At 42.7% G+C, this 60948-nt stretch overlaps 1 protein-coding gene across 1 annotated transcript; it reads right to left on the reverse strand.

Moving 5' to 3' along the window:
• Window positions 1-5627: 5627 nt before the first annotated feature.
• On the reverse strand, window positions 5628-48713 carry LOC115105640 (connector enhancer of kinase suppressor of ras 2-like). The gene is made up of 22 exons (XM_029627883.2): window positions 48219-48713; window positions 40633-40796; window positions 36454-36656; window positions 31771-31876; window positions 30583-30624; window positions 30313-30432; window positions 27935-27994; window positions 27682-27750; window positions 27355-27501; window positions 25302-25435; window positions 24833-25038; window positions 24204-24293; window positions 20447-20628; window positions 20248-20296; window positions 19917-20095; window positions 19671-19744; window positions 19331-19402; window positions 19011-19078; window positions 18755-18858; window positions 18080-18569; window positions 6938-7137; window positions 5628-6835 (listed from the first exon to the last, which is right to left on the reverse strand). The coding sequence occupies exons 1-22, from the start codon at window positions 48280-48282 to the stop codon at window positions 6788-6790; spliced, it is 2871 nt and encodes a 956-aa protein (XP_029483743.1). The 5' UTR covers window positions 48283-48713; the 3' UTR covers window positions 5628-6787.
• Window positions 48714-60948: the final 12235 nt, after the last annotated feature.

A 60948-nucleotide genomic window follows, 5' to 3' on the forward strand; every position in this document is an offset into this window, starting at 1 on the left:
GCTATGTAGCTAGCTATGTAGCTAGCTACGATCAAACAAATCAAGCCGTTGTACTGTAATGAAATGAAATGAAAAATGTGATACTACCTGTGGAGCGAAGCGAAATGCGACCGGGTTGTTGAGTGCGGAAGTTCTGTTCGGTGGACGTTGGCTAGCTGTTGGCTAGCTAGCAGTGTCTCCTACGTTAAGGACGACAAATAGCTGGCTAGCTAACCTCGGTAAATTAAGATAATCACTCTAAAACTACACACTCTAAACTACACAATTATCTTGGATACGAAGACAGCAAAGACAACTATGTAGCTAGCTAACACTACACTAATCAAGTCGTTCAGTTGAGTGTAATAGTTGTGCTGCTAATCGGTAGACGGTGGACGTTAGCTAGCTGGCTAGCTGCAGGGCAGATAGCAGTGTAGACTGCGTTAGGACGACGAAATACGATAATTACGCAATTATCTATGATACAAAGACGGCTATGTAGCTAGCTAAGAAGAAATTGCTAAGATTAGACAAATCAAACCGTTGTACTATAATGAAATGTAATGAAATGTAATACTACCTGCGGACCGAGTGCGGATGCGACCGCTTGCTCCAACCCGGAAGAGCATGAGCTTGATGCAATAATATCTTAACTGATTGAGCTCAACATTCCGGCTGGGTCTTATTGCCACAGACACTGCGGTAGATCAACGGTGAACCTCTGATCTCTCCAGACTAACTTGAATCTCGAAATTTAGTTGAACCACCGATCTCTCATAGGAGGAATCGATACCTAAACTAATTTCTCAGAACTCTGACCAATTGAAACTCTGCTCCTGATCTCGTGGGTCTCCCCGTCATCTCTCAAAGGTAATTAAAGAGCTATTTTAAGCATTAATATAGAGATAAGTGTTATCATTGTACCAGGCTTTATAGAGCATTAAGGCATTTGCATGTTTTTGATTAACGCTGTGTGTGACCAAGTAACAAATTGTGTATTTTGAAGTGTGTTTGATTGTAAAAGACAAAAAACAGAGTGTTTCCAAAAATAAACGGTAGCCTTATTTTGTCTCGAGTAAAATGCCCTCCCAAGACAGTTAACGGCACGGGAGATAACAACTCTGACACTCCCCTCTACCGGGACACTGGAAACGGAGACCAATACTCCATGACAAAGTGAGTTACCATTAAAAGACAAGGAGGAAGGTGTGTCCAGTAGTGATTCATTAATTGTCTTATCGATCTATCTAAGTTTAATTATCCAAGCGATACATAGCCGACGGGCAGAGTAGCGGGACTAAGTTGACTAAAAGTCTCCACACTTTAAACTAGATACATCACAGAGGGGAAATACTCAACCACAGGGAAATCATATAGAGACTGATAGGACTAGTGCTTAATAACAACTCAAGGATCAATTAGTGGTGAAACAAAGAGTCTAGAGGATAAACGTGGGGTTCACACATCCCAGCTAGAGCTAGACCGTTGAGAGTGACAAGGCAAAAGACCTCTCTACGCGGACAACGTATCGATATAGAAAGAGAGGCAGGGCTACGCGAGCGGTCCTGGTTATACCGAGATAACCTGAAGTATCTATAGTGCCCTGTCCAATCCAGGGAACGGGACGCTAACCACCTCTAGCACCCCGCTGCCGGTTAAGGGGCGGGGCTGAAGGTTTCGTATCGCGACAGCACCCTTTCCGTTTTTATGATCCAGAGCAGGTATCTTTGTTGATGCCACGTTTGACTTAGAATGTGAGTTTGCATGACCTCAGCTCAGAAAACCGGGCCAGCCATTTCCTACTGATCAGCCAAAGGCTCCTTATAGATCAGTATAACAGAGAAATTGCAAAAAAAAGAAAGTAAAAAAATGACAAATTAACAGGCCCATGGGCCTCTGGCTACGTCACCTTTTACATTCTTTTTTTTACACCAAACAAAAAATGGTCCAGCTCATCTGGCATTTGCAAGAATTGCCTGATGGCCAATCCGCCCTTGTCCCCTCATCAGGAATAGAGCACCAAAGAAAATATTTGAAATGGAGGAATCATCATTAAGGGAGAGTTCTGGAGATGGACAAGCCTTTGTTTATTATTATTGAATAAAAAAGTAAATTAGCCACAATACGGCAAACATGTGCAACTTCCATATATTTCAAATGGCATGGTATTCTGTTTAAGTTATACAAAGCATGCTCAAACATTGAACAGTTTATAAATACAGTTATTTACCTTTTAGCAGAGATCACTTCAAAAACAAACACTTTCTCCTGTCGCTTTTACTTAAAATGTAAAATATTTCTTTGAAACACAATGTGGACGATGGGTTCACACCAGCAGTTTCCAGATCACACACACACACCTCGGAATACAAAACCATTTACAAACATTTGGATAGATAGCATGCATACAAAAATAAACACGTGTTTCTGATCAATGCTTCACAATTTACAGTACTGGTTTATTATTGCCAGTCCTCTTCTCTGTGCACCAGTTTCTGTTTATTATAAGAGAGAAATTCCACCCTGCAGCCATAATCTATGTTCACCCAGTCCTGGAGTGTTAATACTTTCAGAATCTCTGAGGCACAACACTGAAGTTGAAAGATAATCTCCTTGCATTTTGTGCTGACATAGAAGTTGCGTGATATCCAGTTTATGAAATAAATATATATGCTTAACATACTGTACACTCTCATAACACACAGACATACAGCACATACTCATTTACCATTCACACATGCATAACATAAACATTGTAGACATCAAAAATACAATTGCTTATTATAGTTAATTTAGGATCAAGATTAATTGTAGTGATACTGTGCACAACCCTGGCATAGTCTTCAGAACAGACAGTACTGTACAGAAGCAGAAGATTCTAACATGGCCATGCAGGTGAGCAGTGAGTTAAAGGGCGCCCCACTAATGCAGTCTTTCAGATGGGTGGAAATATCCAATATCATCAAACCAGAAAAGGCTGTGGATGTCATGGTTGCCTTCTAGAAAAATAAATCAAACAATACATTCCTCCACAGACAATGTTCTGAGTGCGAGTGGGAGAGTGAGTGAGTGAGTCAATGAGATGGGGTGGACAGAAACCCAGAGTGAGATGTATGTGTGTTGAAGAGCCTCTGAAATAGGTGGAGGGAGATGGGCGTAAAGACACATAACGTGACATTTTCCTCATACAAAACAATGAACTGTGCAAAAAATACCATCAAACACAGACCAGGATTCAATCAGATCAGCGCTAACCCCGGTAGTGACAAACGCATAGCTAAATATTGCTTTTGACAGCTCCAACACAGTTACACCTTCCACCGCCTAAACGAAAGCAATATTTAAACCTCTTTGGGGCTAGGGGGCAGTAGTTTGACGTCTGGATGAAAAGCGTGCCCAAAGTAAACTGCCTGTTACTCAGGCCCAGAAGCTAGTATATGCATATATATATAGAGATTTGGATAGAAAACACTCTAAAGTTTCTAAAACTGTTAAAATGATGTCTGTGAGTATAACAGAACTGATATGGCAGGTGAAAACCCGAGGACAAACCATCCCAACAAAAAAAAGACTCAGTTTACCACTGTTTATAATAGCTATCATTTTTAATATGAGGCGAAAATCTCCCAGATTGCAGTTCTTAGGGCTTCCACTAGATGTCAACAGTCTTTAGAAAGAGTTTCAGGCTTGTTTTTGGAAAAAAATTTGCTAGAATGTGTAGTCTTTCTAAGTTGTTGTTTGACTTGTTTGGAGAAGTTTATTGGTAACGTTTGGGATTAATTTTGTATGCATTGTGAAGGAGGGAAACCGGTGGATTATTGAATGAAGCGAGTTTTGGGGATATAAAGAAGGACTTTATCGAACAAAAGGACCATTTGTGATGTAGCTGGAACCTTTTGGAGTGCCAACTGAAGAAGATCTTCAAATGTAAGGCATTTAGCTTATCACTATTTCTGACTTTCGTGGCGCACCTGTCTGGTTGGAAAATGTTTTTAATGCATTTGTGTTCGGGACGCTGTCCTCAGATAATCGCATCGTGTGCTTTTGCCGTAAAGCCTTGTTGAAATCTGACACAGGATTAACAAGAAGTTACGCTTTATTTTGATGTATGACACTTGTATTTTCATGAAAGTTAAATATTACTATTTCTGTCATTTAAATTTCGCGCTCTGCAATTTCACCGGATGTTGTCGAGGTGGGTCGCTAGCGGAAAGCCTGCGCCAGAAAGGTTAAGCCATGCATTTGTCGGTTACCGTGGGTTAACGCTGATCTGATTAAATCCTGGCCTCACTATATTCTCCAGTGCAATTTCTGCTGTAACTTTCTTTTAACCTTTTCATACTTGAGTTTCAAATATCTCTAACTGTCTCCCCTGCGTGAGTTTTTTCATGAGCGTGATGTCAGAATGCTCTCACTGTTCCAAAATGTGAATGTTACACAACAGGACAGTTACCCGCGCTGCCCTCAAACCAAGGCACGCTGCCTGCTAATTATCAATAGGCTATGTTTCGACTTGTCCATTTCAAAATATTTTCAAACAAGTTTTATTTTCTAACAAAAGTTTGGATTGAGGTGTGTTCCGTTTCCTCGTTAATTTGCATAAGAAGTAGCCCATTTCACTCTTGCTGACAATTTATGTTTGAGGCTTTACTGAGCAGACAAACTTCTCTCTTCAACTTGAGCCCAAGACATTGCGCATCTCTCGTCAGAACAGGCCTTGCACAAACGTTTTCCTCCAGCACATTTTCTGGCTGGGGCCCACATTGTCTTCATGGTTCTTTGTCTTACAAATTGGACTTTGGGCGTGTTATTTATGTTTTATTTAACCTTTATTTAACAAGGCAAGTCAGTTAAGAACAAATTCTTATTAACAATGACTGCCTACCAAAAGGCAAAAGGCCTCCTGCGGGGACGGGGGCTGGGATTAAAAATCAATTTAAATGTAATACAAATATAGGACAAAACACACATCACGATCAAGATATTTGTATGGATCATAATGTGTTTACTCTTTTATGAACATGTTTTCAAGTACTGGTGACAAATAATGTATTCCGATTCTTGCATAGATTGTAATGGACACATATGATGCGTGTAAAATACTTGAATGTTGTACTGATTATGATGAGCAAATGCTAAGCTATTTGCCGGCTATGTGTGGCGCCATGTTTGTGAACATTCTGTTTGACACGTTAGCGTCTGTCAGACCAAAGATGTTATAACAACTCGACTGACTTATGGTGCTTTCAAGACAACTGTGAACTCTGAAAAAAACTAGGCAAAATCATGGCATCAATGATCTTTGGGTCAGAAAGTTGGAGCTCTAGAAAGAGGCCCGAGTTCCCAAGTTGGAATTCGAATTGGATAACCGTTCAAAACTTTTTTCCTGAGTTCCCAGTTGTCTTGAACATCAGATTGTAACTTTGGTACCTCAGGGTTACCAGCTCCGATCCCTCTTTCCAGGGGGTTTATTTTTATTTAGCGTATAACCTTCTTGTGTTTGCCCCCCATTTATTGATAAATCCCCCATCATAGTAGTATTTCCTGCATCATATCCTCACAAGATACCTTCCCCCATTTCTACCCCCAATGGATTTGAAAACCCCCCACAAATTAAAGGAACCCCCCCACAAACCCTCATCCCTGTTTAGGTTTTGCACTATGGTTAGGCTAGGCAGTAGGCTTGTATTTGATGTGATGCTCTGTGAGGTAAAAACCTTTATTTGCTTTGTGATTTGTAAGAAATGGTTAATGACTTGTCAAGTCATGTGCTCCAGTTCTTGTATACACTGTAACAAGTACATCAACAATTTGTAATATGCTGAAAAGTGGCTAAACTAAGTTAATATTTTTCAGGCAATAAGCGCAGCAATCTTTGATTTTGTTTATTTGCGTTTTATAGTGAATAGCATTCTGGGATTAGAGAGTTTTTGCTTGTCAAACGTAAACCAACATGGCTGCCATCTTAAAGAATTGAGCTGTTGTTAGCATAGCTGATACGCATTTCTTTTCTAAACAACATTACGTTAGTCTCATGCTCACCAGAGATGTGGTACATTGTAAACTAGTCTAGCTGTTAGGTCACTAACTTCAGTTTTATTTTTTTGTCAGCGCAACCTGTTATTTAGACTGGTTTATGGAATGAGTTTGGCTGTGGATGTGTTCCGTGTGATGCTTGGATGATGAAGTTCACATTTATCTTTTACAACAAAATATAAAATTGAGGAATAAAGTTTAAGAACTTTATTTTCCATCAATACAACAAAAATATTTAGATGCTGTTCAGACAACAATGGTGTTTAGACGCGTTTGTTGCATCATACATTCTGTTACTACTGTTCCAATCACGTATTTGAGATCGCACGCTGCAGGGACCACTCAACAATGATCACAAAAATATGTGATTGTACGCGTCAAAGGATTAACAATGTCAATGAGAAGAAGACTATTATTGAACCAGAGTTTAAGTAAATACTGTGAACATGCATTGCACGCATTTTATGATGCAAACTTGGATAATTAGTCATCCCATCTATTTAATATGTTATCGTTATTTTGCTCACTGAACAAATTATTTTGCATGAGGAAAGGTCCTTAGAAGCAGATGTGGGCATGCAGAGATAGTGAGATTGAGTGAGTGTGTGAGAGAGAAAGAGAGAGAGAAAGAGAGGGGTGTAACACTGGTTGTTATGGTTGTCTTCCAGGGATGAGGGGATGTCTGGTGTAGGGCAGTAAGGGCACGTCCCTTGGCAGGATGTATGGGATGACTGTAATGGCGCTGCTGTGTCCATGGTCTGTTCCACATAGGCTATCCTAAAAAACCCAACGATGGGTCAGAATCCTGAAGAGGGACATTCTGTCAGGAGGAGAGAAGAGTACGATTTAAGAGGTAATACACTGTATACACTACACAGTACACACACTGTACATACACTATATTATATAGGTCCTCTCATACCTTGAGAGCACTCTGTAGGATGCGGAGACGGTGCAGCTTTTCACTGAGCAGTGGGTCGTTGACGCGGCGGACGAAGGAGCGTTTGTACTCCAGACGGGAGGAGGGCCGGTGATCGCCTATGGAGGACAGGTTGGCCCTCTCCAGGGCCCGGTACAGGTCCCCCAAAGAGTCAGCCTGAGGACGTCCCTCCCGCTCGCAGCCTGAGGACAAGCAGATTACACCATACGTGTCATTCATGTGCTGTTTTATTTTGCACCACATAAACAACAACATCTCAGCACAGCATTGCACTTCCTCAAGGGCAGGCAACACACACACGGTAGGCTGCTACTGTGGAATATCCCATGTTATCCTTTACATACAGTGCATTCAAAGTATTCACTTTTTCCACATTTTGATACGTAACAAGCCTTATTGTCAGGTATGCGTAAATGGCTGTAAGGGAGTCAGGTGCAGGAGAGCAGATATTGGGTAGCCAACGGAGCCTTTTATTTAGGCAAACAAAAAGCACATGGCAAAATAAACACGAAATAACAATTTGGGTTAACATAACCCAGCACAACAGACTAACGTGCGCATAACATGAAACAGAATAAACAATACCACACAAAGACATGGGGGAAACAGAGGGTTAAAAACACAACGCATAATGAGGGAAATGAGAACCAGGTGTGTGGAAAAACAAGACAATACAAATGGAAAATGAACAAGGGATCGGCGATGGCTAGAAGACCAGCGACGTCGACTGCCGAGCACCGCCCGAACAAGGAGAGGTATTGACTTCGGAAGAAATCGTGACACTTGTTCTAAAATTGATTACATTGTTTTTTCCCCTCATCAAAATACACACAATACCCCATAATGACAAAGCAAAAACTGTTTTTTAGAAATGTTTGCAAATTCATTACAAATAAAAAACTGAAATATCACATTTACATTTACAAGTATTCAGAACCTTTACTCAGTACTTTGTTGAAGAACCTTTGGCAGCGATTACAGCCTCAAATCATCTTGGGTTTGATGCTACAAGCTTGGCACACCTGTATTTGGGGAGTTTCTCCCATTCTCTGCAGAGCCTCTCAGGCTCTGTAAGGTTGGATGGGGAGCGTCGCTGCACAATTTTCACTATTTTCAGTTCTCTCCGGAGATGCTAAATCGGGTTCAAGTCCGGGCTCTGGCTGGGCCACTCGTGGACAATCTGAGACTTGTTCCAAAGCCACTGCGTTGTCTTGGCTAAGGCTCATTGTCCTGTTGGAAGGTGAAACCTCGCCCCAGTCTGAAGTCCTGAGTGCTCTGGAGCAGGTTTGCATCAAGGACCTCTCTGTACATTGCTCTGTTCATCTTTCCCTCGATCTTGACTAGTATCCCATTCCCTGCCGCTGAAAGACTTCCCCACAGCATGATGCTGCCACCACCATGCTTCACCGTAGTGATTGTATTGGCCAGATGATGAGCGGTGCTTTTTTTCCTCCAGACATGACGCTTGGCATTCAGGCCAAAGAGTTCAATCTTGGTTTCATTTTGGCTAACTCCAAGCGGGCTGTCATGTGCCTTTTACATTTCCTCATCTCTCACCCCTTCTAATACGACTAGCCCCGATGCTCCTCCATATTTTTCCCCCACTCCGCTACAAAGTTTCTCCCTGCAGGCAGTCACTGAGTCCGAGGTGCTAAAGGAGCTCCTTAAACTTGACCCCCAAAAAACATCTGGGTCAGATGGTTTAGACTCTTTCTTCTTTACGGTTGCTGGCCCTATAATCGCCAAGCCTATCTCTGACCTTTTTCACCTGTCTCTTCTCTCTGGGGAGGTTCCCCTTGCTTGGAAGGCAGCCACAGTTCGTCCTTTGTTTAAAGGGGAGATCAAGCTAATCCTAATTGTTATAGGCCTATTTCTATTTTGCCCTGTTCATCAAAAGTGTTGGAAACACTTGTCAATAATCAACTGACTGGCTTTCTTGATGTCTATATTATTCTCTCTGGTATGCAATCTGGTTTCCACTCAGGTTATGGATGTGTCACCGCAATGTTAAAGTCCTCAATGATGTCACCTTTGCCCTTGATTCTAAGCAATGTTGTGCTGTTATTTTTATCGACTTGGCCAAAGCTTTTGATACGGTAGACCAGGTATTTCCAAACCCCCAGAGGTACGAGCAATGCCGTCGGGGGTATGCCAAATAAAAATTTGATTCACATGAAAAATTATTATTATTATTTATGAAAAACATTTTCAAACAGTACATTTATATTTTCCAGCGAGGCTATACATTTGGGTGAGTTTTTTTTCTCACCTGAGTAGCCTCGTTTCACTGCCAAAAATAAAATTAAACCATCTAGTGTTCAGCGAAATAACATAATGTCAAATACAGGTATCCTAGTCTAATAATTAACATCCAATCACATTAACCGTTACTCTCTCACAGGAAACCTTCACTCTTGCTCAGACATTTAGAAATGAAACATGACAATTTGAAAAATAAGCCATGGGAGTTTTTTGAGCAAGAATAAAGATGACTTTTGAGTAGTAAGACATGTATAAAAGCAACAGATACGATTTATAAGAAGGCTAGAAGTGTCTTCTATGGTGAGCTACCGAGTGGCTAGGACAGGCAAGCCCCATACTACAGACTTAATTCTTCCTGCTGCCTTGGATTTGGCTGGGACAATGCTGGAGGAAAAGGCCAAAAAAACTAAACAGACAATGCCTTCATCAAACAACAGTGTTTCACGACGCATCAGTGACATGGCATGAGATGTTTTGGAACAATTACTGCTTTGCATACAAGTCAGTGAATTATATGCATTACAGCTGGATGAGTCAACAGCTTCTGGTATATGTCCATTACGTTTATGGGGGGTCAATTAAGGAAGACATCCTCTTCTGCAAACCACTGGAAACCAAGGACAACATGAGAGGATATTTTTTAAGTACTGGACAGCTTTGTGACATCAAATGGACTTTGGTGGTCAATATGTGTTGGTATTTGTACAGATGGCGCAAAAGCCATGTCAGGGAGACATAGTGGAGTGGTAACACGCTTGCAAGCAGTTGCTCTAGACGCCACTTGGGTACACTGCAGCATCCATCGAGAGGTTATTGCTGCCAAGGGAATGCCTGACAGCCTGAAAGATGTTTTGGACACAATTGTGAAAATGGTTAACTTTGTTAACTTCTTATGGCTGCAATCCCGTTAACGGGAGCGATTTGACAACAGCCAGTCAAAGTGTAGGGCGCCATTTTCAAAACATCAAAAATCTCATAATTAACATTCCTCAAACATATATGTGTCTCATACCATTTTAAAGCTATTCTCGTTGTTAATCCCCCCAAAGTGTCCGATTTCAAATATGCTTTTCAGCAAAAGCACTACAAACGATTATGTTAGGTCTCCACCAAACCACAATAAGCACAGCCATTTTCCAGTGAAATATAGCATTCACAAAAAGCAGAAATAGAGACTAAATTAATCACTAACCTTGAATTATCTTCATCAGATGACACTCATAGGACTTCATGTTACACAATACATGCATGTTTTGTTTGATAAAGTTCATATTTATATTAAAAAAATCTGAGTTTACATTGGCTTATTAGATTCACTAGTTCCAAAAACATCAAGTGATTTTGCATAGCCACATCGTTTCAACAGAAATACTCATCATAAATGTAGATGATAATACAAGTTATACACATGGAATTATAGATATATAGATATATAGATAATTATAGATATACCTCTGACACATTCGCTGTGTCAGATTTCAAAAAAAGTTTACGGAAAAAGCAACCCATGCAATAATCTGAGACGGAGCTCAAAACAGAAGCCAAATTAGCCGCCATGTTGGAGTCAACCGAAACAAGAAAATACATGATAAATGTTTCCTTACCTTTGATGAACTTCATCAGAATGCAGTTCTAGGAATCCCAGGTCCACAATAAATGCTTGATTTGTTCGATAATGTCCGTTATTTATGTCCAATTAGCTACTTTGGTTAGCGCGTTTGCTAAACAATTCCAACGTCACAAAGTGCGTCCACTATAACGTGACGAAATGTCCAAAAGTTCCGTATCAGTCAGTAGAAACATGTCAAACGATGTACTGAATCAATCTTTAGAATGTTGTTTACATATACTGTATCTTGAATAACGTTCCAACCGGAGAATTAAAATGACTTCAGATGACCAGTGGAACGCAGGTCAACTCGTGGCAGTGGTGACTATTTCCTGTCTCATTCGACCCCCCTTCACATTAGAGTCATCAGACAAAGTTCTATTGACTGTTGACATCACGTGGAAGGCGTAGGAAGTGAAAACTCATCCATATCTCGCTGTAATTTCAATGAGAGCTTGGTTGAAAATCTGCAACCCCCAGAAAAAATACAAACAGGAAGTGGAACTTCGCAGGTTTTTGCCTGCAATATGAGTTCTGTTATACTCACAGATATAATTCAAACAGTTTTAGAAACTTTGTAAACTTGTTTTCTATCCAATACTAATAATAATATGCAATATTAGCAACTGAGACTGAGGAGCAGGCCGTTTACAATGGGCACCTTTTCATCCAAGATAGGATATGCATATAATTAGTAGATTTGGATAGGAAACACTCTAAAGTTTCCAAAACTGTTAAAATAATGTCTGTGAGTATAACATAACTGATATGGCAGGCGAAAACCCGAGGAAAATCCAACCAGGAAGTACTATTATTTTGAAAGGCTGTTTTTCCATTGAAAGCCTATCCACCATACAAAGACTTACGACCCAGTTCACGGGCTCTGTGGCTTCCTCTACATGTGGCCAGTCTTTAGGCATTGTTTCGGGCTTTTACTCTGAAAAATGAGGGAGATACAGCACTTTCAATCATTGGCCAGTGGAAATTTCCATTCATCAGCCTGATCGGGAACGCACCTTTCTTGTTTCTCCTTTTCTATTGACGAAGGTTTTGTCTGGTTGAAATATTATTTATGATTTATTAATAAAACAACCGGATGATTTATTTTAAACATCGTTTGGCATGTTTCTACTAACTTTATTGTACTTTAAAAAAACATTTGTCTGGACTTAGTGCACGCGCCTTAAGCATTCGGAATACTGGACAAAACGTGCGAACAGAAAGGAGGTATTTGGTCATAAAGGGGGACATTATCGAACAAAGCAAACATTTATTGTCTAACATGGAGACCTGGGAGTGCCACCAGATGAAGATCATCACAGGTAAGTGATTTAATTTTAATGCTATTTCTGACTTTTGTGACACTCTCCTTGGCTGGAAAATGGCTGAATGGGTTTCTGTGGTTAGGTGCAGACCTAACATAATTGCAAAGTGTGCTTTCTCCGTAAAGCCTTTTTGAAATCTGACACAGCGGTTGCATTAAGGAGAAGTTTATCTTTAAATGTATGTTAAATACTTGTATCGTTTATCAATGTTTATCAATGAGTATTTCTGCTTTTTGATGTGGCTCTCTGCACATTCACCAGATGTTTGTTTGAGACAATGCATTTCTGACCATAACGCCAATGTAAACTGATATTTTTGGTTATAAATATGAACTCTATCGAACAAAACATACATGTATTGTGTAACATGAAGTCCTATGAGTGCATTCTGATGAAGATCATCAAAGGTTAGTGATTCATTTGATCTCTATTTCTGCTTTTTGTGACTCCTCTCTTTGGCTGTAAAAATGTCTGTATGGTTTTCTGTGACTAGGTGCTGACCTAACAGAATCGCATGGTGTGCTTTCACAGTAAAGCCTTTTGAAATCAGACACTGTGGTTGGATTTACAAGAAGTTTATCTTTAAAATGGTGGATAATACTTGTATCTTTGAGGAATTTTAATTATGGGATTTCTGTTGTTTTTGAATTTGGTGCGTCCCACTTGTACCAGAGAGGTTAAAGTTTTCTTTACTGACCCTAATATTCACTTGTCTGACCGCTTGCATGATGACGAGTTTCTCACACGGCTGGCCTATCTGGGTGAAGTTTTTTCTCGCCTGAATGATCTGAATCTAGGATTACAGGGACTCCCCGAAACTATATTCAATGTGCGGGACAAAATTGAGGCTATGACTAAGAAGTTGGAGCTCTTTTCTGTCTGCATTAACAAGGACAACACACAGGTCATTCCATCGTTGTATGATTTTTTGTGTGCAAATTAACTTAAGCTTACGGACCATGTCAAATGTGATATAGTGAAGCACCTGAGTGAGCTGGTTGCGCAATTACGCAGGTACTTTCCCGAAACAGACGCCACAAACAACTGGATTCATTATTCCTTTCATGCCCTGTCTCCAGTCCATTTACCGATATCTGAATAAGAGAGCCTCATCAAAATTGCAACAAGCAGTTCTGTGAAATTTGAATTTAATCAGAAGCCACTGCCAGATTTCTGGATAGGGATGCATTCAGAGTTTCTTGCCTTGGCAAATCGCACTGTTAAGACACTGATGCCCTTTTCAACCACGTACCTATGTGAGAGTGGATTCTCGGCCCTCACTAGATACAGTTACAGACTGTGTGTGGAAAATGATTTAAGACTGAGACTCTCTCCAATACAACCCAACATTGCAGAGTTATGTGCATCCTTTCAAGCACGCCCTTCTCATTAACCGGTGGTTAATGATGAACAAATAAGGTTTTATATATAAGATGGCTAAATAAAGAGCAAAATTATTGATTATTATTATATTATTATTTGTGCCCTGGTCCTATAAGAGCTCTTTGTTACTTCCCGCGAGCCAGGTTGTGACAAAAACTCACACTCATTCTTATGTTTAATAAATGTATCGTATAGTGTGCATGTGTGTGGCAGGCTTACAATGATGGCAAAAAAATACATTTGAGAGTGAGCTCACACTGGTGCTAGAGGGGGTACACAGTTGGAGTTTGAAGAGGTACACAACTATAAAAAGTTTGGGAACCACTGCGGTAGACCATTCCATTCTTGTGTGCCGGCTAAGGTGTATTGGTGTCTCTGAGGGGTATTTGGCCTGGTTTGCTAACTACCTCTCTCAAAGAGTGCAGTGTATAAAGCGAAAAGGATCGGAGGACCAATATGCGGCGTGGTAAGTGTCCATGGTTCTTTTAATAAGAAATAGTACACATGAACAACTGAACACAAAAAAAAATAAACGTGGAATGAACGAAACCCAAAACAGTACCATGTGGTGAAAAACACAGACACGGAAACAAACACCCACAAACACACAGTGAAACCCAGGCTACCTAAGTATGATTCTCAATCAGAGACAACTAATGACACCTGCCTCTGATTGAGAACCATACTAGGCCGAAACATAGAAATCCCCAAATCATAGAAAAACAAACATAGACTGCCCACCCCAACTCACGCCCTGACCATACTAAATAATGACAAAACAAAGGAAATAAAGGTCAGAACGTGACATAAAGTCAGAACATCTGCTGTCTCAGACACTGCCTGTCACCAAGGGTGTACCCCAAGGCTTGATCCTAGGCCCCACGCTCTTCTCAATTTACATCAACAACATAGCTCAGGCAGTAGGAAGCTCTCTCCTTCATTTATATGCAGATGATACAGTCTTATACTCAGCTCTGCCCCTCAAAGGATGGTGTGTTAAACACTCTACAACAAAGCTTTCTTAGTGTCCAACAAGCTTTCTCTGCCCTTAACCTTGTTCTGAACACCTCCAAAACAAAGGAAGAAGAAGAAGAATGCCCCTCTCCCCACAGGTGTGATTACTACCTCTGAGGGTTTAGAGCTTGAGGTAGTCACCTCATACAAGTACTTGGGAGTATGGCTAGATGGTACACTATCCTTCTCTCAGCACATATCAAAGCTGCAGGCTAAAGTTACATCTAGACTTGGTTTCCTCTATCGTAATCGCACCTCTTTCACCCCAGCTGCCAAACTAACCCTGACTGAGATGACCATCCTACCCATACTAGATTACAGAGACGTAATTTATAGGTAAGGGTGCTCTCGAGCGGCTGGACGCTCTTTACCATTCAGCCATCAGATTTGCCACCAATGCTCCTTATAGGACACATCACTCTTCTGTAAACTGGTCATCTCTGTATACCCGTCGCAAGACCCACTGGTTGATGCTTATTTATAAAACCCTCTTAGGCCTCACTCCCCGCTATCTGAGATTTCTACTGCAGCCCTTATCCTCCACATACAACGCCCGTTCTGCCAGTCACATTCTGTTAAAGGTCCCCAAAGCATACACATCCCTGGGTTGCTCTTCCTTTCAGTTCGCTGCAGCTAGCGACTGGAAGGAGCTGCAACAAACATTCAAACCGGACAGTTTTATCTCAATCTCTTCATTGAACGAATTGCAAAAATCGCTGAAGTTGGAGACTTTTATCTCCCTCACCAACTTCAAACATCTGCTATCTGAGCAGCTAACCGATCGCTGCAGCTGTACATAGTCTATCGGTAAATAGCCCACCCAATTTTACCTACCTCATCCCCATACTGTTTATATTTATTTACTTTTCTGCTCTTTTGCACACCAATATCTCTACCTGTACATGACCATCTGATCATTTATCACTCCAGTGTTAATCTGCAAAATTGTAATTATTCGCCTACCTCCTCATGCCTTTTGCACACAATATATATAGACTCTCTTTTTTTCTACTGTGTTATTGACTTGTTAATTGTTTACTCCATGTGTAACTCTGTTGTATATTCACACTGCTATGCTTTATCTTGGCCAGGTCGCAGTTGCAAATGAGAACTTGTTCTCAACTAGCCTACCTGGTTAAATAAAGGTGAAAAAAAAAAAAAAATCTAAGACTCAATCATGGACACTTTTACTGACAGTTGTGCTGCTTTGCATGATGTGTTGATGTCTCTACCTTCTTGCCCTTTGTGCTGTTGTCTGCGCCCAATAATGTTTGTACCATGTTTTGTGCTGCTGCCATGTTGTGTTGCTACCATGTTGTTGTCATGTTGTGTTGCTACAATGCTGTGCTGTCATGTGTTGCCGCCATGCTGTTTTTCCTCTTATGTCTCTGTTTATGTAGTGTTGTGTTGTCTCTCTTGTCATGATGTGTGTTTTGTCCTATATATATATATATATATATATATATATATATATATATATATATATATTTTATCCCAGCCCCGATCCCCACAGGAGGCATTTTGTCTTTTGGTAGGCCGTCATTGTAAATAAGAATTTGTTCATAACTGACTTGCCTAGTTAAATAAAGGCCCGATTGGTGGAGTGCTGCAGAGATGGTTGTCCTTCTGGAAGGTTCTCCCATCTCCACAGAGGAACTCTGGAGCCACCATCTCTGCAGAGACCTAAAAATAGCTGTGCAGTGACGCTCCCCATCCAACCTGACAGAGCTTGAGAGGATCTGCAGAGAAGAATGGGATAAACTCCCCAAATACAGATGTGCCAAGCTTGTAGCGTCATACCCAAGAAGACTCGAGGCTGTAATTGCTGCCAAAGGTGCTTCAACAAAGTACTGAGTAAAGGGTCTGAATGTAGTATTTCAGTTTTTGCTTCGTCTTTATGGGGTATTGTGTGTAGATTGATGAGAAAAAAACGATTAAATTAATGTTAGAATAAGGCTGTAACGTAACAATGTGGAAAAAGTGAAGGGGTCTGAATACTTTCCCGAATGCACTGTATACTGCCCTCTTATGGTGCTATTTTCACATAGCTCTTATTTTATGTTAAGTTATCTGACAAGCTTTGTGGACTCAAACAGACCCAAAGGTTTTGTGTCTGGTGGTTGTCATACTATGCTGTCCATTTGTGAGACGTGCTGTGTGTTTCGGGGGTCAGTTGTAAATCTGTGCCTCTTGAAGTGTATCATGCAGTGTTTGCTGCATGTTTTGTGTTAGATATAGTCTACAGAGAGAGCAGTAGAGAAATTAGGACAGAAAAAAAGTCCCCTTAGGCATGTTTCTTTGTCCTCTTCAAAATTCAACATTAACATGGGCTGAAAGGACACGGATGCGTTTGTGTGTGTGTATGTGTGTCTATTTGTTATCTTAGGGCAGGCTTGAACATTTAAGGACATTTGTCTGCTTGCCTCTACACATGACAGCGTCCGATTGAATATTTACGATATGGATTTATGGAGATGTTATATGTATCTTTTAAACTGAATTAATTTCTGTGTCTATGTTTGTTATGTACTGTATATGGATGTATGAACTTGTCAGGATATGGCTGTAAGCTACCTCTCTCTGTCTCTCTATAGGGCATGTACATCAAATCCACATATGACGGCCTGCATGTCATCACTGGAACTACAGAGGGAGTGAGTAAATCTTCAACATGCTCAGTCAGGGCTATGAAGCCATTTGGCATGTAGATCATTCTCCTATGATACAGACGGAGAAGTGTCACTCATGGTTGTGTCACAGTGAATCCCATTAATGACAGTGAACAGCATCAGGCCAATCTGTTTTTATAGCTGTGTGATGTGTCTTCCTCTCCATAAGTCTCTGGCTGACCGCTGTAAGAAAATCCACGCAGGCGATGAAGTCATCCAGGGCACTCATCAGACAGTGGTGCGTCTCTCTCTCTCTTATTACCTTATATTATCTCTCTGCCCATCCCCTTTATCCTATTCTCATTGTACGTTTACATACTGGTATATGACTACCCTATGATTACTACTATGCTTGTGTGAAAGGTCACCCTATGTGTTTTTCATTGTGCGTGTGTGTGTGCCTGTAAGACATCGAGGAGGGGGTTGGGCTGCCAGGATGAATTAGTGTCAATTAGGACACTAAGATTTCACTTCACTTTAGAATAGTGTCCTGGAGGTCTGTAGGGATGGGGGATGGGGCTGGTCTAAATTTCAGACAATCAGCAAAGTCTGTGACACAGACTGTCTGAACAATGCCTTTAATTAGTTAATTAACTAATTAACTAATAATTAATTAATTAACGTCACTCACTACTGGTTACCAGGTTATAACCCTACAAGTAATAATTTCCATTTAAATATATTCAACTATTTATACCCATCAAGTTATATCCTAGAATGTGGGAGAGATAGTGAGAGTGAGGTTGTTGTCAAATCTCTTTCTTCTCTGCCTCACAGTGTCATGTCTCTCCATTTCATGGCGTCATCGTGGCTGTCACATCTCTTTGTCCTGTGTCTCAGTCATGTCTCAGTAATGTCTCACCTGTGTCTCTGGCCAGCTGGTAACGGTGGTGGTCCGTGTGGTCAGAGGCGCTGGCCGAGGCTGAGAGTATGGCATGGAGCCCACTGTCTCGGGGAAGGGTGAAGCTACGGGGTTTCCCCCCAGCCTCTACAGGGACACTGGGGCTGAGTTGCAGGGGCAGTGGGCCATAGTGCTCCTGCATCAGGCTGCGCTGAGCAGGGAGGGTTGACTGGCGGCGGTACTCCACAGAAAGGCCACCTCCTCCAGGGGAACGCAGCAGGGCCTCCTCCAGGGGCAGGGTCTGCAGGTAGTGGAGCCCCGTGCTGCCCAGGGGAGTCTCAATCAAGTCCTGCCACGAACGCCGTTGACTGGAAGACTTCTGACCAGGGGAGCCGCTCCCGCTGCCCTCCTGTGGCTCGGGGTGGAACTCCTCATGAGAGGAGTGTGACTGGAAGGTTTCAGAGGAGAGGCGGCCATGTTTGGGCTCCAGGTATGGACTCATCTGGGACACCTAAAGAGAACCAGACAGAGAGGTATAATGGCATTGTAACGGTTATTAATATAAATACCAGAATGATAAAAAAGGAAGAGACACAGCTAGAGAGGTATATAATGGCATTGTAAAAATAATGTAAATAACATATTAAAACTACGCACAGAGTTGTCGTCTAACTTTTTAAAGAGAGATTAACTTGCCGAGGGGGGCCTGGGGTAGCTGTCGTAGGGGGGTGGAGGGCTGTCCTGTTTGGGTATGGTTGACGGCATCTCCGTGTCCTCATGATCACTTTCACTCCAGTAGTCTGGTGACAATGGCAAGGAAGAAGCAGAAAAGAGGACACGTCACCATCAGAAAGAGACAATGTGGGGGGGGATTTTCTAAAGTAGGGAAAACAAAGCAGCTATTGTCCTTTATTATTGCCAGCTTTATTAATGTGTATTCATGTATTCTCACCCTGGTCCTGTCGGATCCTCTCCTGCTCCGAGTAACCTGCCACTGCCATGGTCAAACGACTCAGCCACCTGTGAGGGAACAACACTAATGAAACGTGACAGCTACACACCATTCCAGATCTCACACACCACATACCATTCTGTTATTCCCTGTTGTTTTTGCATCTCACATCAGCTCACCTGGTCATTTGCCTAGCCCTATTTTCCTAGATTTTCCAGGTTTCTGTCAGTGTGTCTCACCTCCTTGTCTCTTCCTGTCTCCCCCTCTCATATCTCAGCTCTGTGTCAGCTACAGTAATCATCACTGACAGTGACTCTCACCTATTCATGTCATCCACATTGTCTGCTGCAAAGTAGAAACTCTTGATCTTTGGATGGCAAGCCTTGAAAGCACTGGAACACAGAAACATGATGTTAAGGACAGATTCCACCATACTGTAAATATCCTGGGGCACATACACAGACTGCATATTCTGTACTGTACATAGGGATGGGGGAGGACACAAGACACCCATAGACATATCTTGCATTTAAAGACACACACACACACACATGTTCTCGACATATTCAAACAAACACATGTTGAGGTTCACAGAGACAAACAGACCCCAAGACTCAAATATGAATGAATCGGTATACAAACACAAATACATGTACTCACTACTTCCTACGGCACTCAGATGCACGATCAATCTTGAATTCAGGGAGACTTACAAAGCCCTCTGCCTTTTCATCCTGAGGGGGGAAAAAACACAATATCATATATTGTTCTGACATCCATTAATTTTCTGACACATACAAAAAATATAAAGGGATGGTTCACATTTTAGATCAGATAATCAGGACAGGAAGCCACAGTACTACAATTCAGCAAGTCTGTCAGTGTCAGTGTCACTCACACACTCACCTCCTCATTCATGTACCAGTACAGGCAGGTATCTTTCAGGATGAACCAGTACTTTTTCCACTTCTGGGAGAAATAACTTTTAGCATCCTTCTTCTTCCACAGCCAGCCCTCACAGTCCCCACGCCCCAGGTCCTTACAGGAGATACGCCTCTTACTGATGGAGGACAGAGAGCCACCTACTGAAGTGAGGAGAGAGGAGGAGATGGGTAGCAATGAAGGGACTGTATTGGGTGATCTGCGTCAGCATACATTTATGTATCTACAGGAGGTGTATGTACTGCATATTTGAGACTGCACATAGGGTATCAACTGTAGGTTTTGAATAACTCACCTTTACTTTTCTTCTTAGACCTTGAGAGCAGCGAGGATCTTTCAAACATCTACAAAATAACACACATGAAATTGAGAGATAGCAATACACATTGATCCGTCTCCACTGTTATCAGTCCTCAAAATAACTTACCATAATTACAACAAACAAACTGTATAAGCCAGTGTTGTCTCAGGGGTCTGGGACCAATGGGACTTACATGGTAGAGGGAGGCAGAGTCAGAGCTGGATGTGGACATGGAGACCTCCATCTGGAGGGCTGGGTGGAGGGCGTAGTGGGCAGGGCTGCTTTTGTCACTCTTCTTCCTGCTGCGTCCTGTCAGGTACTCCTCTGGCATGGCCTTGTCCTCACTCTGACTCACATAGCGCAGCAAGGAGTTTTCTATGGGAGCAGGAAAGGCCAGCAATTCTATCACTTTGTCTAATGCCATTTGATTCTATAGACCTACAATGTGTACATTATTTCTACCTACTGAATATTAACTGCGCTGTAACTTAGTTAAAACCTCTACTGGATCAGTGTCCCGAAATCGGGACAGTTGCTACTCAATATTTGATTTGAATGGCACTGTAAACAAAAGCCAATTTTCCGGGGCATAGACATGTCTTATATGGTCAGAAAGCTTAAATGTTGTTAATCTAACCACAGTGTACAATTTACAGTAGCTATTACAGCTAAAAAAATACCATGCTATTGTTTGAGGATAGTGCACAACATAACACTTTTATCAAGGCAACTGGTTTGATACATTCACCTCTGATGGTATATAATGTACTTACATTCAGTAATCTTGCTCTGATTTGTTATCCTGAGGGTACCAGAGACTAAATGTAGCATAGTTTTGTTTGATAAAATCAATTTTTATATCTTGACACGATCCATGTTTTATACAGCGTTTTGCATGAATTCCAACTCTTTCAACTTGCAACAAAACAATCTATGAAATCTAACCGGCTAAACCTTGTTTCACCCGGTCAAGTTTGGTTTCTGTGCAATCCTCAGACACTCTAGAAGGCAACCCAAAAAGTGTTAATCATTTTACATTACATATTGGCTACACAACATGTTAATTAGCCCATGAAGGACAGCCATCATTATGCTTTACATGAGTATGTGATGGCCCTTTGTAGGACTAATGGCCATTGTCCTATGGCTGCGCGCAACACAATTCATTCCCCATTGAAAATCCACAAAGTTTTCTCAAAACTGAAAAAGTACAACATGGCTGCTAAGAGTTTAAACGCTAAATCGAACTTCAAGTATACACATTTGGATGATATTATTGCAGAAATTGACCGTGAGAGTGACAAGAGGAGTCCTGCGAGCAAGAAAGACTGGAAGGAGAAGGTAACGTTACTTTTATATCTGTAAGTAAAATACGTTTTTTCTTCTCGTGCTAATCCAGTTGTTTAAATGGATGCATATTCATTTAAGATATTTGTCTTTGATTTCTATATATGTACAGTAAATATAATATATAGACATAAGGCATACAATATATTAGTATAGTCTGTGTATGTTATGTTGGCTATGACATGCTGTGGCTGTGGCTTTTGACCGTCTTATAGGCTATTGGTCCTCGTATTTCATTATAGTGATTGTGTTCCCCATACTCTATGTAATATCCATATAGATACACTACCGGTCAACATTTTTAGAACACTTACTCATTCAAGGGTTTTTCTTTATTTGTATTATTTTCTACATTGTAGAATAACAGTGAAGACATCACAACTGTGAAATAACACATAACACATCCCAAACCATCTCAATTTGGTTGAGGTCAGGGGGATTGTAGATGCCAGGTCATCTGATGCAGCACTCCATCACTCTCTTTCTTTGTAAAATAGCCCTTACACAGCCTGGAGGTGTTAATTGAAATGTATTCCAGGTGACTACCTCATGAAGCTGGTTAAGAGAATGCCAAGAGTGTGCAAAGCTGTTATCAAGGCAAAGCTTTTAACCGGTAGTGTTTGTGTTGTGTATTTGATGTATTGATGTCGTGCTAACCCCCTACTAAAATAAAGGTTAAATAAAATAAGTAATGGTAATCTTGAGTTCTAACTGATTTAAAAAAATCCTCAATAGTCTTAGAGACTCCTCCATCCCCCACTCATTCAAACATCCTGACTGAATCCTCCAGTCTGACCCTGCTGTGTCTCGCTACACACCCTAACCCCGCCCGGCAATCTAGAGGTGTGAAGGTTAGTACCTTTTATGTATGGAAGCTAATTTTTTTATTTTACCTTTATTTAACTAGGCAAGTCAGTTAAGAACAAATTCTTATTTTCAATGACGGCCTAGGAACAGTGGGTTAACTGCCTGTTCAGGGGCAGAACGACAGATTTGTCAGCTCGGGGGTTTGAACTTGCAACCTTCCGGTTACTAGTCCAACGCTCTAACCACTAGGCTACCCTGCCGCCCCAATGATCCATCATGTATGACATTCCTGGGAGTGTGTCAACTTTATTACCATAGCATTTTTGTATGTTCCCAATTTGGCCACTTGGGTACATTTGGGCAAACTCGGGACACCTGGGAGACTTGATACAAAATATTATGTAGATCTCTCATTCTTCAATGTATCAGTCTGAAACTTTGCACACACACTGCTGCCCTCTTGTGGGAAACATCTAAATTACACCCAGCTTCCTATGTCAATGTATGGCCTTTCTTTTGCATTTCAAAGATGATGCAACAAAAATAAAAATAAAGAATGCATGCTTTTTTGTTTGTTTTGTCTTTTACCAGATCTAATGTGTTATATTCTCCTACATTAATTTCACATCTCCACAAACTTCAAAGTGTTTCCTGTCAAATAGTATCAATAATTTGCATATCCATGCTAAAGGTCCTGAGTATGTCATTTTGGGCAGAAATTGAGCTGAAGGGTCCGATCCTTAAGAGGTTTAATGCAAACTTAAACAAGAGCGGAAAAACAAGCCAAGCCAAAATCCAATTCTCGAGATTGTGTAATGATTGCTTGGATGAAAGTGGACAGTTGTGTGACTTGTGAGCATTAGGGCCTTAAGACTGGAGCAAGGCCCATTGACGAATGTCCTCCATCTGACTTATGAGCAAGTTTTGTGAGTCATGTCATTGGGAAGTGTAATTGATGTTTTGTGTAGTCCTGTGGTGTGTCCAGGCATTCGACTTTAGGGCTCTAAGGCTTTACTCTGCCTTGTCATTCAGACAAATATCTAGACTTCACTCAAACTCCATTACTGCACTGAAACAACATAGCCATTCCTAAAGGACTGTCATTATTTTGATATCTGCATGGCATTTCCCTCAAAAATAGAAATAAATGTTGCATTCAGGAAGAAATTCAATATGTCAAAGATACTGCCTCTTGCCAAAAAGGCAGATAAATATAGCACCCTCACTGATGCTGAAAAGCCCACAGGAACAATAGACTGACTGCCACCACCCCCTTCAGGAAGCACAAACATAACACCACAATGTCTGCCTCTCAGACTGAAACAAGGCCATTCGCTCTCTTCCTACTCTGTTTGCCACTGGGCTTGGCAGCAACCAATGAAAGGCACGAATCTTGGGAAGATCCTGGCTACAGTTGCCAAGGCAACGACATACAGTACCTTCAAGACCCAAAAGCAGAGAAAGAGACCGAGAGAAAGAGGTGAGAGAGGAAGAGAGCGAGAGCAGGAAGGACTAATTGAGATACACAGAAAGAAGATACAGGAAAAGATGGACAGATAAAGAGGAGGATAGCTAATTCAGTATCATATCTATCATGCACTGAGCCCTGCCTCACATGGCTGCTCAGCCTCCTGGTCCCTTGGCTAAGACATCTGAGATGGGGAGGTAGAAAACCCGTCCCTGGCCCAATTATGAGAGATATCCACCCACTCACCTCTGCTGCTTTATCTCTCTCTTTCTGTCTCCCCTCTCTCTTTATCTCTCCCTCTCTCTCTCCATCCCAGCCTCCCACTCACCTCTCCTGCTCTCTCTTTTCAGCTTGGCCGAGTCTTCATAGTCTCCCACCCAGTTATATTCCACTGGCATGGAGATGGGCCTAAGCCTGCCTGGAGCACACAGCACACATAACATACAACATTACAGACCTACCCAGGAACATCAAAGAGCTACAAACAGCCTATATTAACACCAAAGTGACACAAACACTAACATTACAAACACATAAGGGATTGCATAGGAACAAGTGCACCACAGGCATCCCACATCCAAACACACATTCTTGGACTGGGTCATACCATATGTGGGAGATTGACATCCCACATCCAAACACACATTCTTGGACTGGGTCATACCATATGTGGGAGATTGACATCCCACATCCAAACACACATTCTTGGACTGGGTTAATGCCATATCTGGGGGATTGACATCCCACATCCAAACACATAGCCTTGGACTGGGTTAATGCCATACCTGGGGGATTGACATCCCACATCCAAACACACATTCTTGGACTGGGTTAATGCCATATGTGGGGGATTGACATCCCACATCCAAACACACAGGCTTGGACTTGATCTTACCATACAGTATGTAGGGGGCTGACATCCCTCATACAAATATGCAGGCTTGGACTGGGTCATACCATAAGTGGGGGTGCTGTCCCTGCGGGCAGGTGGAGGTCCATGGTTCTGGTCGTACTCATAGCAGTAGAGAACGGCATCCTCCTCCACCAGAGGAAAACGTCGGCGACACTCCTGGTCCAGGAAGGAGTTGGGGGACTCAGAGCCCTTGGCTACCGGGACTTCAGCTTGGAGGTCATCGTCACCTGGTAGATTCCCCTTGTCATCTCTGCAAGCACAGATCATGGAGAGAGTCTGTTTGCCTATGGAGCATCGACTGCATAGGTAAACCCATATACTACAAGGCACATATATCACCCCTCAAAAGGGAAAAAACTGACTAAATACACAGACTATCGTAATTACACAGGTAAAACCATTGTACAATATTTCACTGCAGTTAGCTTACTCACAACATATGAACAGTGACTACACTGTAATCCCTAAGGTAAGGCATACAGTATGTCATAGTGAGACAGCTTGTGTGTGTACCTGGGGGTGTATGGTTCATCAGGGGGCGGGGGGATGAAGAGGTCCTGCAGGGCACAGCTGTCTCTCCTGGACGGGGTGCTCAGGGTACTGGTGGGCGTGGCCACACTGCTGCTGGGGCTCTGAGGGATGATGGGCTATGAGGAGAGAGATAAAGAGGGGGGAGAAGGGGGAGAGAGGGGGGGGTTAGTTTTCTGACATACTGCAGTGATGTGTAGTCTCGTAAACAGTTTAAGACTACGCTTAATCAAACCATTAGAGCTTCAATATGTGGAAATTCTTTGTTTCTCAGTTGGAGAATGGCTAGAGGCAGGGTTAGGGAATGGAACATATATTTGATCCTTTGCATTTGATGAACTATAAATTCAAAGCATAAGACAATAACTGAATCTGGATGCATGATGAAACAAGAGGGAGAGGAAGGTAAGGAGAGGAGAAGAGAGGTAGCAGAGAAGAGGTAAAGGAAAAGGTGAGGGGGAGGTGGGTAAGATGGGGGGGATCAGGAGGTGGCAGAGCTCTGATGCGCTCCAGTTGGTCAGGGCCCCAGGGGGAGGGAGGAAAACAGCACTTAGCCCAGCATGGGACTCAGAGGGGGGGCAGGGATGAAGTCACATATGCCCCTCACACACACGCTTCCTCCATGCACCAGTTCAGATATAACACCTATATTACACAACATTTTGGGGCAGAATATGACACACAGACAGACACAGTAACAAAAACTCACTGCTTTACCGAGACCCACCAACATACAGTTCACTCTCCTGATTGCATACTCACTGACACAATGCACAGACAGTCACATACTATACACATGCAAAAGTTCACACACCATCTCTGTCATGAATCTACTGATAAGATAGAGGTATACCGTACATAAATCACCTCTCACTAAATGCCACCCTATTCCATATATACTATAAAGTAAGCACTATAAAGGGAATAGTGTGTTATTTCAGATTCGGCAACACATACACTACCCACCACTGCGACCTGTATGCTCTCGTTGGCTGGCCCTCGCTTCATACTCGTCGCCAAACCCACTGGCTCCAGGTCATCTACAAGTCTTTGCTAGGTAAAGCCCCGCCTTATCTCAGCTCACTGGTCACCATAACAGAACCCACCCACAGCACGCGCTCCAGCAGGTATATTTCACTGGTCACCCCCAAAGCCAATTCCTCTTTGGCCGCCTTTCCTTCCAGTTCTCTGCTGCCAATGACTGAAACGAACTGCAAAAATCACTGAAACTGGAGACTCTTATCTCCCTCACTAACTTCAAGCAGCAGCTGTCAGAGCAGTTCACAGATCATTGCACCTGTACATAGCCCATCTGTAAATAGCCGATCCATCTACCTCATCCCCATACTGTATTTATTTATTTTGCTCCTTTGCACCCCAGTATATCTACTTGCACATTCATCTTCTGCACATCTATCACTCCAGTGTTTAATTGCTATATCGTAATTACCTCGCCACTATGGCCTATTTTATTGCCTTACCTACCTTAACTTACCTCATTTGCACACACTGTATATATATATTTTTTTCTACTGTATTATTTACTGTATGTTTGTTTGTTCCATGTGTAACTCTGTGTTGTTGTATGTGTCGAACTGCTTTGCTTTATCTTGGCCCGGTTGCAGTTGTAAATGAGAACTTATTCTCAACTAGCCTACCTTGTTATATAAAGGTGTTCTCAACTAGCCTACCTGGTTAAATAAAGGTGTTCTCAACTAGCCTACCTGGTTAAATAAAGGTGTTCTCAACTAGCCTACCTGGTTAAATAAAGGTGTTCTCAACTAGCCTACCTGGTTAAATAAAGGTGTTCTCAACTGGCCTACCTGGTTAAATAAAGGTGTTCTCAACTAGCCTACCTGGTTAAATAAAGGTGTTCTCAACTAGCCTACCTGGTTAAATAAAGGTGTTCTCAACTAGCCTACCTGGTTAAATAAAGGTGTTCTCAACTAGCCTACCTGGTTAAATAAAGGTGGAAAAAAACAACAACAAAAAACAAACACATTCATCAGTTGTGTGGAGGTTGAAAGTATTGTCATACTTGCAGGGCCAAGGGTTTCCATCTCATGTTCTTCAGTAGTGCTGGGGTGGATGTGAGTGTACTCTGTGGGCGCTTCTTCAGAGTCAGCATAACACCCCCGGGATCCCCGCGCAAAGAATTGACCAAGTTCTTCAACTGCCAGCCCACCTAGCGCCACACGCCAACAAACACACACACAAACACACAATGAAAAACACATGGGGCAACCTTTCACACAAGCATAGTAGTAATCATAGGGTAGTCATATACCAGTATGTAGACGTATGAGAATAAGATAAAGGGGATGGGCAGAGAGATAATATAAGGTAAGAAGAGAGAGAGACGCACCACTGTCTGATGATTGACCTGGATGACTTCATCGCCTGCGTGGATTTTCTTACAGCGGTCAGCCAGAGACTTATGGAGAGGAAGACACATCACACAGCTATAAAAACAGATTGGCCTGATGCTGTTCACTGTCATTAATGGGATTCACTGTGACACAACCATGAGTGACACTTCTCCGTCTGTATCATAGGAGAATGATCTACATGCCAAATGGCTTCATAGCCCTGACTGAGCATGTTGAAGATTTACTCACTCCCTCTGTAGTTCCAGTGATGACATGCAGGCCGTCATATGTGGATTTGATGTACATGCCCTATAGAGAGACAGAGAGAGGTAGCTTACAGCCATATCCTGACAAGTTCATACATCCATATGCAGTACATAACAAACACAGACACAGAAATGAATTCAGTTTAAAAGAAACATATAACATCTCCGTAAATCCATATCGTAAATATTCAATCGGTCCCTGTCAATCGTAGAGGCAAACAGACAAACGTACTAAAATGCTCAAGCCTGCCCTTTGATGGGCTGTAAGTGCATAACAAATAGACACACAGACACACAGACACACACACACACACACACACACACACACACACACACACAGACACACACACACACACACACACACACACACACACACACAAACACACACACTCAGTGCATTTCAGTCTGAGTGAGATGAGAGTAAGAGGTTTATTTTTGTCCCATTCGGCCCACTCCTCTGTTCAGGTTATATTGACTGTACTGTATGTGAAAAGCTCTGTGGCCCTCTGTGTGGCCTGTGCATATGTGTGTGTGTGGGGGTGGGAGCTTACAGCCCCAAGCAGGACAGTCATATCTAAGTGCAAGTCAGAGCAAACATGGAGGTTTTAGATAACAGTTTATGTCCACATATTGTACAGGAGAAATCTACTAAGTAAATACAGTGTACTCGGAAAGTATTCAGACGCCTTCACTTTTTACACATTTTGTTACCTTACAGCCTTATTCTAAAATTGATTAAATTGTTCCCCCCCCATCAATCTACACACAATACTCTATAATGACAAAGCAAAAACAGCTTTTTAGAATTGAAAAAAACAACAGAAATATCACATTTACATAAATATTCAAACTCTTTACTCAGTACTTTGTTGAAGCACCTTTGGCAGTAATTACAGCCTCGATTCTTCTTGGGTATGACCCTGTTTTTGGGGAGTTTCTCACATTCTTCTCTGCAGATCCTCTCAAGCTCTGTCAGGTTGGCACAGCTATTTTCACAGCTATTTACACAGCTATTTTCAGGTTTCTCCAGAGATGTTCGATCAGGTTAAATTCCGCAATCTGGCTGGACCACTCAAGAACATTCAGAGAATTGTCCAGAAGCCACTCCTGTGTCGTCTTGGCTGTGTGCTTAGGGTCATTGTCCTGTTGGAAGGTGAACTTATGCCCCCAGTCTGAGGTCCTCAGTGCTCTGGAGCAGGTTTTCATCAATGATCTCTGTACTTCGCTCCATTCATCTTTCCCTCGATCCTGACTAGTCTCCCAGTCCATGCTGCTGAAAAACATCTCCACAGCATGATGCTACCACCACCATGCTACACCTTAGGGATAATGCCAGGTTTCCTCCAGATGTGATGCTTGGCATTCAGATCAAAGAGTTCAATCTTGGTTTCATCAGACCTGAGAATCTTGTTTCTCATGGTCTGAGTCCTTTAGGTGCCTTTTGGCAAACTCCAAGCGGGCTGTCATGAGCCTTTTACTGAGCTGTGGCTTCCGTCTGGAATAAAGGCCTGATTGGTAGAGTGCTGCAGAGATGGTTATCCCTCTGGAAGGTTCTCCCATCTCCACAGAGGAACTCTGGAGCTCTGTCAGAGTGGCCATTGGGTTCTTGGTCACCTCCCTGGCCAAGGCCCTTCTCCCCCGATGGCTCAGTTTGGCCAGGCGGCCAGCTCTAGGAAGAGTCTTGGTGGTTCCAAACTTCTTCCATTTAAGAATGATGAAGGCCACTGTGTTCTTGGGGACCTTCAATGCTGCAGAAATGTGTTGGTACCCTTCCCCAGATATGTGCCTTGACACAATCCTGTCTCGGAGCTCTACGGACAATTCCTTCAACCTCATGTCTTGGTTTTTGCTCTGACATGCAGTATCAACTGTGGGACCTTATATAGACTGGTATGTGACTTTCCAAATCATTTCCAATCAATTGCATTTACCACAGGTCGACTCCAATTAAGTTGTAGAAACATCTCAAGGATTATCAATGCAAACAGGATGCACCTGAGCTCAATTTCGAGTCTCATAGCAAAGGGTCTGAGTACTTATGTAAATAAGGTATTTCTGTTTTTTTTGTTTGTTTTTTTGCAAACATTTCTAAAAACCTGTTTTAGCATTGTTATGGGGTATTGTGTGTAGATTGAAAAAAGTAATGTAATACATTTTACAATAAGGCTGTAACGTAACAAAATGTGGAAAAAGTCAAGGGGTCTGAATACTATCCGAATGCACTGGTTATAAGAGTTACCTATAATATTGATCTATTACCCAGAAAGAGTGCCTGTTTTGTATTTGTGTGAGAGAGAGACAATAAGTACAAGGCACAATACCTAGTATGTACTGTATGCCTGAGTAATTGGGGAGTCTTACCAGTCCCTCAGTAGACTTGATGTTGGCCAGCTGAACTACCTCCAAATGGGCTGACTGAGACACCATCGGGTCAGAGGACAGGGAGATGATGTGATCACACACTCCAGATAGAGTCTTACACTGGAAAAGAGAAGGATGGTGCGAAGGGGAAAAGAGTGAACAGGGATTTTAGATCGATTAGGGATGAGTCGCCAGCCAGTAACTCAATTATGGGGATTCTAATTCTGTTTGGATGTGTTGAAGGGAATTGAAATAAGTGGGCCCACTCACCACATGCAGAATCTTATTTTCGGTCTCATACACAGAACAGTCCTGAAATACAGAGGGAGATGGAGAGGCAGAGGTTACCACAGGACAATGTGTCAGAGAAGTGATTATTATTCCAGTTATAACAAAGTGGCTATTTGCAAAGAACAGAGAGGTTCAGCACCAATGCCCCCCCCCACACACACACACACACAAACAGTCCACCGTGAGTCACTCTGCCCTTACGGGGCCTGCATCCCTCGCTACCTCTCTCCACTCCTTCTCTCTCTCTACAGGCGATATCTCTCTGCCATCAGATAGACTCTAAGGACAGCCACACACGGATGAAATCTCCGCTGCAATACCTGCTGCTCTTTTGGAGCACCTCCCCAGCCTTCGACCAGACCCTCTCCTAAGTGGCATAGCACCGTTTCGCGAAGCCCCCTGCAAGGTCTAAGCAAGCCCCCCCCCTAACTAATCTCATGCAATTCTATACATTTTGCCATGAGGCTGAGAGAAAAATGTGCAGTTTCATAGCTAACCTTATGCTATCCTAAAATAAATCCATGAGGCTGAGAGAAAATGTTGCAGTCTTAAAGCTATGTTCCTGTAATTCTAAACATTTTGCTATGGGTTATGATGTGTTAATTTGCTATCTGGGGGGTCTTGAGCTTTTGGGTGGACTGCGGGGGTGCGTCCCTACACCACTGCCTCTCGGATGTGCCTGCCTGTCCTTGTGCCAATCCCTGCAGGACCCAGGGCTGAACTAACACTCCCTCCCTGCAGCCCTTCCCCTACAGTATCATGTCCTGCTCTAGTGAAGACGGATGCCTCTACACAGTGCCAGCCTTCCCCTATTTATATCTATTGGAACACCTCAGCACTGTTCCCGCAGTATGAATTAGAGCAACACAGAGAAACACATCCTCCCAGCGTGCACACATACTGTATGGTAGGCATGCAGACCGTCATGCTCTTTACAAAAGGTAAGGCTACATTTGAGTAGCCAGAGGCTGTCCTCTCTCCATGGGCATGATGACACATATAGTCATTTCCAATAGCAGAGCAGAGCACACAGCTCCTGTGTTGACTAACTTAATTGAAAAAAGGCCTTTGAGAAATGTTTGTTTATAACCCAGTTTTGGGAAACAGTAACCATGGTAATGCTGGCTCGTGGTACAGCTGTATATGGGACTGTGTTTGATGGCTTACCTGCTGTACAATCGTGGTGAGCTCTAGACACAGCTGAATCACATTGTTTCTTGTCATGGAGTAGTCTGCCACTGCTGCGAACGGAGACCTGAAAAAGAAGTAGCACCTGGAATGAACCATTAGATCATTCTTCATTCTAATCCCTTTGACTGGACAACACATGTGGGTGAGTATGAAGTGTATATCGTGTGACATATTATATATGACAATGACAGGCATCTACAGTGCCCTCCCTAATTATTTTCTTCTTTTGGCTCTATACTCCAAAAGTTTGGATTTTAAATAAAACAATGTAAAAGTGCATACTGTCAACTTTAATATGTGGGTATTTCTATCCATATCGTGTGAACTGTTTATCAATTACAGCACTTTCAGTGCATAGTTTCCCCATTTTATGGGACCAAATGTTTTGGGTCAAATTCACACTTCTTTTTTTCATTTAACATTTATTTAACTAGGCAAGTCAGTTAAGAACAAATATGTTTCTAAACATTTCTGCATTAACGTGGATGCTACCATAATTATGGATAATCCTGAATGATGAGTGAGAAAGTTACAGATGCACAAATATCATACCCCCCCAAAAATGGTGAGGTTAGCGTGTCTTGAGGGTATGATATTTGTGCGTCTGTAACTTTCTCACTCATCATTATTCAGTATTAATTCAGGATCATCCGTAACCATGGTAGCATCCACATTAATGTAGACGTGTTTAGAAACATTCTATTCTTATTTACAATAAAAGTGACACAATACATTATTTACCATTTCTATTTGGCACAAAATAATCTGAAACACAAACAAAACAAACAGCAAATGCATCCAACAAATGTGTAGTCAGAAGCTTGATGTAGTCATTGCGTGGTATGAATATGGGACTAAAAACGTAACTTTTTATTACTTGAATACACATATACTGTAATTAAATTTGTCCCAAAACCTTTGGTGTCCTAAAATGTGGGGACTATGTACAAAAAGTGCTGTAATTTCGGAACGTTTCACCCGATATGGATGAAAATACACTCAAATTAAAGCTGACAGTTTGCACTTCAACCGTATAGTCATTGTTTGAGTTTAAATCCAAACCTTTGGAGTATAGAGCCAAAAGAAGAAGAAAAATGCACTGTCCCAATATATACTGAATGAAAATATAAACACAACATGCAACAATTTCAAAGATTTTACTGAGTTACAGTTCATATAAGGAAATCAGTCAATTGAAAGAAATTCATTAGGCCCTAATCTATGGATTTCACATGACTGGGAATACAGATATGCATCTGTTGGTCACAGAAACTTAATAAATTAGGAAGGGGCATGGATGAGAAAAACAGTCAGTATTTGGTGTGACCACCACTTGCATCATGGAACGCGACACATCTCCTTCGCATAGAGTTGATCAGGCTGTTTATTCTGGCCTGTGGAATGTTGTCCATTTACATTACATTACATTTAAGTCATTTAGCAGACGCTCTTATCCAGAGCGACTTACAAATTGGTGCGTTCACCTTAGGACATCCAGTGGAACAGCCACTTTACAATAGTGCATCTAAATCTTTTAAGGGGGTGAGAAGGATTACTTTATCCTATCCTAGGTATTCCTTAAAGAGGTGGGGTTTCAGGTGTCTCCGGAAGGTGGTGATTGACTCCGCTGTCCTGGCGTCGTGAGGGAGTTTGTTCCACCATTGGGGGGCCAGAGCAGCGAACAGTTTTGACTGGGCTGCGCGGGAACTGTACTTCCTCAGTGGTAGGGAGGCGAGCAGGCCAGAGGTGGATGAACGCAGTGCCCTTGTTTGGGTGTAGGGCCTGATCAGAGCCTGGAGGTACTGAGGTGCCGTTCCCCTCACAGCTCCGTAGGCAAGCACCATGGTCTTGTAGCGGATGCGAGCTTCAACTGGAAGCCAGTGGAGAGAGCGGAGGAGCGGGGTGACGTGAGAGAACTTGGGAAGGTTGAACACCAGACGGGCTGCGGCGTTCTGGATGAGTTGTAGGGGTTTAATGGCACAGGCAGGGAGCCCAGCCAACAGCGAGTTGCAGTAATCCAGACGGGAGATGACAAGTGCCTGGATTAGGACCTGCGCTGCTTCCTGTGTGAGGCAGGGTCGTACTCTGCGGATGTTGTAGAGCATGAACCTACAAGAACGGGCCACCGCCTTGATGTTAGTTGAGAACGACAGGGTGTTGTCCAGGATCACGCCAAGGTTCTTAGCGCTCTGGGAGGAGGACACAATGGAGTTGTCAACCGTGATGGCGAGATCATGGAATGGGCAGTCCTTCCCCGGGAGGAAGAGCAGCTCCGTCTTGCCGAGGTTCAGCTTGAGGTCCCACTCCTCTTCAATGGCTGTGCGAAGTCGCTGGTTATTGTCGGTAACTGGAATACACTGTCATACACGTCAATCCAGAGCATCCCAAACATGCTCAATGGGTGACATGCCTTGTGAGTATGCAGAACTGGGACATTTTCAGCTTTCAAAAATTGTGTACAGATCTTTGCAACATGCTGAAACATGAGGTGATGGCGGCAGATGAATGGCACGACAATGGGCCTTAGGATCTCGTCACGGTATCTCTGTGCATTCAAATTACCATCGATAAAATGCAATTGTGTTCGTTGTCTGTAGCTTGTGCCTGCCCATACCATAACCCCGCCACCGCCATGGGGGACTCTATTCACAACGTTGCAAACACTCGCATACACGTGTTCTGCGGTTGTGAGGCCGGTTGAACGTACTGCCACTCTCTAAAAAGACGTTGGAGGTGGCTTATGGTAGAGAAATAAACATTAAATTCCCTGGCAACAACTCTGGTGGACATTCCTGCAGTTAGCTCCCTGAAAACTTGAGACATCTGTGGCATTATTGTGTGACAAAACTGCACATTTTAGAGCGGCCTTTTATTGTCCACGTCACAAGGTGCACCTGTGTAATGATCATGCTGTTTAATAAGCGTCTTGATATTTTACACCTGTCAGGTGGATGGTTTATATTGGAAATGGAGAAATGCACACTAACAGGGATGTAAACCAAATTTGAAAGAAATAAGCTTTTTGTGCGTACGGAACATTTCTGGGATCTTTTATTTCAGCTCATAAAACATAGGACCAACACTTTACATGTTGCGTTTATGTTTTTGTTCAGTGTAGTATATGACGCTGGAATTGTTCAGTTCTTAAATTGCAGTGCAAGTCGAGGGAATCAAACTAGTTATGCAGAAAAAATACATTTTTGTTTACTGCATATCTTAATACATCCACCCACACACCCGTACACACACACACACACACACACACACACACTGTCTGGCAGCATCTCACAGAGGACCTGAGGAGGATAAACAGCAGCACCTAACAGACACGCTCTCTCATGGCCAACCTCTCAAAACAACACTTACATAAAAGCTCACTCATCTTTTGTTTGTCAGCTGATTGCTAATGGAAATTATGTAAGGACATCAACTTAGTCATGTTTGAGTGTTCAAAATCAAATCAAATGTTATTTGTCACATGTGTAGACTTTACAATGAATTGCTTACTTACAAGCCCATAACCAACAATGCAGTGTCTTCTCTGTATACATCAATGATGTCGCTCTTGCTGCAGGTGATTCTCTGATTTATCGCTGCGTTAACTAACCTCCAGACGAGCTTCAATGCCATACAACTCTCCATCAGTGGCCTCCAACTGCTCTTAAATGCAAGTAAAACTAAATGCATGCTCTTCAACCGATCGCTGCCCATACCTGCCTGCCCGTCCAGTATAACTACTCTATTGATCCCTCAAGAAGTGAGTCCTAGATGACAGCCTAACAGACTGTAGCTGGAAAGGTAGCAAATCTAATACGAGAACACTGACTGATGTAGACGAATCTCCAGAGTGAGATGAACCTCTCAGACCACGTGAACCTCTCACACGACGACCCGGAAGATTCCACAAAGGACAATGGCGACATCGACTGTGCAAACCAGAGCCTCACCAGCTCAACTATCGAAGCCAGCTTCACGTAAATACAATGCATTGCTTTTCCCAATGAGCTATCGTTAGTGGCATATGTATTTATGTGAGAATAGCTTTCCAGGTCCAATAGAGATTCATGTTCCTTAGTCTTCCTTCCAAAACGCCCTTCTCTTCTCTCTGAATCTATCATGTTATAACCAAACTGTTTTTGTTCAGTCCACTAGGGACGGAATTTACTGTTTAATGTTATTATGTATTGTACATTCTGTAATTGTTGAATTAGTTAGTAAGTAAATAATTGAGCCAAATTGTGTATGGATGATTCATAAGTAAAGTCTGGGTTCGTGCAGATAACCAAGAATTTTACGACATTCAGATAAGACTGATATTAGGTCAAGAATAATTACTATGTAAACGAACAAACTATACTAACTAACTAACTAACTATATAAACTAATACTTCCGTGGTGCCCCAGGTTATTAAAGAGTACATTTTTGTTGCATGATTTAATTCAATCACGTAATCAATTCATGTTAGGTAATCGATTTGATAAAATAGCATGTCATATTAAAGAATTCAGAGACATGACACACCCTATGGGTTGAGGCAAAAGTAGTGTACTACATAGAGAAGTGTGTGATTTGAAAAGCAACCTATGAAAATAGTCTGGGTAGAATAGTGTGCCTGAGCATGTATGCGTGTGTGTACTGTAGCTCATTGCAAATCTCACCTATCCAGCCATGCCAGCAGGCTCTTGGCTGCAGCGATGAGGTCCACCACAGAGGTGAGGAAGTCATTGGGCAGCTTGCGGGCGGCACGGCCGTCATAGTGACCACTGCGACGCCGCCCTGTGATGAAGTTCTGCAGGTTCTTGGCTGAGGCATTAAGCTTATGGGATAGAGTCTTCAGATTCTCTGTCTCCAAACCGTAGTTCTGAGTGAGAAAGAGAGAGAGGAGAGGGAACATGATTTTTTTTGTTTTGGTCGATTCTTGTTGTCGTTATAATTTACATGGGATTGTTGATGCTTTCTGTTGTTTTATGTTTCTACAGAACCCTCAGAAAGAGGTAATGTTGTGTCTCAATGGGTCTCAAGTGGTTTTACCCTGTAGATATACATTCCAAAAAAACAAAAGCAATGTCACAGCCAATATTATACACAATTACAGGAAGTCGACTGCCACAGGTGCATTTCACCAAAGGAGATCTTCACTATAGTGTGTGAAGAATGAGTGCACACTAACCAGTGAGTCACATCCTGTACATGTGAAGGCAACTAAAAGAGAAAATGAAAGGCTACTCAAATCAAATCAAAGTTTATTTGTCACGTGCTCCGAATACAACAGGTGTAGTAGACCTTACAGTGAAATGCTTACTTACAGGCTCTAACAAATAGTGCAAAAAAACGTATTAGGTATAACCTTCCCCAAAGGCTGTAAATATACTGTATGATAATGTTGTTGAGATAAACAAGTCTACGGTAATGATAAAAACGCTCCCTAAACTCCCTTGTGCGTAAGCACTGTTCACACTGTCGTTCAAAGGAAGTGATTGTGGCATAAACAAATCATTCACTGTAACGTTTCTTTCCATGCAGGCAGTGAAAGTACAGGGATTAAAGGTGTGGTAAATAAAAAGTCAGTCGTACTGGCAGGGGCTCATAGGGATTCCTGCCCGCCTGCTTACGCCTGCCTCGATGTGTGACAAACATGTGAGGATCTAACAGAACCAGCGATCCATCAGACACACCCCCACTCTCCCTCCAGCTGTCACCTCGCATGTGTGGGGAAACCAGAACACTCATTATGCACTACCCACAATGCCCCCTATGTACGTGGAGGTCTGTGGGCTTCTGTCATGCCAGTGTCATGACTGTCCTGTGAGGATCCAAATAGGTCAGATCAGCTTTGTAATAAATAACTTAAAGCAGACCCCCTCTCACCTGTAAGTGGGCGTTAACACCTCTCACCTGTAAGTGGGCGTTAACACCTCTCACCTGTAAGTGGGGGTTAACACCTCACGTCCTGTAAGTGGGGGTTAACACCTCTCACCTGTAAGTGGGCGTTAACACCTCTCACCTGTAAATGGGGGTTAACACCTCACTTCCTGTTGTAAATCAAGGACAGAACACTCAGACATCCCTCTCCAAATTCACCCAAGGAAAGACTTTTCTAGCCGAAACTCTAACACGTTCAAAAGTAACTACTGGAACAATTTTTCTAACATTGAACGTTGTGAATGGACAGAGGCGACCTAAAAGAACACTAATGTCATTTGTGATGTCATTAAAAATGTTATAAAGGAAATACTGTAACTTGAAAATTATACACACTACATGAATGAAGTTTCCATTCTCTGCCTTGTGTATGCTATATGAAAAATAATGAAAGTATTTTTGCTAAGAGCGGGTTGTGATTTTAGAAACTGTAAGAAAAAATTGTTTCTATAACTGTGCACAGTAAGTAGTCACCGCCACCTTGAGTGAGGTCAGAGAGCGTGTCAGCCTGACAGAACCGCCCCTTTTGAATAACCTCACGTTTAAAGTGGTTTGAGCTCTGAATCTTAACACGAGGAAGAGACGATGAAGTTACCTTCCGGACAATCACTGCTAGCTGTCCTAAGTAAAGTATCTAGAAAAGTGAACTTAAGTGGGACCACTCTACTACTCGTTTCAAGCCATTGTAGTACGCTACTCCCATTACTCCATTGGGAACCATCAACACGGCTGGCTAGCCTATCTTCAAAGAAGCTTCTTCCAGAGCGAATGGAAGAAAAATGAACTTGTAGTTCTGTTCAGGACTAAACGACAAGTCACCGGATACCGGACGACAAGCAGAGGAGAGCAACAGAGAAAACCCTTTTGGAAATCAGAGCCTTAGAAGCGTGCCGTGAAAAGGTCCAACCCCCTTTCCAAGGAGGCCTGGTTCCGACAGAGATACCCGGCGAACCAAGACATTTTCACGTAAATACATTCATGATTTCTTACTCCAAGCGGGCGGCGGTTCGTGTGCAAAGTATATGATTACTGTGAGAGTAGTTTCTAAATTGACCAACTTTAAGTGTCTCTGTCTCTCTTTCTCACCCTCTCCATGTCTTTTGTAGCAAGCAGCCATATTGTTGTTAGTCGCTAGGGACCTGTTTCTAATGTATTGTGTATGTTTATCCTGTGTTATCATTTAGTTAGCTAGTAAATAAATAATTAAATCAATTTGTGTAGTACTGAATCATAAGTAAGGCCCAGGTTTTTGCAGATGCAAGGAGGTTATGACTGTTCAGAATGATGAGATGATACGGGGTTATGATTAATAAGTTGATTATTTATGTATGTGATAGGTAAAGACCTTAAGGGTTTAATTTGGGAGATGGTTACTCTTTAAAGAACCGCTCTCGTGGTGCCTCAAATCCTAATTAGTTAATTGTTACATAGTTAGTTGATTAGATAAATAACAGTCATCAGATGAAAGTAAAGTCCCAACACCAGAGTTTCTTGGATGGGGGCTGGCCGATGAGTAATCATATTTAATACAGCATGCCTGACGGACTGATTTAACCAAATCCCAGTTACATAAGGGGCTTTGGGAGTGAAGACGAGGCTTACCCATATGGCTATGGAGGATGAGTGGGCTTCAGATAACATCTGTGACCTCTGTCTCCTAACTCTCCGTCCCCTCCTCTCTCTCTACATCACTCCTTCCCACTCTCCATCCCACCTCCTCTTTACGCGTCACTCGTTTCCCTTTAGTCCCATTAATCTCACCCACTCAATCTCTGCTTGCACTCTCTATCCTCTCTTTCTTCCTCTCTCTTCCCCTCTTTCTCTCTATCTGTTCTATTCTCTTGGTCATCACTCTCTATCATCCACGTGTCACACCCACCCAAACCACCCTAGAAGCTGTGTATTGTTTTGCGTCTGTGTGTGGGGTGGTGTGATTGTACAGTATGTGTGTGTTTATTTTCTCTGGAATCAATTACAGTGAGTGACTATCCCTCCAGCATACACAAGGACCAGTGGAAGTGAACTGACAAACAGGGTAATTACCTGGTCTAACGCAACACTATCAGCCTAAATCAGAAGTTTAGCCAGCTGTGAAGGTGGCAACTAATAATTATCAATAATCAGAAAGAAAATGCAACCTAAAGGGGATTATAAAATGATATCTCCTAAAATTGACACAGACGTCAGGCAAAATAAAACGTATAAGATTGAACAAGAGTCTGAAATGCTGTCAGAGCAAAAATGCTTCAACATATCCTAGCACTGTACTCCTAAGCTGTAAAGACTCTTACAGTTAAGCACTATCCCCACCAGCTGCCTGTCTGACCTCTATAAAAGGGGTCTTCACTATGTCCAAAAAATTCAAAGCAAAACAGATTAAACACCAAAACTTGACTTCCCAGACACAGATTACGCCTAGGCTTGGACTAAAAAGCTACTTCAGTTGGTGAGTCTCTGGATGGTTCTCTGATTTTCTGACTTGATTCACACTCTTTGGGGGGTTCATGGATCCTCTGGATGAGTCATTGAATCTCTGTTTAAATCATAGATTCTCTGTATGATTCATGACTCCACACAGCCTGGTGGTGACTCTAGAGAGGAATACATGACTGAATGAAGGGGGTGGAGGACTCACTAGGGCACAGCCTCTAGGATAAGCTCTAACTCTAGCTAGCCCTAACCCCTGACCAGCACCCCCTGACTCCATCATGAATACTCACCAGAGCACAGAGTAGGTCCACAGCCTCTAGGATAAGCTCTAACTCTAGCTAGCCCTAACCCCTGACCAGCACCCCTGACTCCATCATGGCTACTCACCAGAGCACAGAGTAGGTCCACAGCCTCTAGGATAAGCTCTAACTCTAGCTAGCCCTAACCACTGACCAGCGCCCCCTGACTCCATCATGACTACTCACCAGAGCACAGAGTAGATCCACAGCCTCCAGGATGAGCTCCTGGTGTCCGATACGGGACACTCCCAGGTCCTCCAGCTCCTGGTGAGTGATACGAAGCAGCTGATCTCCCCCCACCTTCTCCCTCTCAAACGTCTTAATGTACTGCTGCAGACAGTCATCCAGCCCTGGAGAGAGAGGATACGAGATGACGCTGTGAAGACTAATTACAAAGGGAAATATTAATGTGATAAATGAATTTGTTCTGGCTCACTCCTCTTTGCTCCTGTCTGCTACTACCTCATATACATGTCTTGATGTTTAATTGAAAAATGTTTCTGGTAAGGAACTGTAATAGCATATAACTTTGAGAAACAATATAATATTATTCAAGTTACAATAGTCTTTGTATCAACTCCATCCATCCATCCAGGTTATTATGACCAACTAAGGCCTACGCTGGCAGTGTGTTTCAGATGTAAGCCCCAACAACCTCAGTCCCTTCCAGACATCAGTCTAAATATTGTGTGTGAAGATGTTATGTTATCTGGTCAGGGCTGTGTGAAGAAACTCCCTCTTATCAGTTCAGCTCTGCAGTCCTGAGGGGTTTACAGTGACTCAATCACTTCATCTCTCTCTCTCTCTCTCTCTCTCTCTCTCTCTCTCTCTCTCTCTCTCTCTCTCTCTCTTTCTCACTTTCCCCTCTTTCACTCTCTCCCTCTAAGTGTGTGTGTGCGTCTGTGTGTGAGTGTGTGTGTGCATGCATCTGCATGTGAGTGTGTGCGTGCGTGCGTACGTACGTGCGTCTGTGTGTGTGTGAGTGTCTCCGCAGCTCTCATTTCTGGGCTTTGAAACTGTAGCCTTTGAGTGTGTGCCAGTGCTTGGTTTAATACTAACTGACACACAGAGATCTCAAAGATGAACACACGTGGCAGAGCTGAACATAGTGCTGTTCTGGGCACAGCTGAACAGACATACATACACAGCCTTAGCCAGCCATAGACATACATACACAGCCTTAGCCAGGAAATAGGCAGACTTTAATCACCCACGTTACACAGACCTCCACGGATGTCCAACAAATTACAATGGTACATACAACCCACACACAATCAACCCTTTCCCCCTACGCATACCATTACATACAACCTTCCTCCTATTGTTAACAGAACTGACACACATCATATATTTATTAAGACCATGACATATTCAAACACTCACAGCATTTACTACACACATACAGCCCACTCACAACCAACAGTCGACAGCCCACTCATAACCAACAGTTGACAGAGGCCTGACAAAGAGTAAACATTTAGTCCCACATTAAACCCAATGGACACACAGAATCATCCTTCCATTCTTCCATCCTTTCATCCCTGGGGGAGGAATAGAGGAGCTTTTCAAATTGATCCTCCCATCCCCCTGGCATACAAAAACAGAGATGGCACCATCTCAGTGATCCTCTCTGAAAGCTTTAATTCACAGCTGTACAAATACCATCAGTCAGTGTCTATCTGAATGTGGACTCAACACTGACACACAATTTCTCCAGCACTGACACCCACTGCTTACAGATACACACACACACACACACGCACACACACACACACACACACACACAAACACAAACACACACACACACACATCATGCTGGTTAAGTGTGCCTTGAATTCAAAATAAGTCACAGACAGTGTCACCAGCAAAGCACCCCCACACCATAACACCTCCTCTTCCATGCTTTACGATGGGAAACACACATGCTGAGATCATCCGTTCACCAACACCGCATCTCACAAAGACACGGCCGTTGGAACCAAAAATCTACAATTTGGACTCCAGAACAAATTTCTACCGGTCTAATGTCCATTTCTCGTGTTTCTTGGCACAAGCAAGTCTATTCTTCTAATTGGTGTCCTTCAGTAGTGGTTTCTTTGCAGCAATTCGACCATGAAGGCCTGATTCACACAGTCTCCTCTGGACAGTTGATGTTGAGATGTGTATGTTACTTGAACTTTGTGAAGTATTTATTTGGGTTGTAATTTCTGAGGCTGGTAACTCTAAGGAACTTTTAAAAAGGCACATCTGTTAATTGAAATGCATTCCAGGTGACTACCTCATGAAGCTGGTTGAGAGAATGCCAAGAGTGTGCAAAGTTGCCATCAAGGCAAAGGATGGCTATTTGAAGAATCTCAAATAATTTGTGATCTATTGCATCCCACAACTGTCCCATACTATGTTTAGAATATTTATTTCTCAAACAGAAACAGAATATAATAGGTCGACTTTTGTACTATGGAGGATAGTAGATTGACATAGTGTCACGCTCTGACCTTAGAGAGCCTTTTTATTTCTCTATTTGTTTAGGTCAGGGTGTGATTTGGGTGGGCATTCTATGTTTTCTATTTCTTTGTTTTTGGCTGAGTGGTTCCCAATCTATCCTTGTCTCTGATTGGGAATCATACTTAGGCAGCCTTTTCCCCACCTAATGTTGTGGGTAATTATTTATTTTATGTGTGGTTGTGTGCTTCACGGTCGGTTTCTGTTTACCTGTTGTTGGTTTTTGTGAAGGTTTCACTTTATTAAAGATGTGGAACTACATGCACGCTGCGCCTTGGCTCATTTATGACAGGAAGTTTGAAGACAGTGAACTTGACACATAGGCTATTGGTTTCGCTCTTCGTTAGGCCTACTCATCTTGTTGGCTGACGAAAAGTAAATGTGAACATTTCTTCCAATATCTTCAATATGCACTTCGGAATTGGATAAGGACGCGCGCAGTTGCGTCCCGGATGTGTCTGACTTGTAGCCTGTGAGAAAGACCCGATCGGGTGACGGAGAGCCATGCGAGTGAGAGACGCTTCGGATTGTGCTGCACTCTCAGCGAGAACCGCACATCACGGCACTCCGGGCCGCAAAAGGCATGGATTTGTTTAGGGGTCATTACCGCCACAAAGGAGATGCCGCCGTGAAAATCGAGGCATTATCAAGTGCTTGTCAAATTGTGAATGGAAGACTATTGGAGTGTGTACAGCCTGCGCAAAAAAAAACAAAGCAGAGCTCATGCCTTTCAAGCGACTTTTTTTCAAATCATCATTAGAATCTCATCATGCAGCCTTACAATGTATTACATATCAAAACGTATAGCCCAACGTATGTAGAACAACTAAAGATACAAAGTTACTCCAAAGTTACTCCAAATGAAGAATATAGTGCCTATTTCTTTGTTAACCGCTCTACACAGAATAGCCGTTTATGCGCACTTTGTTCAATTGTATTCTTCATACTATAAAATAATGCCATTGAATTATAAGCAAATATTGTCTGCTAAATGAACTAGTGTTGCCCACAGCTATTTGTCATAGCCAGATCAGGACCTAACATAAGGGCAACTCAAGAGTATGCTATTCTGTTCTGAAATAGACTACATTTTCTTCATATCATGCTTCTTTTGACCTGTCTAAAATAAATCATGGATTTATTGTGAAGGGGGAGGCTATATTACATGGATTTATTAGACTTTATAAAATGGCTTGTAGGTGTGGAAGCCAGGGGATGGTAAATGTGTTATATTAATTAACGGTCACCTAGTCATGGAAGCCATTATTCCTTACATTGGCTAAAATACAGATAAACAGTGTACACACACTCATACACACCTTTACATACAACAGACAAGAAGGAACTGGAGAGGAAGCAGAACCAGTCAGGTTGTCTGTGTTTTGGTCCAGAGCACAGCAGCTCCATTTCCCTCATCTCTCTATCTCAGTGTTTCTTCATCTCTCCCTCATCCACTCTCCCACACTCTTTCTATCCTTTCTCCTCCCTTGGTCAGCCTCCCACAAAGAAGGCGGTGGAGCCCTCATCTCCTCCTTTTGATTTAATCTCAATGTCTTCTTGGGCCTAGACCTAATGAAGGATTCAGCTCAAGTTCAGCTGGCAGCTAAATGATGGAGAAGCTGCAAGAAGAGAGCTCCATGGCTTTGTACACAATTTAAGGGCTTAACAAATCCACCTCTTTACCAAGTTAATGGAGACCCACTTGTCAATGAAAAAATGCCCATGTTGCTATAGAAACCATACAGTGGGGTTTGGAGTAGAGTCTGCTGCAAGACGACAATACTGTAAGTAAACATGTAATTGAAACGTTATGGATATAGAAATAAAACCTCTAAACTTCAACCCACCAAAACAAGCAGGGACATTGTCTAAAGTATGAATGCTCTCTCCAGATAACATATATAAACACACAGATAATCCATTCTAAAGGACAAACACCTATTTGTTCTTTAAACATCTATATTACACCTCAATTCAGAGATCGGCTTCGTCCATCTAAATGGGCAGAGCAACCCCTCCATAACAAACTAGCCTATAGCTTTACCCCAGAAATCCCCCTTAATCAACGGGCCTGGCCTCCTGTTAAATTAACAAACAGAGCTATTTTTGTGATGAGATCAATGGAGGAGACAGACAGCTACCCAGACTTGCAGGAGCACACAGAGAGACACAGAGAGAGATGAAATGAGAAATCTGATTAAGAGACTATTAATCCACTAGTAATTGAGGCTGAGGTGAGTAAATTCTGTTTAGTGTTGTGATACATTATTGAGTTGGCTTTCTAGGGGAGGGGCACTATGTTAATCTACATATTTTATCCCTGTCAAGAGACATGGGCAGGGTGCCAGCCATTCAGATCAAAACACACACACATAAAGTTTGACAGGGCGGTTAAGAGCGTTGGACTAGTAATCGAAAGGTTGCTGGTTCAAATCCACGAGCTTGGTTTGAATCCCTGAGCTGACTAGGGGGGAAATCTTGTGATGTGCCCTTGAGCAAGGCACTTAACCCTAATTGCTCACCTGCTCCCGAGTGGCGCAGTGGTCTAAGGCACTGCATCTCAGGGCTAGAGGTGTCACTACAGACCCTGGTTTGATTCCAGGCTGTATCACAACCGGCAGTGATTGGGAATCCTTTAGGGTGGTGCACAATTGGTCCAGTCTTGTCAGGTTAGGGTTTGGCCTGGGTAGGCAGTCATTGTAAATAAGAATTTGTTCTTAAATGGCTTGCCTAGTTAAATAAAAAATAAATGAAGACGATAAACACACTCTAACCAGAGAAACATGGTGTAAATGTGCACACACATACTCTAGGCTATACATACACTCCCATACCCAACATATGGCTCATAATATTCAAACATCAAATATGCATGCTATGCAACCCAAGTGAGGAGATTGGTCTTTTTCAACATGATTCTACTTGGACAGTGCATTAGAGCTTAGCTAGCTCCATGATCATCTTACTAATCGCCTTTAGCACAAATGTGTGGCAGGTGTTTTGTGTGAAAATAATTTATAATTTATGAAACTGTTTCTCTTTTCATAAAACACTTAGCTTGAACATAAACCAAGTATTTGCAGCTGTTTAAACTGCAATATATGTCTAAATAAGCACAGTTCGCCCTTAATTTAAAGGATCCATATATTTTCCGTAAGTGGAGGGGTATTCTCTGTGGAGAGGCCTTTGTCGGTACTGATGGAGTAGAGAGGCTTGGACACAGGAAACACCGGAGGATGCAGAGAGTGGCACTATGGGAAGGCCACTGGGTGCTCCTATATGGGTTCAGGACATCACTGAGCTGTATGCTAATAATGGAACCTCTGAATGGTAATGATGAGACCGAGATGCTGTGGGCCCTTGGGACTGGGAGTATAAGAATGGATCTGAGACAAGATTACACAAACTCCATTTCCTTTCATTCTCTCTGTGACTGTGGCTCCCTCCATTCCTCCATCCCTCACTTTACATCAACATTATTATAGGCTTTGCGCCTAGAACCTGTCTCAGCTCTAGTCATCAGATGTGGCTGGGCTACCATAGGGCCCTCCCTCTGAAATGTCTTCCCTTCCTCATCTCCTCTCCATCTCTTCCAATATACAATCTCTTTCTCTTCTCTCCATCAGCTCTGAATCTCCTCATTATTATAATTTTCCTCTCTCCTCTGCCATTCCCACTTACTCTTCCATTACATCCCTATAATCCTCCTGTTCCAGTAGTCTTTCCAAGCAAAAGCTCTCTCTCACACACACACACATGCACACACACACAGACACCTAGACTAATATGTACTATTTTACAGAACTTGTAAACTGCTTTGTGTCCCAGTAGCCAGTCAGGAGCATGTCTGACTCAGCCAGCCAGACAAGCTCCTGTGTATGTTTGGAGCGTGACTGCGTCTGTGAATGAGCGTGTGTTGAGGCAGTGTGGAGGCATGAATAAGTAAATTAACACATTAGTTTGAGCATCACTGCGAGGGTATACTCATCCACATGAGTACCCTGCTCAGCACAGACCACCAACACATTACACAGTAATAATGATACATATCAACAATGAGGTACACAGGCATGAGATACACATGAAACACATGACAGTAGCACACAATCTATGGAAACAATAACCATAGAATGAACAGAAAACATATTCTCTCTCTCAAATGGAAAGTGTGTGTGTGTGTGTGTGTGTGTGTGTGTGTGTGTGTGTGTGTGCGTGTGCGTGTGCGTGTGTGTGCGTGCGTGTGTGCGTGTGTGTGTGCATGCAGGCGCATGTGTGTGTGTGTTAAAGATAGTCTTATCAACTGCTGTTCCATCAATCCACAGTGGCTCAGCAACACATGGGGATTTACCACCATCTGGTTAAGCATCTCTCCAAAACAACATGGGCCTACCTCCAGCCTTGATCCATGACCTCACACACACTACATCTCTCATATGAATCCCCTGAACTAGCACCACATACTGTCAGAATCATCTGTCTTCTCGTCTTCATTTAAGATTATTACTGCATTATCACACGCTGTATTGCAGATGTGAAATAATATTTTGGGATGTAGTTAATAAATAATCAATATATTTAGCATATGCACTTGATCCACTCCAGAGGAATGTAATAGCTATTAGTAATATATTCTTTACAAAATCCATCTTTTACATTCCCTATAACTAACCTCCACAGAAATTAAAGTCATTTGACATATATTAGTGTCTAACATGCTACACTTCAAATACCTACAGGTCTACATTACTAAAAATACTTTTTTAACTTCAGAGTCAAATTCATCCCAATGCCTTAATTTCAGTGGATCATTAATCCCATAATGGTAATATTCAGACCCTTCTGATCGGCCATTTAAAAGGCAAATACTGTACTGAACCAACTGAACTGAACCAACTGAACCAACTCATCCTCCAGTGCTTTGAGATTCTCTCAGGTCCAAATCTATATCACTGCCAATTCCACACCCCACATTTCTACTGAAAATGTCATTCCATTTGTGGTATAGATATACCACATAGAATATAATAACATAATATAATAAAATATCAGTATGTTGCCATTATATAATTGACTACATATACTGAGGTTCAGCAGGTGTTTTTGTTTTCCCCAATCCTCAGTGATGGCTCTAGCCTCGCACTGTTTATTGATCGGAGTGGGCGCATTTAGTGCCGTTATACTTGAGCCAAGAGAATATATATTTCACTGCATTTTGTGTGCAGGTTGGTTGCCAACAACTAATGTACATATATCTTAAAACCGTGGCGTACCTTTCATCCAGTCCACCACTTGACTCGAACTCCACTTGCTCACAGGTTCCATGACCAGAGCCATTGTGGAAGTTTTTCAGGTCTCGCCTGACAAAATAAACGCTTTAACACTTCAATCTATTACATTCACCAAATTCACCAATGTTTGATTCTGTAGTCCGTTTGCGTGTTTTCTAACAACGGCGAGGGAGGTCCATCGGATCCGAGGCGACGTTATGCGTGGCTTGATTCAAGTCCGATAGATGTCTACACAATCCTCTGCGCTTGGTGCTTGTGTTGTTCGCTCGAATATCGCGAATATCTCCTTTATTTGTCATTCATGTCGGCTGCTGCCAACACTGCATGATTCTGGTGGAACCGTCTGCGACCCTCTCGCCAATTAATCTCCAGACTAGTATCAACTGATCAATACAGCCAGCCTCCAACCATCCAATAGAGAACGCATTCACTGGCATCTGTGGGTGTATTTCCCAGTCGCATTGTGTAGTCCATGTATTCTCCTTCAGACCAACCCACTGAGTCACACTAGCGCTTGCAGGCTTTTTTTAATCCTCATCAGATGCACGTTCACTGTATCTCCCTCGCCTCTTTGTCGCTGTTCACGCCTCCATCATACAAGCGCTGCCTAGCGGAAAATACGGTCGTAACAGAGGCTGAGGATGCTGTAATGTCCCCCTCTCTTATTATCATCCTTTACGAATAAAGTTGAGATGTAGCCCTATTCAATATACCATGAATTGATATGTCTAATTGAGAGTATGAAAGAGAAGAATGAATGGGCATAGGGCATTGCAATATATATTTTGTTATTTGAAATAACCGAACAATCATCCGTTACAAGTTTGTAACTCAGAATGTGTAATGTTTTATACCCAATTGTTTCACTATGCATTATGAGTTTCTATTGAAGGCATATGATACTGTAGGCCTTATATTAAATATGACCGTATCAGGGTTACACAAACACCATACATTACAGGACTAGGCTGGTTATGAAAGAGTGGGCGCTTTTATCCATTAACAGAAAATAATTAGCCTTGCTTAAAAATAAAAACCCTTAATTGAAACAATTACAAAGCTGACACCTCGCCTGTTTTGGTAAAACGCTGAGTGATAGGCCTGGAAAAATATAACCACTCTCAAATTCATAGAAAGAGTTATGCAAGAACTGACCATCCATGATATCAAAATTATAGTTTTAACCATGTTTTGAGGCATTACAGTGTTTGTGTACATTTACAGGAAAACAAGCTTATATTTTGGGTTCTGATGGGGTATGACAGATGAACAAAGCTATTGAGGAATTCATTTATAAGTTATATTCTTAAAGAATCAAAGGGTATATATCAATCAATCAATTCATGTATTTATAAAGGCCTTTTTACATCAGTCAATGTCACAAAGTGCTGTACAGAAACCCAGCCTAAAACCTCATACAGCAAGCAATGCAGATGTAGAAGAATATATCATTAATTTACAAGTCCAAAAATGAATGTAGCAATTAAGGATTCTAACTTTAATTCACACATATCAATTGGAGGCCTTGGGATGTTGCTGCCTGTCAGCATAGCCTGGGTCAATCAAGGCACACCCAGTTCACTGGGGCTGGAGAGCGCCAGGGGCTGACCGTCACATCAATTACACCCTCTATTAAATAAATCCACCAACAGACTCAAGACTCAGTCACGACTACAATGAATCTCCTTGACATAACAAACATCCCACTCACTCAGGTGAAAGCAGTAGAAGACTAGCATGAATGCATCCCACTACTGCAACATGAATAGGCCCACCATAGGTTGACATGCTGCCTCATAAAGTAGGCTCATGGAAACAACAAGTTCAGATTAATTGATGTGATTTTGCTTTACTGGTTTGGCATAATGTGCATATGTGGCTTTCATGGCCTTAACCAGATGTGATGTAATGTATCTGCACACTGAACTATTCTGAGTCGTATTCTGTAAATAATAATCTAACCTAAAGCACGGATACAGCCACTTCAAACCCCTCAGTATTGGTAGTTAGACTGTTGCACACTAGCCCAAAATGCACAATACCTCTATGAGAGAGCCTATAGAGCATCAGAACAAAGAACCACTCTTTTTCCATGACCCCTGACCTGTTCAACAATATTGTTCAGGCTTTGCACAGTTCATGTTTTGTGTCAAATTAGTCACCATCATGTTATTGACGTAAGAGGGATGGTTGTTCTTCCCAGAATCATGGTACAACAAAGAATCAGCCTCTAATTTTCTAAAATGCCTCAAAGACTAATTCTCAGTGATATCAATCAAGATGTATATCAAAAAATTAGTGTTTGAAGTCTAAGGATATACAGGAAGCGATACACAAGATAAGAATATATAATATAGGCCTATCTCATAGGACAATAGCTGTTAACCACCAAGTCTTGCTTTGTTAAATCAAAGCATCTTGGCTTGTCCTTTATTTTATTTATGTAAGATTAGCAATGGCTCTTGCTCCTCTGCCCCACCCCTACGGGTATGTGAATACATTTGCTCTGTGTGGAGGAATCTTTGTCAGCATCTCTGACTAATTTAAACAGAAGAATGTGTAATCTGCTTTGCAAGACGGGTACTGTCACGTTCTGACCATAGTTCTGTTATTTTATTCTTTCTTTTAGTAAGGTCAGGGCGTGAGTTGGGGTGGGCAGTCTGTTTGTTTTTCTGTGTTGGGTTTTGTGTTCGGCCTAGTATGGTTCTCAATCAGAGGCAGGTGTCGTTAGTTGTCTCTGATTGAAAATCATACTTAGGTAGCCTGGGTTTCACTTCTGGTTTGTGGGTGTTGGTTTCCATGTGTGTGTTTGGGCCACACGGTACTGTTTCGGTTTTGTAAATTCACGTCATCGTTTATTGTTTTGATTCAGTGTTCAGTGCTTTCTTTAATTAAAATCATCATGAACACTTACGACGCTGCGCTTTGGTCCGATCCTTACTCCTCCTCAGACAAAGAGGACGATATCCTTTACAGAAACACCCACCACCAGAGGACCAAACAGCGTGGTAACGGGCAGCAGCGGCCGAAAACACAAGAGTCCTGGACTTGGGAGGAGATTTTGCACGGCAAGGGACCCTGGGCACAAGCAGGGGAATTTCTCCTCCCTAAAGCAGAACTGGAGGCAGCGAAAGTGGAGAGGCGCCGGTATGAGGAGGCAGCACGGCAGCGCGGCTGGAAGCCCGAGAGGCAGCCCCAAAAATGTCTTGGGGGGGACACATGGTGAGTGTGGTTAAGTCAGGTAGGAGACCTGAGCCAACTCCCCGTGCTTACCGGCGAGCGAGAGGGACCGGGCAGGCACCGTGTTATGTGGTGGAGCGCACGGTGTCCCCGGTGCGTGTGCATAGCCCGGTGCGGTACATTCCAGCTCCTGGTATCGGCCGGGCTAGAGTGGGCATCGAGCCAGGTGCCATGAAGCCGGCTCTACGCATCTGGTCTCCAGTACGTCTCCTCGGGCCGGCGTACATGGCACCAGCCTTACGCATGGTGTACCCGGTTCGCCAGCACAGCCCAGTGTGGGCTATTCCACCTCGCCGCACTGGCCTGGCTACGGGGAGCATTCAACCAGGTAAGGTTGGGCAGGCTCGGTGCTCAAGAGCTCCAGTGCGCCTGCACGGTCTGGTCTATCCGGTGCCACCTCCACGCACCAGCCCTCCGGTGGCAGCCCCCCCGCACCAGGCTGCCTCTCCGTTTTCTCCCTACAGGTGCTCCCGCCTGTCCAGTGCTGCCAGAGCCTTTCTCCTTCCCAGTGCTATCAGAGTCTCCCATCTGACCTGAGCCGCCAGAGTCTCCCGGGCTGTCCTGGGCCGCCAGAGTCTCCCGTCTGTCCTGAGCCGCCAGAGTCTCCCGTCTGTCCTGAGCCGCCAGAGTCTCCCGTCTGTCCTGAGCCGCCAGAGTCTCCCGTCTATCCTGAGCCACCAGAGTCTCCCGTCTGTCCTGAGCCGCCAGAGTCTCCCGTCTGCCCCGAGCCGCCTGAGCCGCCAGAGCCGCCAGTCAGCCAGGAGCCGCCAGAACCGTCAGCCAGCCAGGAGCCGCCAGAGCCATCAGTCAGCCAGGAGCCACCAGAGCCGTCAGTCAGCCAGGAGCCACCAGAGCCATCAGTCAGCCAGGCGATGCCGGAATCGCCCTTCACTCCGGCGCTGCCGGGGTCTCTCGCCTGTCCGGCGCTGCCGGAGTCTCCCGCCTGTCCGGCGCTGCCAGAGTCTCCCGTCCATTTGGGACCCATTGCTAGGGTCCCCAGTCAGAGGTCGGCGGCGAGGGTCGCCGCTCATAAGAGGCCACGGGGGCGGTTGAGGAGGCGGGCAAAAACTATGGTGAAGTGGGGTCCACGTCCCGCGCCAGAGCCGCCACCGCGGACAGATGCCCACCCAGAACCTCCCCTATAGGTTCAGGTTTTGCGGCCGGTGTCCGAACCTTTGGGGGGGGGTACTGTCACGTTCTGACCATAGTTCTGTTATTTTATTCTTTGTTTTAGTATGGTCAGGGCGTGAGTTGGGGTGGGTAGTCTGTTTGTTTTTCTATGTTGGGTTTTGTGTTCGGCCTAGTATGGTTCTCAATCAGAGGCAGGTGTCGTTAGTTGTCTCTGATTGAGAATCATACTTAGGTAGCCTGGGTTTCACATTTGGTTTGTGGGTGTTTGTTTCTGTGTGTGTGTTTGGGCCACACGGTACTGTTTCGGTTTTGTAAATTCATGTCATCGTTTATTGTTTTGATTCAGTGTTCAGTGCTTTCTTTAATTAAAATCATCATGAACACTTACCACGCTGCGCTTTGGTCCGATCCTTACCCCTCCTCAGGCGAAGAGGACGATATCCGTTACAGGCATGTGAAATACAAGAGCCTTAAATTACAACTGTTCAGTTCATTTTCTCCTTGCAAGTTATGAATGGAACTTTTATGTCGCTATTAATTTCCCCATTATCTGTGAATAATTTATATCTTTGGGGAAGCTCTCTCCTCTCTCCTGCTATTATTACTCTACCCTTGTAGACTCGTATCTGTCCCTGTGCTCTGAGTGTGTGTGAGCAGCTAATGGGTCAGTCTACATCCAAAGAGTCTGTTTGGTTTCTCAGAAAAATTTGTGAACTAAGTTGCAATTCATAATATTGCAAGTATTTTAAGTATTATGTCCATAAACGGTTGTATACAATATTATAGAGTAGGTATCAGATGTGTGAGTATTGGTAGCGAAGTCAGGTGCAGGAGAGCAGAGATTTGTGAACAGGCGCACACTTTATTTTTAAAAGTGCAGAAAGCGCAAAACAGTCACAATAATTATGTTTAACAATAAACATCTTCGTGAAAAATAACACGGAAAAAACAAGCCAGTTTTGGCGCGTCAACAATACACACGTAACACAAACAATCTCACACAAAGACATGATGGGGAACAGAGAAATACATACAGTGGGGCAAAAAAGTATTTAGTCAGCCACCAATTGTGCAAGTTCTCCCACTTAAAAATATGAGAGAGGCCTGTAATTTCCACCATAGGTACACTTCAACTATGACAGACAAAATGACAAAAAAAATCCAGAAAATCACATTGTAGGATTTTTATTTATTTATTTGCAAATTATGGTGGAAAATAAGTATTTGGTCACCTACAAACAAGCAAGATTTCTGGCTCTCACAGACCTGTAACTTCTTCTTTAAGAGGCTCCTCTGTCCTCCACTCGTTACCTGTATTAATGGCACCTGTTTGAACTTGTTATCAGTATAAAAGACACCTGTCCACAACCTCAAACAGTCACACTCCAAACTCCACTATGGCCAAGACCAAAGAGCTGTCAAAGGACACCAGAAACACAATTGTAGACCTGCACCAGGCTGGGAAGACTGAATCTGCAATAGGTAAGCAGCTTGGTTTGAAGAAATCAACTGTGGGAGCAATTATTAGGAAATGGAAGACATACAAGACCACTGATAATCTCCCTCGATCTGGGGCTCCACGCAATATCTCACCCCGTGGGGTCAAAATGATCACAAGAACGGTGAGTAAAAATCCCAGAACCACACGGGGGGAACTAGTGAATGACCTGCAGAGAGCTGGGACCAAAGTAACAAAGCCTACCATCAGTAACACACTACGCCGCCAGGGACTCAAATCCTGCAGTGCCAGACGTGTCCCCCTGCTTAAGCCAGTACATGTCCAGGCCCGTCTGAAGTTTGCTAGAGAGCATTTGGATGATCCAGAAGAAGATTGGGAGAATGTCATATGGTCAGATGAAACCAAAATATAACTTTTTGGTAAAAACTCAACTCGTCATGTTTGGAGGACAAAGAATGCTGAGTTGCATCCAAGGACGACTGATCCGTGTAAAGGAAAGAATGAATGGGGCCATGTATCGTGAGATTTTGAGTGAAAACCTCCTTCCATCAGCAAGGGCATTGAAGATGAAATGTGGCTGGGTCTTTCAGCATGACAATGATCCCAAACACACCGCCCAGGCAACAAAGGAGTGGCTTCGTAAGAAGTATTTCAAGGTCCTGGAGTGGCCTAGCCAGTCTCCAGATCTGAACCCCATAGAAAATCTTTGGAGGGAGTTGAAAGTCCCTGTTGCCCAGCAACAGCTCCAAAACATCACTGCTCTAGAGGAGATCTGCATGGAGGGATGGGCCAAAATACCAGCAACAGTGTGTGAAAACATTGTGAAGACTTACAGAAAACATTTGACCTCTGTCATTGCCAACAAAGGGTATATAACAAAGTATTGAGATAAACTTTTGTTATTGACCAAATACTTATTTTCCACCATAATTTGCAAATAAATTCATTAAAAATTCAACAATGTGATTTTCTGGATTTTTTCCCCCATTTTGTCTGTCATAGTTGAAGTGTACCTATGATGAAAATTACAGGCCTCTCTCATCTTTTTAAGTGGGAGAACTTGCACAATTGGTGGCTGACTAAATACCTTTTTGCCCACTGTACATATAGATTGATTGAGGAATGAAAACCAGGTGTGCAGAGAACAAGACAAAACAAATGGATACATAAAAAATGGAGCGGTGATGCCTAGAAAGCCGGTGACGTCGACCGCCGAATGCCGCCCGAAAAAGGAGAGGAGCCGACTTCGGCAGAAGTTGTGACAGTAGGTCTATTTTGAGAACGTATAGGCCTATCATAGAGCCACTTTTAAACCAAAGTAAGCCAATTGACCATTAATTGACTTTGAGTCATAGAGAAATTTTAGTGATCACATTTTTCACAGTAGACTATAGCCTATCTTTGTTTGAGTTTGTCAAACAGTGCAGTTAATTTCACATTTTCTAAAAGGAGGAGGAGCAAAGCAGAGATATGATAGCACTCAAATCCAGATGTTCATCAACAGTCAGGTGCTTCAGGACCTTCAACCGATCACTGCCCACACCTGCCCGCCCGTCCAGCATTACTACTCTGGACGGTTCTGACTTAGAAAATGTAGACAATTACAAATACCTAGGTGTCTGGTTAGACTGTAAACTCTCCTTTCAGACTCACATTAAGCTCTCTACCCTTCTTAAAAACTACAAAGAGTCACTCATTGGCCCCATTACTAAGGTCACCAACACATCTATTGGTCTCGGTGTGTTTCCAAGGGTATGGAAGTCGGCCATAATAACGGCCATCTTTAAATCAGGCGACCCTGCTGACGTGAGTAACTACAGGCCCATTAGTATACTACCTGTGGTGTCAAAGGTTGTTGAAAAGTGTGTAGCAGAACAACTGATTGCCCACCTCAACAACAGCCCCTTCACATTACACTCCATGCAGTTTGGCTTCAGAGCGAAACACTCCACAGAAACGGCCAACTGCTTTCTTCTGGAAAATGTGAAGTCCAAGATGGACAAAGGGGGTGCTGTTGGGGCTGTGTTTCTGGACCTAAGGAAGGCTTTTGATACTGTTAACCATGAGATTCTCATCACAAAATTGTCCAAGTTCAACTTTTCCCCTGATGCCTTGAGATGGATGAAATCATACCTTGAAGGCAGAACTCAGTGTGTCAGAGTGAGCAATGAGCTGTCGCCCACTCGTAGCTATGATGTGGGCGTGCCCCAAGGGTCAATACTGGGGCCCCTCCTGTTCAGCCTGTACATTAATGATCTGCCTTCTGTCTGTACTGGGTCTGAAGTTCAAATGTATGCAGATGATACAGTGATATATGTGCATGCAAAGAGCAAACAACAAGCTGCACAAGAACTCACTACTGTAATGGTCCAGGTTACAAAGTGGCTCAGTGACTCGTGTTTGCATCTCAATGTGAAAAAAACTGTTTGCATGTTCTTCACAAAGAGGGCAACAGATGCTACTGAGCCAGATGTCTATGTGTCAGGGGAGAAGCTCCAGGTGGTATCCGATTTTAAGTACCTTGGCATCATACTTGATTCCAACCTCTCTTTTAAAAAGCATGTGAAAAAGGTAATTCAAATAACCAAATTCAACTTTGCTAATTTCCGATTTATACGAAATTGTTTGACTACAGAGGTAGCAAAACTGTACTTCGAATCTATGATACTCCCCCACTTAACATACTGCTTGACTAGTTGGGCCCAAGCTTGCTGTACAACATTAAAACCTATTCGGTCTGTCTACAAACAGGCTCTCAAAGTGCTTGATAGGAAGCCCAATAGCCATCATCATTGTCACATCCTTAGAAAGCATGAGCTCTTGAGTTGGGAAAATCTTGTGCAATACACCGACGCATGTCTTGTATTCAAGATCCTTAATGGCCTGGCTCCCCCTCCACTCAATATTTTTGTTAAACAGAAAACCCAGACATATGGCAGCAGATCCACAAGGTCTGCCATGAGAGGTGACTGTATAGTTCCCCTAAGGAAAAGCACCTTTAGTAAATCTGCATTCTCTGTGAGAGCTTCCCATGTCTGGAATACACTGCCATCAGACACACATAACTGCACCACATATCACACTTTCACAAAATGCTTGAAGACATGGCTAAAGGTCAATCAGATTTGTGAACATGGTCCCTAGCTGTGTGTTGCCGCTTTCCATGTTGTCTGTTGTCTGTAGCTTGTGAGGTGTGGAAACACTTTGTTGCTTTTATGAATTTTGTCTTGCTGCTTTTTGTTCTATGTTGCTCTGTCTGTATGCTACGTCTTGCTTGTCCTATGTTGCTCTGTCTGTATGCTATGTCTTGCTTGTCCTATGTTGCTATGGCTTGCTTGTTCTATGTTGCTATTGTCTATATTGTAATTGTTTTTAATAACCTGCCCAGGGACTGCGGTTGAAAATTAGCCGGCTGGCTAAAACCGGCACTTTTACTGAAACGTTGATTAATGTGCACTGTCCCTGTAAAAATAAAAAATAAACTCACCTCAAACTCAAGCATCTCCAATCCAAAATTAAATCTAGCTTAAATCAGCTTCCTATTTCACAAAACAAAGCATACTTCACTCATGCTGCCAAACATACCCTCGTAAAACTGACCATCCTACCGATCCTCGACGTCGGCGATGTCATTTATAAAATAGCCTCCAACATCCTACTCAAAAATCTGGATGCAGTCTATCACAGTGCCATCCGTTTTGTCACCACTGCGACCTGTAGGCTCTCGTTGGCTGGCCATCACTTCATACTCGTCGCCAAACCCACTGGCTCCAGGTCATCTACAAGTCTCTGCTAGGTAAAGCCCCGCCTTATCTCAGCTCACTGGTCACCATAGCAGCAGCCACCCGTAGCACGCGCTCCAGTAGGTTTATCTCTCTGGTCACCCCCAAAGCCAATTCCTACTTTGGCCGCCTTTCCTTCCAGTTCTCTGCAGCCAATGACTGGAACGAACTGCAAAAATCACTGAAGCTGGAGACTCATATCTCCCTCACTAGCTTTAAGCACAAGCTGTCAGAGCAGCTCACAGATCACCGCACCTGTACATAGCCCATCTGTAAACAGCCCATCCAACTACCTCATCCCCATACTGTATTTATTTATTTATCTTGCACCCCAGTATCTCTATTTGCACATTCATCTTCTGCACATCTACCATTCCAGTGTTTAATTGCTATATTGTAATTACTTCGCAACCATGGCCTATTTACTGCCTTACCTCCCTTATCTTACCTCATTTGGACTCACTGTATATAGACTTTTTTTGTTTTCTTTTTCTACTGTATTATTGACTGTATGTTTTGTTTATTCCATGTGTAACTCTGTGCTGTTGTATGTGTCGAACTGCTGTGCTTTATCTTGCCCAGGTCGCATTTGTAAATGAGAACTTGTTCTCAACTAGCCTACCTGGTTTAAAACTTCTTTGGGATAGGGGGCAGTATTTTCACGTCGAGATAAAAAGCATGCCCAAAGTAAACTGCCTGATACTCAGGCCCAGAAGCTAGGATATGCATATTATTAGTAGATTTGGATAGAAAACTCTCTGAAGTTTCTAAAACTGTTTGAATGATGTCGGTGAGTATAACAGAACTCATATGGCAGGCAAAACCCTGAGAAAAATCCAACCAGGGAGTGGGAAATCTGAAGTTTGTCATTTTTCAAGTGATTGCCTATCCAATATCCAGTGTAAATGGGGTCAGATTGCACTTCTTAAGGCTTCCAGTAGATGTCAACAGTCTTTAGAAAGTTGTTTCGGGCTTCTATTGTGAAAGGAGAGAGAATAAGAGCTGTTTCAACAAGTGGTCAGCCTGAAAGGCATTAGTTGTGTCTCATGAGTGGCCGTGAGCGCGACAATCGTTCTCTTTCCTTTCTAATGACAACGGAATTGTCCGGTTGGAATATTATTGAAGATTTATGATAAAAACATCCTAAAGATTGATTATATACATCAATTGACGTTTCTACGAACTTTAATGGAACGTTTTTGACTTTTCGTCTGGATTTAGTGCTCCCGCTTTGTGCATTTGGATTAGTGAACTAAACGCGCAAACAAAAAGGAGGTATTTGGACATAAAGATGGACTTTATCGAACAAAACAAACATTTATTGTGGAACTGGGATTCCTGGGAGTGCATTCCGATGAAGATCATCAAAGGTAAGTTAATATTTATAACGCTATTTCTGACTTTTGTTGACTCCACAACTTGGCGGGTAACTGTATGGCTTGTTTTGGTGGCTTAGCGCTGTACTCAGATTGTCGTATGGTGTGCTTTCGCCATAATGCTTTTTTGAAATCTGACACAGCGGTTGCATTAAGGAGAAGTTTATCTTTAATCCTATGTATAACACTTGTATCTTTCATCAAAGTTTATGATGAGCATTTCTGTAAATTGATGTGGCTCTCTGCAAATTCACAGGATGTTTTGGAGGCAAAACATTACTGAATATAACGTGCCAATGTAAACTGAGATTTTTGGATATAAATATGAACTTTATCGAACAAAACATACATGTATTGTGTAACATGAAGTCCTATGAGTGCCATCTGATGAAAATCATCAAAGGTTAGTGATTCATTTTATCTCTATTTCTGCATTTTGTGACTCCTCTCTTTGGCTGGAAAATAACTGAATGTTTTTTTGTGACTAGGCGCTGACCTAACATAATCGCATGGTATGCTTTCGCCGTAAAGCCTTTTTGAAATCAGACAATGTGGTTGGATTAACAAGAAGTATATCTTTAAAATGGTGTATTATACTTGCATGTTTGAGTCATTTTAATTATGAGATTTCTGTTTCACTGGCTGTTGTCAAATCGATCCCGTTAACGGGATTTGATGCCTAATAAGTTTTTATAAAGGTGAAATGATTTTTAAAGTTTCAGGTAAGAACCAAGTGCAGACTATGTTGAAGTAACAATGTTTATTACAGCAACCGGGGAAGGGAAACGACAGGTCAAGGCAGGCAGGGGTTGATAATCCAGAGTGGTGGGGCAAAGGTACAGGATGACAGGCAGGGTCAGGGTCAGGCAGGCGGGCTCAGAGTCCGGACAGGCAAGGGTCAAAACCAGGAGGGCGAGAAGAAGAGCAACTGGGGAAAAGCAGGTGCTGAGAAAAACGCTGGTTGACTTGACAAACAAGATGAACTGGTGACAGACAAACAGAGAACACAGGTATAAATACACAGGGGATAATGGGGAAAATGGGCGACACCTGGAGGGGGGTGGAGACAATCACAAGAACAGGTGATAGGTGAGAATTGTCTGTTAATTGAATGATTAGAATATTCCGCCCTGAAACATATAATTGTATGGAATTGTATAAAATCATAATCAATAAATGGGTAGTCCTAGTCAGAATTAGGGTAAACAATATGTCTTCATGGTATTTTAAACACAGACTGTCTGAGCTTGGTGCCGACCTGACTAGAGATTTGGGAGAGAACGGGGAGTATGTCTCAAGGACAAGGTCACTATCTCTGTCGGCTGGGTAGTGAGACAGACAGTGCATGTGTAGCAGGACTTGTGTGTGCGTATGTTTGTGTATATGTGTGTGCGTATGTTTGTTAAAATCCAAGATGGCGTAGCAGTAGTTGTCCTGTCGTATCGTCTCTCTGTAAATATCGTCTCTTTTTCATTTTAGATATTTTTTAGATATTTTTTTCTTCGCATATCCTTAAAAACATTTTGCTAAACCTAAGCTTCCAAATACTCTTCTGCAACCCGCCAATGTAGCTACTTTCCTAAAGTAGTTATATTTACTTCGGAACCGGACTCTCTCAACTGAAGCTAGCCAGCTAACTACCAGCTATGCTAGCGGTCATCAACTAACCAGAGCATAACGGACCTAATTAATTTTTTTTTACCCCCGGATTCCCACCACAAACA

Source organism: Oncorhynchus nerka, linkage group LG22 (genome assembly GCF_034236695.1).
Source record: "Oncorhynchus nerka isolate Pitt River linkage group LG22, Oner_Uvic_2.0, whole genome shotgun sequence".
Taxonomy (NCBI): domain Eukaryota; kingdom Metazoa; phylum Chordata; class Actinopteri; order Salmoniformes; family Salmonidae; genus Oncorhynchus; species Oncorhynchus nerka.

Bases quoted from the DNA above. Each gene is read 5' to 3' on its own strand.
- LOC115105640 (XM_029627883.2), bottom strand. From the start codon at position 48,282: ATGGCTCTGGTCATGGAACCTGTGAGCAAGTGGAGTTCGAGTCAAGTG. The intron at 24,294-24,832 runs GTATGACCCAGT...TGTGTGCTCCAG, and splicing joins GGACAGCACCCCCACTTATG to GCAGGCTTAGGCCCATCTCC. The intron at 19,745-19,916 runs GTGAGTGTGTGA...TTCCCCCCTCAG, and splicing joins ACTGGTACATGAATGAGGAG to GATGAAAAGGCAGAGGGCTT.